This window comes from Microtus pennsylvanicus, chromosome 12, assembly GCF_037038515.1.
Source record: "Microtus pennsylvanicus isolate mMicPen1 chromosome 12, mMicPen1.hap1, whole genome shotgun sequence".
Lineage (NCBI taxonomy): Eukaryota > Metazoa > Chordata > Mammalia > Rodentia > Cricetidae > Microtus > Microtus pennsylvanicus.
The window spans coordinates 65,330,890-65,399,682 of record NC_134590.1 but is presented as its reverse complement, the minus strand read 5'-3'; the positions used below and the strand labels follow the sequence as shown (position 1 = coordinate 65,399,682).

At 50.1% G+C, this 68,793-nt stretch overlaps 4 protein-coding genes across 9 annotated transcripts in view; 2 read left to right on the top strand and 2 right to left on the bottom strand.

Moving 5' to 3' along the window:
• Positions 1-12,599, top strand: part of Sec14l2 (SEC14 like lipid binding 2) — an 18,537-nt gene extending 5,938 nt beyond the window's left edge. The window contains exons 3-12 of one of the 2 annotated variants that reach the window (XM_075944108.1): positions 823-866; positions 1,235-1,294; positions 1,520-1,708; positions 3,500-3,595; positions 3,693-3,753; positions 4,095-4,178; positions 7,302-7,408; positions 7,487-7,626; positions 7,744-7,913; positions 12,447-12,599. In XM_075944108.1, coding sequence (XP_075800223.1) covers positions 823-866; positions 1,235-1,294; positions 1,520-1,708; positions 3,500-3,595; positions 3,693-3,753; positions 4,095-4,178; positions 7,302-7,408; positions 7,487-7,626; positions 7,744-7,913; positions 12,447-12,577 — 1,082 coding nt within the window. In that variant the 3' untranslated portion in view covers positions 12,578-12,599. The remainder of the gene's footprint in view (positions 1-822; positions 867-1,234; positions 1,295-1,519; positions 1,709-3,499; positions 3,596-3,692; positions 3,754-4,094; positions 4,179-7,301; positions 7,409-7,486; positions 7,627-7,743; positions 7,914-12,446) is intronic. The other variant, XM_075944109.1, reaches the window with a different exon arrangement.
• A 1,737-nt stretch (positions 12,600-14,336) lies between these two features.
• Positions 14,337-18,807, top strand: Mtfp1 (mitochondrial fission process 1). 2 transcript variants are annotated; one of them, XM_075944105.1, is made up of 4 exons: positions 14,337-15,925; positions 16,540-16,667; positions 17,012-17,244; positions 17,809-18,802. In XM_075944105.1, the coding sequence occupies exons 1-4, from the start codon at positions 15,859-15,861 to the stop codon at positions 17,879-17,881; spliced, it is 501 nt and encodes a 166-aa protein (XP_075800220.1). In that variant the 5' UTR covers positions 14,337-15,858; the 3' UTR covers positions 17,882-18,802. The 2 variants fall into 2 exon arrangements, with proteins under 2 accessions (XP_075800220.1, XP_075800222.1); XM_075944107.1 differs by lacking the exon at positions 14,337-15,925 and adding an exon at positions 16,018-16,409 and having other exon boundaries at positions 17,809-18,807.
• Positions 18,808-26,024: 7,217 nt separating this feature from the next.
• On the bottom strand, positions 26,025-36,559 carry LOC142832634 (SEC14-like protein 3). Of its 3 annotated transcripts, none has more exons than XM_075943239.1 (12): positions 36,506-36,559; positions 35,604-35,679; positions 35,315-35,358; positions 34,969-35,028; positions 33,845-34,033; positions 32,908-33,003; positions 32,250-32,310; positions 30,425-30,515; positions 27,850-27,952; positions 27,125-27,264; positions 26,865-27,034; positions 26,025-26,146 (listed from the first exon to the last, which is right to left on the bottom strand). In XM_075943239.1, the coding sequence occupies exons 1-12, from the start codon at positions 36,557-36,559 to the stop codon at positions 26,025-26,027; spliced, it is 1,206 nt and encodes a 401-aa protein (XP_075799354.1). The 3 variants fall into 3 exon arrangements, with proteins under 3 accessions (XP_075799354.1, XP_075799355.1, XP_075799356.1); XM_075943240.1 differs by having other exon boundaries at positions 30,428-30,515; XM_075943241.1 differs by having other exon boundaries at positions 27,850-27,956; positions 30,432-30,515.
• A 9,622-nt stretch (positions 36,560-46,181) lies between these two features.
• Positions 46,182-62,556, bottom strand: LOC142833051 (SEC14-like protein 4). Of its 2 annotated transcripts, none has more exons than XM_075944103.1 (12): positions 62,484-62,556; positions 58,540-58,615; positions 54,786-54,829; positions 54,437-54,496; positions 54,135-54,323; positions 52,443-52,538; positions 52,085-52,145; positions 51,139-51,222; positions 50,741-50,847; positions 50,523-50,662; positions 50,275-50,444; positions 46,182-49,464 (listed from the first exon to the last, which is right to left on the bottom strand). In XM_075944103.1, the coding sequence occupies exons 1-12, from the start codon at positions 62,535-62,537 to the stop codon at positions 49,307-49,309; spliced, it is 1,239 nt and encodes a 412-aa protein (XP_075800218.1). In that variant the 5' UTR covers positions 62,538-62,556; the 3' UTR covers positions 46,182-49,306. The 2 variants fall into 2 exon arrangements, with proteins under 2 accessions (XP_075800218.1, XP_075800219.1); XM_075944104.1 differs by having other exon boundaries at positions 50,523-50,614.
• Positions 62,557-68,793: the final 6,237 nt, after the last annotated feature.

Sequence of the window (68,793 nt, the reverse complement as noted above, 5' to 3'; positions counted from 1 at the left end):
CTTGTGAGGTTCGCCTGGGGGGTGGGGAACGCGGCCAGGGGGACAATATCCAAAGGGAAGTGATTAGGAGATTGTGGAGCTGCGTGTGAGAAATGGCTCTGAGGACGGGCAGCACAGCGGGAAGGAAGGCCCAGGAGGGCAGCCGGAGTTCATGGTTTGGGAGGACTGTTGCACGATGGGGGAAGGAACTCTGTTCTTGGGATGCCCCTGGAGTAGACTGCAGCTCACAGCGAATTAGTGAGGCTGGCAGCTCTGCTCTTCTGCAGGTGGCCTCAGGGGACAGGGAAATCTTGGGTTCAGATCTCAGCAGGACAACTTGTTGGGGTGGGTCCACGTAAGCTAAGACCCCACTGTGCTCCTTTAAGGAATGTGTGAGTCTTTCAGGGAAATGTCAGGATTGGCTAGAGGCACACTGACTTCTACCTCTCCACGATGTTTGGCAGCTCAGCCGCAGCTCCCCGGACAGCTATGTTCATCTTTGAACTGTGGGTCAATTTCTCAGGGCTGGATGTTATACTGTGGAAGAGATAACTTTTGTCCTTGTGGGGGATGGCCGATTGATAAAAGATTCCAGGGTTCATTTTCTCTGAGATAAGACCCTTCACCTGATTATCTGCCAGGATACTCTGACCCCAGCATGGCAACGCTGCCCATTCCCAACTGCCTTGAACTTGGCCTGTCTACCCCACCAGCTCAGGGCTGTGGGGTTTTACAAAGCTGACAGGTGGCTGGGGGAACCCACAAGGGGATTGGGCCCCAGCCTGGGAACAGGTCCGTAGACGTGCGGTCGGATTCCCAACCCTGGTCATGCTTTTGTTACAGCCCGAAGCTTTGACCTGCAGAAGTCAGAGGCCATGCTCCGCAAGGTGAGTCTCTGCCGCCGCCACAGTTCCTCCCGCCAGTCGCATTGTGCCTGGACTTCTCCTCCCTACCCATCACCCACCCCTAGTATAGGTTTTGGTTTGTATGACATAGTTATTAGCCAACAATTGTTGCTTTATTCCTGAGGGACAAAGTGCACTTCCTTCCCTGGAAACATTGGACTTCCCTACTTCATAACTAGCCCAAAATGATGTTCTTGCTGATATATCTGAAGAAACTGGGGCCTCCCTTTCCACCCTTGTCCAGTTCCTTCTAGGGGTCATCTATGCTGGTCACCTATTCAAGACCCCACCACCACCACACACCTATTCTTTTTCTGCCTTGTGTTTCCTAAATCTTTGTATATTTGCAGCATGTGGAATTCCGGAAGCAAAAGGACATCGACAACATCATCAGCTGGCAGCCACCCGAGGTGAGGACCAATTATCCCACTCCACCCCTGTGTGAGGATGCTTATTAGACTCCCAGTCTGTACCCTGGTCTACTGGACCTGGAACCTCAAAGGGAGACACTATAGTTCCAAAACAGGTATTTCTTGACACCCGGGGGAGGGTATGAAGGGAGATACTTGTGAACCAGCAGAAGGGATGGATGTCCCGGGCCTGTCTATGAGATGCTTTTGTATGTCTTTGGCCAGGTGATCCAGCAGTATCTGTCAGGCGGCAGGTGTGGCTATGACCTGGATGGCTGCCCAGTCTGGTATGACATCATTGGTCCCCTGGATGCCAAGGGTCTGCTATTCTCCGCCTCCAAGCAGGACCTGCTCAGGACCAAGATGAGGGACTGTGAGCTGCTTCTGCAGGAGTGTGCCCACCAGACCACAAAGGTATGGTCTGCCTGCCATTGAGTGATTTGATCATGGCGAAGACAGTCAAGGGGAAGCAGGAATGTCACATAGGGATGGAAGCACCTGTCTCAGAGTTTGGGTTTCACAGACCTGAAATCTCAGGGTTTTAGATGAACATGCTACCAATCCATCTGTTCTCTTCTCTTCCCTTTCTTCCCTCCCTCCATCCCTTTGACTGAAGATTGAACCCAAGGTCTTGTGCACGTTAGGCAAGTTCTCCACCACTAAACTATGCCCCCATCTTGTCACACTTTCATTTTGCTAAGTAAAAACTTAAAATAACCTTCTATTGTTGCCATGGTGACTCCCCCAAACTGTAGGAATGGTGTATGTAGGGGAGATCCGAGACTAAACTGCCGTCCTTTACTGAAGACGGTTTAATAAACGTCACTAGTGTGAGAGTTAGAGCCCAGCTGGTACAGTGCTCACCCCCCACATCCAGGGCTCCACCCCAATACAGCAGGGAGGTGAGTGGTATACACCTGTAATCCCATGATTCACAAGCCTGAAGTAGATAGCTGAGTGGTGGTGGCACATGCCTTTAATCCCAGCACTCGGGAGGCAGAGACAGGTGGATCTCTGTGTGTTCGAGGCCAGCCTGGTCTACAGAGCAAGTCCCAGGACAGGCTACAAAGTTATGAAGAAACCCTGTCTTGAAAAAACAAACAAGTCTGAGGCAGGGGGGTCTTGAATTTGAAGCTAGCCTGGGCTATGCAGTGGGACCTAAAAACAAACAACAGAAAACAAAAAACTATAAATTACCACAGTTGGAGTTGTTGCTAAGGGACAGGCAGCTCACCTAGCACAGGCAAGGGCCAAGGTTTAATTCTTAGCACAATACCCCCCCAAAAACAAGACAAAACAACAACAAAAAACCTCAGAAAACCACCTCACTACATTGTTACACTTTTCTTGTTTCCGTGGGAACCACTGAGATCCTGTCTTGGACTAAACTACCCTTGGGCAGCTATGGGGTGTGTGTGTGCCTGGGTGGTCCTCATGTAGACAAATCCAGGATCCCTGCTCCTCCAAGTTTATTTTCAAAGCATCAGGGTGACAATTCCCTGCTAAGAAAAAGACTGAGGCACTGGAGAGATGACTCAGCAGGCAAATGACTTGCTAGCAAACCTGAGAACCTACATGGCAGAAGAGGAGAAGCAATTCCCACAAGTTATCCTCAGAGCTACACACCCCCACTGTGGCATGTACACACACACACACACACACACACACAGTGGGGGGAAGGGAGGGAGGGATGGAGAGACAGACAGACAGACAAATATAAACATATTTTTTTTTAAAAAAAGAAAGGAAGGACTGAGGAGCAAGCTGGAGCTGTGGCTAACCCCTCCTCCCCCAGCAGCTGCAGATGGGTTAAAGCAGGGAGACCTCTCAGTGCTGTTCTTTGCTGAGGTTCACAAAAAGTCCACCCAGTACAGAACCTGAGAGGCTGGGGACACAAACGTGGTTCAACCTGCTGCTTCCTTAGAGCTTAGGTAGAATGGAGTGTCTAAGCCTGAGGGAGAGGTGCTGCCCAGGGAGCACACAGTAACTGACGGGAGGACAGAGGCCATCAGGAGAACCTGCTGGACAGTAGGGACCTTGGATATGACCTTGATCCACCCTAGTCCTTTGCTAGCGGAGAATAGTTTGTCTAGGTCATAGTTCCACCCTGGATGACATCTGCATCTCTGCTGCTGCTGTTTGTACCCAGTGAGTATTGGCCCTGAATTCAGCGACTTCCTTCTGCTGTCTGTCTGTTCCCAGTAGCTAGGGAAGAAGATAGAGACCATCACCATGATTTATGACTGTGAGGGGCTCGGCCTCAAGCACCTCTGGAAGCCTGCAGTGGAGGCCTATGGAGAGGTAAGAGGCAGGGAGCGGGGCCAGGACTCACAGGTTGAAGGGCACAGTGGCCTGGAGGCCTGAGCTGCTGAAACGAGGGCCACTTCTGCTTCCACAGTTTCTCTCCATGTTTGAAGAAAATTATCCCGAAACACTGAAGCATCTGTTTGTCGTTAAAGGTAAGTTGGGAATTTCTGGTGATGGGGCCAAATATGAACAAGAGGCTGGAACCATTGCTTGGGGGCAGACGGAGTGAACGGCAGCCCTTGACCTTAGCCTGTACAGATGCTTTACGGCTCCCAGAGCATGTGAGCCACCTAGCCCCTTAGGATTCAGGCTGGTGATGCCGTAGGAGGAGACTGGTTGGCTACAATCCTTGTACAGCTTGGAAGCCAGCTTCAGACATGCCTGGCTGATCCTCACACTTAGCTGCCCCATGAGTGGAGATGGGTGGCCGATGACGCTGGCAGCATCTGAGTTACCGTTGTCTCTGCTTCACGTGGTCTTGCCTCTCTTCCAGCCCCCAAGCTGTTTCCTGTGGCTTATAACCTCATCAAGCCTTTCCTAAGTGAGGACACTCGTAAGAAGATTATGGTCCTGGGGGGTAAGTGGCCCAAATGCTACACGTTGGTGTGTGTGGTCCAAACAACGTCTGGTCACAGCCTCCAGGGCAAAGACCTATCTTCTACTTTGGGAGTAGTTGGGACATAGGGGCAAGTGGAAACAGATCTGTGGCTTCTTGTGTTTCCTCACACACTCTAGAAGCAAGCACTGGGCTCACCATGCAAGTTCAAAGATGAACGGAATTCCAGGGCTTATCCTGAAGGGGCTTACAGTATTATAGGGAGAGACAACTGCAGAGGGAAGGCTATGGTATGAACCAGAAGACACTAGAAAGAGCATCAGGAGGGTGCGAGGAGATCATCTGGGGGCAGGCAGGAGTGAGTGGCTCCACTCCCACAAACACCTTTTCAGGACTAGGTGCCAGGCTGCCAGGATTAAGACAGTCCCTTGGAGCCGGGCGGTGGTGGCGCACGCCTTTAATCCCAGCACTCGGGAGGCAGAGGCAGGAGGATCTCTGTGAGTTCGAGACCAGCCTAGTCTACAAGAGCTAGTTCCAGGACAGGCTCCAAAACCACAGAGAAACCCTGTCTCGAAAAACAAAAAAACAAAAAAAAAAAAAAAGAAGAAGAAAGACAGTCCCTTGGCTAGCTCTCAGGGAAGGGGGACACAAACATGCTTGTCGGTGTGATACATAGGACAAGGGGAAACCACAGGGTAGTCACAGCTAGCAGCAACTCTCATCCCACCAGAGTGGAGGTGAGAGCCATGTCGACCTAAGCTACACACAGCAACATGAGCAAGGTGGCCACATGGAACAGAGCAGAAAGAGGAGCACCGAGTAAAGACCTCCCTTAGGATGGTGCAGGCAGCAGTCATGGAATGAGGCAGAGTGCCACAGAGTTACCATGGTCATATTTTCAATGGACTCATACCTACCAGCAAAAGTCCACGAAAGCCAGAGGCCAGTTTGCATGCCATGCTGTTGCTCATGCAAGAGATGGTGTAAACCTAGGAAGCAATATCAGGGACAAGGAGGAAAGGCGGGACTTACAACTTGCCTAGGAAGCAAAACAGCAGAGATGGACTGGCCGCAGAGAGGAGGTTAAATCACGAATAGAGGTGACTGTGCAAAATCTACTGATGCTGAGGATCCAGGAGTCTGCAGTGAGCCTGGGGGACATCCAAGTCCTAGTGCAGGCAGAGTAAGAGGAGCCCACTGGGGACCGTGAAAAGGCCAGAAGAAGGCATCAGATCTCATTACAGATGGTTGTGAGCCCCCATGTGGTTGCTGGGAACTGAACTCAGGACCTCTGGAAGAACAGCCAGTGCTCTTAACCTTTGAGCCATCTCTCCAGCCTCTTGGTTTGCTTCTTTACCTTTGGGCTAAGACAAAGCGAGAGTGGCAACTTTGGGCTGGAAAGGCGGTCAATGTCTAGTTTCCCAGCACCTTGGAGGTTGAGGATCTCCAGGTCCAGGTCTGTCTGGGCTACATTCTAAGTTCAAGGCCAACCCAGGTTACTAGTGAGACCCTGTCTCAAAAACGACAACGTGGGCTGGTTCCATGGGTACAACACATGCTTGTTATACAAGGCTGATGACCTGAGTTTGACGCCTGATCTCACAGTGGAAGGAGAGAAACAACCCCCAAAAGCTGTTCTTTAGCGTCCACATTTATGGTTCCAACACACACATACATCAGACACAAAAGAACAAGAAAACATTTAAGATACCTCAGGACTAAGGAGGTAGAAGGTTGAAACTACACAGTGAATTCCAGGTCAGCCTGGGTTACACAGTGAGACCCTATTCCAAACCAAAGGACGTCAGGACTGGGGCGGTGAAGTCCCAGCTTTGGCTGTGGCCGACGCTGTTCTGTGTAGGACGGGAAGACCTCTCTTGATTTTCTCCCAGCTCTCCAGCTCAGCTGGGAGAAGAACAAAATCAGCGCAATAGGTTTTTCTGGGTTTTGGTTTTTCTGTTGCTACCACCCACCAAAGTGCATGAGTGAGGCAGTTTGGTTCCCTGGCAGCAGAGCTGTGTAGGAGGTTCAGGCTGTTCTCCTACCCACACTTCAAATTCTTTCCACCAAATGTGCTTTGGGCAGACTGGGAAGAAACAGGATCTCCAACAGAGGAGGGGTCAAAGTTACTCCAGGTTGGTCACGGAGTTTAGCAGTGCCAATGAAGTCACCCCAAGGCCACAGGCACCATGTTCTCAAGAGTCACATGCTTTGGGGTCCTAAACACCTGAGGGCTGGCAGACACAGGATTGTCAGTGTCCCAGTCATCTATGCAGAGGATACAAGGCTAGTCCCTGGCCTGGAGCTGCTTGGTATAGATGGTCTATACAGTCGGCGTGGCTTCTGGGATTAAACATTGTGCCAGGCTGGTATTTCTTGGGGAAATGATTCTTGGCAGCAGACACCTGAGAGCTAATTGCTCCAATCGGGAGGGGATTTAGTTAGAAAAGCAACAACAAAAGCAGTCAACCAGGGCTGGAGAGATGGCTCAGTGGTTAAAAGCATTGCGTGCTCTTCCAAACGTCCTGAGTTCAATTCCCAGCAACCACATGGTGGCTCACAACCATCTGTAAAGAGGTCTGGCGCCCTCTTCTGGCCTTCAGGCATACACACAGACAAAAAAAATTGTATACATAATAAATAAATATTTAAAAAAAAAGCAGTCAACCAGCCCAAAACAACAAGAAGAGACATGAAGTTGACTGGGTAAAGCCACGTAAGCCCATTTGAGGGGTCCCTCTCCAGTGGGGTGCTTTCAGTCAGTGTAGGAGAAAATAACTGCATAACTGTGTAAGTACCCGTAGTCTTGCTGCATGACACCCCACCCCGCTTTTGGTCCCCACCCACTATGACAGCAGCCCAGAGTTTCTGAACCCCGGCTCTTTCTGACGCCGTGTAGTACTGTGGACGCATCATGTGCTCACAAAGCACTCCATTTTCCCCCAGACACAGTCTCACTATGGAGCCAAGGCTGGCCTCACACTAATGGTGCTCCTGCCTGCAGTCCCTTGGGTGACGCTGCACCATGCGAGCCTGTAATGCTTCCTTATAAGGCAGGGCCAGCCTTCTCTGCCTCTTCAGGACTGACCGCCAGGTACGAAGTCCTGCCTAGTGACACATTTCTGTCCTTCCCTCTCCTGCCAGCAAACTGGAAGGAGGTTTTACTCAAACATATCAGCCCTGAACAGTTGCCTGTGGAGTATGGAGGTACTATGACCGACCCTGATGGAAACCCCAAGTGTAAATCCAAGGTATGGGCCACCAGCTGGAGGTCAAGGGGGAGTCTTTGCTCAGAGGGCACCCCGACTCATCCTGTGCTCTGCTTCTAGATCAACTATGGCGGTGACATCCCCAAGCAGTACTACGTGCGAGACCAGGTTAAGCAGCAGTATGAACACAGCGTGCAGATCTCCCGAGGCTCCTCCCACCAAGTGGAGTATGAGATCCTCTTCCCTGGCTGTGTCCTCAGGTAGGACTGCCTGCTTCCCGGGATCCCAGCCTTTGTCAGTGCCAGTGGGTGGGCTGCAGTGCAAGAAGCCCAGTTGCCATGGACACACACACACACACAGGTGGATGTCCTCTGCAGGTGGCAGTTTATGTCGGAGGGATCAGACGTGGGTTTTGGGATTTTCCTGAAGACCAAGATGGGGGAACGGCAGCGGGCAGGGGAGATGACAGAGGTGCTGCCCAACCAGAGATACAATTCCCACATGGTCCCTGAGGATGGGACCCTCACCTGCAGTGAGCCAGGCATCTGTAAGTATCTGGGTCTTGGCAACACATGAAGCCCATACCTTTCTGCTTATGACACGCCTCTTCCTCTCTTCCTCAGTGCGCTGGTCATCTCAGTGTCAGAATAGGAAGGGGTACTCTGTCTCATGACACAGAGCAGGAAAACTAGATTTGGAAAGATGCAGTGACTTCCTTAAGGGGGTCAGATAGTTAACAGCAGGGCGGGACTCTCACTGATATTCCCAAGTAGAGGTGATTGCCATCAAATCCAGGGAGTACGGGACTTCAGAAGTCCAGCTTTTGGGAGCTGGGCATGGTGGAGCACACCTGTAATCCCAGCATGTAGGAGGCTGAGGCAGGACTGCAAGTTGGGGCCAGCTCAGGCTGTACAGGCTTTCTCCAAGGCTAACTAGGCCTGAGACATCAGCCAGACATTTTTTAGGGATGCCTGTCCCCTTAGAAGTCAGAGGCAGAACTGACTGTGTGGGTGTAAGGATTTCACAGGGCATGGCATGCCAAAAAAAAATTGCCAGCCTTAAGCATCCTGAACACCACTCACCTCCAGGTAGACACAGGACGTGAGAAGGCAGCATACACAGGACAAAAGGGCTTCCAGGGGCTCATGTGGTGATGGCTAAAACCCTTTAGACCCAGAATCCTACTTCTGAAATGTGGCCTACAGAAACCTTTACAAGAAGTTCCTAGCAGCCCGTAAAGCCAGTGAGTGACACAGCACATGGCCACAAGAAGGTCCATCCACACAACAAAACATGCAGTCATTAAAGAGAACACATCGACAGTTAAGATGTTAATTCATGTTAAGCAGGTAAACATGAAATACAGTGTGTGTGGTATATGAGTGTGTAAATAGAAAGGAGTTCTGGGAAATCCACACTAACTTGAGGGCAATTGGGCTGACAGAGGGAGTTCATTTTCCTCTATTTCTGCAAATATATTTTACAGTGTATTCTAGAGTAGTGGAAAAAGCACCAATGTATGCACACAAGCCAGACAATTTCTAGTTTCCTGACAGAGCCAGGAGACGAAGGATAGAAAAGCGAGGAGCAAGGGCATTATGCTCCGATCTGAGCTGGACTTGACCATTGGCTGTGTGTGGACTTGGGCAAATGACTTGGCCTTCCTGAGGGTGGCTCCTGATTGCTGCAACTGGGAACTTGCAGAGATGCCAGGTTCCATGCGATAAGATCCGTGAGGCCATGGGCATAATGCCAGAAATAGAGCATGCGACTCAGCACGGACAGCCATCTTTATTACTATTATTAGGGTAACTAGGAGAGCAGGACTATCTCCAGAGATGGCAGCATCCCTGCTGAGGCTGCACCTCTGAGAGGCAGCACTAGCCCCGCAGAGATCTGCTCCTTCCTTCCCGTCCAGCAGCCTGCGGTGCTGGTGCTCCCTCCCTAGGGATACACCACACCGAGGAGCAGGATCATTCTTGTTAGTGAGCAGCCGAGTCACAGGGGCAAGCATACTCTGTGCTGCACCGAGAACAAGGATTGGCACAGCCCAGGCATTGCCATCCACAAGGGAGAGAGCACTTTATCTCACAGGGTAGACTTCTCTTCAGAAGGAGGCTGAGGCATAGACAAGATGTTCTCTTTCCCATCACGTAGCTAGTGTAGATGCTGAGAGAGGACACTAGAGGCTCCTAGTCACAGACTGAGGGAAAATTAAGACATTTATCCTTGCTGTGACGAGAGTCCCAGATCAAGGAAGTACGGGGTAGCAGGAGGCCAACACTGTTCATCTGAAGGATAAACAGCCTTTAATACAGCAGGATGGGAACTGCAAACCCTCGTTTACTTCAGTCTTCCTGGATCTGTTCCCCTTACCTGCCTGGGATCTGCTTATTTGCTGGAGGAGCAGAGGCAGGCCATAGGATAAAATTCCCCTTTCCAGATGGAAAGGCAGGGAGGTAGGGTCAGATGTCACTAGGAGGCAGGGTTGTTGAGATCTAGAGATCCAAGGGCAATGCCTCTGAGGACCAGGTGACCCTGCAAAGTGGAGCATGATCACCCCAGAGAGAATTAAATCTTTGGGTATGTCAGCTTCTAATGGTGCAAACACAACCTTCCCTGGGCTTCTCTGCCCCTTGCTCAGGTGGACTGAGGACAGGCCAACATTTGGGTGGGTTTCACCTTCTCCCAATTACTTTTTGAGAGCCTACTGTGTGAAATGCTCAACTAGGGATGGAAAGAATGAAGAAAACAGTGAAATGGACTTTGAGCAGTGGATAGGAAGGTCTGAAACACTGTAGGAAGGGGTCAGGCAGTGCTGGGAGAAGAGGCTCGCAAGGCATGGATGCTGAGAATGTCTAACTTTGCCACCACCTCTCCCAGAGGGCTCCCAGCAAGTGTCTCTCCTTCACCATAAAATGCGGGAAGAAGGCTAGAGCAGATTTCCTTCTGGAGTCCACGGACGCCCCAGAGAAGTGGTTCCAAATCTAAGAACCAACACTGCCCTCTCATAAATAATGTCTATTGTTCCCATTACTCACAGACAATGTAATCCACCTACGCATATCATTTTAAAATCAATATACTCCACCCGTAATATAAAATAGAAACGAGGAAGTCAGTTTGAATATAATAATTATTATGAAGTACCAAGGATTCAACCCAGGGTTTCCTGCATGCTAGGCAGGTGCTCTAACCCCAAGCACCAGAGCTAGAATTTATACATTTTACTACATATATGAGAGGCAAGATGGCACCTACTTCCCTAAAGAATAGCGTCTTTCTCTTTGGGACACTGGCCCTGAAACCTCAAGGTGCTCCAAGGGGCCAGTCACCTATCACATGCTGAGACGCCCTTGACTGGAGGGCCTCCAGGGACTCCATGAGCCTTTGAATACATGACCAGTGTCACCCTGTGCCACACAGACCTACGAGCTGTAAGACTGCCCTTCCCTATGCCTGTGCCTCCTACAAAGCCCTTCCTTGTGTTCGAGGGCAGATTTTTTGCCGAGCAAAGCATCTCAATCCTGGTCCAAGGAGATCAAAGTACGGTGGACTCTGGTTGCCCAGAGGAGGGGAGTGTGGGATCTGCAGGACCTCTGGTAGAGATGGGAATCAGATGACTGACACCATGAAGTGTCAGGGAAAAGGAGTGGGCGCTGTGCGGACTGCTGGCCCAGTGCAGTTTATCTCGGGGTGAGAAGTCAGATGCCGGGAAAGTGAGAAAGGAGCAGCGCAGAAGGGTGGTGCTGCTTCTGTTTTCGGGCTTAGCTGTCCTGAAGGGGCATCTGAAGGAGATAGGACAAGCTTGCAAAGAGGCAGAGTTAGAGCGAAAGCAAGCCTGTTCAGTGGCCAGGACTTAGACGCCGTCCCTGCCAACTGTGTCCATGCTCCTTCCTAGAGGACACACAGCCCACAGCCTCCTCACCCGCCAGCCTGCCAAACACTGCCCATCCCTTTAGAGGCCTGACTCTATAGCAAGCCTGCCAAGCGCTGTACAGTCACATATGCAAGGAGCATGCCCATATTCAGTGTATGTTTGGAGAAAGCTGGACAGTGTGTGAGAAAACCTTGCCTCCAGAACAGTGCCATTCCTGGGTGCTACCACCAGAGAACCTCCAACTGTAGACATACCCCCCCCCCAATTATTTTTACACATAAATTAACAAAAGTGTTACAAACTGTTCTGAAGTTTATTTTGGCTTCTGTATGTATCTTAGACACCACCACCATTCTCCCCGCCCCCACTTTGTCTATGTAGCTCACTCTGGACTCAACAGTATATAGCCGAGGCTGGTCTTGAACGTCCTTACCTTCCTAAGTGTTGCGATTACAGGTGTGTATCACCATGGCCAGCTAGGCTCTTTCTTTTTAATATCAGAACAGTGTTCCAGAAGACAGATTACAACACAAATTGCTCAAGCAACTCCCCTTTGATGAGCAGCCCATACTTTTATTATTATGGGCAGGCATGCAGTGAGCACCCTTTGCCCCATTAATCTTCCCAGAGGGAAAGCACCTGGTTCATAAATTTTGCAGAGAAATGGAATGGGCTGGGCTTCCCAGGATCCAAATCAGGCAGGAATATGGACAGGAAGGCAAAGCAGAGGGAAAGCCCAACCCACCATTGCCCCACTATGCGACATAAAACCCTTTCCGCTGATGCCAAGTAGGACCACTGCTGAGTTCAGAGCTGCAGTGAGGAAAAATGTGACCACAGAGATAGACCACAAACCCTGTGCTTTCCCACACAGACGTCATCGTCACAACTCTGGCTGCTAATATTAGTCAGCCTGGTCTAAGGAAGCCATGGCTGCTGGTCTTAAAGGCCTTTTCCTTCCAAGCTCTTACAGATCTGAGTCTCTCTGTTACCCATCTCTCTAGGCCTGTGCTGTGTCATACAGTTTTCTTCCACTTTATGAACACAGTGTCAACCCCGTAAGACTGAGTTTCAGAAGGTCCAGTACTTTCCCCTCCATCCCCTAGCACACCCTTGCTCAGTCAGTAAAATCCAGCCCTGCTCACCTCCCTTCGCCTCCTGGCGGGAACTGCCTGAACGTTTCCTTTTCTGCTCCCTCAGATGTCCTGCGCTTTGACAACACCTACAGCTTCATCCATGCCAAGAAAGTCAGCTTCACTGTGGAGGTCCTGCTTCCCGACAAGGCAGCAGAGGAGAAGATGAACCAGCAGGGGGCAGCCACGCCCAAATAACAGCTCTCGCCTGCCCCCCTCAGAGCCTTCCTGTTGGTTGTTTCTTTGTAGTAGCGACTTTCCTACAACCTAGTAGCCCTAAGAAACTGGGCTGGAAGGAAGACTTCAGACTGCACAGGAGACCCAGGCCAGAATCCAAAGAGGACAAATAGTTAGGGTGGGTCCTTGTCATCAGACTGCTAAGGGGGTCTCCAGAAACTGGCTCTAACTATGTCTACCCTGGAGACCTGCCAACTTCACCTGCCCAGTGACAGCTAAGTCAGGGAGAGGAGGGGCACACAGGATGGCAGCAGGGAAGAAATTAGAAAGAAGTGAAGAGATTGGGGTGCCACACTCAGGGAAGTCAGCTGCTGGGAAGACATTTGCTCCTAAACGAACATGGAACAAACCTCCATGATCGTAATGATGGTTGCAAGGGAGCAGGCTGCTAGGCACAGGATGGGAATCCCCACCTCTTCCAAACTTTTGTAAAAGGCTTGAGTATCTCCCCGCCCCCTCCCCAAGTCTCAGGAGTAACCCAAGTCGGCACTGGAAGGCAAACAGAGGGGCCTCTCTCCCCTAGAGAACCTCGCCAACTCCTGGGCCCCAATGGCTGCTTGTTTAGTTCTAATGGTTGCCAGTGACCCAGAGTTCTGTGGAACTTTGGTACCTGGCCACTGCTGTCCAGTGAAAGAGAAACCTTCCAAAAGCACAAGGGTAATTGCTTTCAGGAATGACAGATCTGAAAGGGCCCAGGAGGCCGTGGGTGGGTCCTAAGCCTCTAAGTAAGCCTCCTCTTGAGCAACCCTACACAAAAACGGGAAGTGGGAGTGACCAGCACACAGAGAGCCCTTCCCAGTCTGAGTCTCCCACAGTGCCTGGGAACCGGTCTCCCGACTGACCTGGGAGAGGGCTCGGCAGGTCCTTCTCTGTGGAAGCAGTAACGGCAGGGCAGCGGTGGGTTCCTCTTGCCTCTAAACGCTGGTAGCCAGGGAAAAGGGGCGGCCACAGGCGACCTTGCAGTAGCAGCTCTTGAACCTACACACCTTGCGAGCGAACGCCAGGTTACGGTTACGGACTGCCCAGAATTCTGGAACGCGGCCCCAGGCCCTTGCGGGGACCCCCTTTCCCCTCGGAATAAGACCCCGGCCCAGCCTGAGTACTCGTTCACCAAGCAGAGGGAGCTCTGTACAGGTGCAGGGCTAGCGACCAGAGAGGGCCGAGGCTACCCAGGATCTAGTCACACACCTCAGGAACATTTCCTGGCCTTGGTTTACAATGCTGTTAGGTACATTAACCAATGAATAAAGCAATTTTCAAATCAAAGAATCAAAGGAAGTAGAATTCACTGCCTACCGCCGGCTTCCTAGCGGTCTCTACACTAGATCCAAACACACGAGAGAGAGAGAGAGAGAGAGAGAGAGAGAGAGAGAGAGAGAGAGAGAGAAGAGAGAGAGAGAGAGAGACAGACAGACAGACAGACAGACAGACAGACAGACAGACAGACAGACAGACAGACAGACAGACAGACAGACAGCAGCCACGGAGTGTCGTCCGCCATCTTTGTTTATGGCATGAACATGCTCCCGACAGCCTTCACTGTGAGGGCGGAAACCCCGCCCCATTCGGTGGTTCCGGACGTACGGGGTAGTTCGTTCGCGCCGAGCGGCGCGGGCGAGCGTGTGCGGCGTGAGCCACGGGTACTAAAAGGGAGGGAGGCTGCGGATTAGCGTCACGTGGTTTTAGGGACCGTCTTCTAATTCCACTCCAGCACTACCGGTGTTTCAGGGCCTGCAGACAGATCTACCTTTCCCACCCGTGCCGGCACCGGGCCCTGTCCCCACTGACACTCAAGATCCTATGAGGACACAGGCTGAAAACGGTGTCTTCCACGGGGAGTCGGTATCAACCTTTCAGATCGTTAGTTACGGGTTAAAAAAAAAAAGGCTACAAGAGCAGTACAGAAACCCTGCTCTTTAACTACCTGGAATTGTTGCAAGGATTTTTTTTTTTTTTAAATACGTGTCCCAGGCCAGGCCTGGAACTCCCTATGTAGACAGTCTGGCTTCAAACTCATGTAATGCCGCCTGTTTTGCCTCCTAAATTTTGGGATTAAAAGCATTCGCCACCATGCCTGACTTTTGAAAATATTTAAGATAATTTGTATTTATGTGTATGTGTGTGTGTCTGTATGAGCGTTTAGCACGCGTGTGTGGATGCCTCTGGAGGCCAGAAGTGTCAGATCCCCTGAAGGTGGAGTTACAGGTGGCTGGGAGCCACCTATGTAGGTTCTGGGAATCATGAGTTAGTCTCTGGAAGGGCTGGAGGCGCTATTAACTACTGAGCAATCCCCGCCCACACTTGGGATTTGGACAGGAGGTGGCTAACATCTACAAGGTGACACAGCAGGATTTGTCTCCAGGGGCCACACTGTTGCCTCTGATGTCGCAGAGTGCTTTTCCCCTGCAGGGAAAGGGCTCATAATAACTAATCCCCCAACTCCCTCCTCCTTTTTATTCTGCTCATTTCCCTGGAGTTTAGTATGCTGAAGCCTTGGCTCCTGGCCTCATTAGTTTGCTCATTCATGTGATATCTGGCCCCCAGGAAGATCCAGTTAGATGCTGCAGAGGAGGGACTGGGGTTCTCGGCTCCCACCTCTCCAGAGCACTGACCATCAACTCTCCCCGCCTCGTTTACCGAATCCACTTTTAGAGCACGGGATCTGAAAACACCTAGTCTAGATTCAAATCCATTTCTTCACCTTTCAGTTGTGTGAGTCAGGAGAGAGACCTTTCTCTCTGTGCCTCTAATAACCCTCTGTAAAACAGGACCCAAGGCTAGTGCAAGAGCTTAAGGAGGCAAACCAAGCGACTGAACAATACCCGAGGACTGTTTTAATTAGTCCTCGTGACTGGCTAGGCAGTGTGAATGCTGGCATGCCTCCCATTTGCACAGGAACTGAGGCTCAGAGAAATACACCTTTGCTACAAGTCACACAGCTAAGAAGACACCATGCTCCGAATGGAACCCTGATCTGTTTAGCTACAAAAACTAATCATGCCTGAGAGAGTTTTGCAGTAGCTGTTCGGAGAAAACACGACTATCTGCAAAATCCAAGCCTAGGAGAGGGGCTTGGGTGTACAAGGCAATTTTCAGACACTCCCTGCAGTGGCGATAGCCCGACCTGTCCTTCAGCCTCGGACTTCTGGCGGGTTCTTTCCTGGTGTTAGCCCAGTGCTACTGGGAAAGGAGGTAGTGGTGAGGCTCTAACTTGCAGTGATTCGCACCGTGCTGGGAAAATCATGTCGGAGCAGCAACGGCAAGGAGCCGAGCGCGACCTCTACCGGGACACGTGGGTGCGCTACCTGGGTGAGCGTGGGAGTGAGAGACTCAGCGACCCCATCACTCTGGGAAACAGTAGTCATGGGATGCGGATCTGGAGTCTGAAGGAAAAGGTTGGGCAGGAGATTGGGCTCAGGACAGGACCAGGGACTTGTCCAAGGTCACACAGCACTCTCTCCGCGGGTCTCTGCTGGAGGCACAAGCCAATGCGTGGTTTGCCGTCTGCGGTGTGAAGCACTAGCCATGGGGTCAGAGGATCTGGATCCTACAGCCTGCCATCCCTTGGTGCTTCCTGAGCCTCAGTTTCCTCTTTTGCAAAAAGGGCTGAACACGAGGCATTGTTGGGTGCTGATTTTAAGAGTTGACTAGCCTGAGAGGCCTTGACACTTGTTAATTGTCAGTGGAACCCACCCGTCTGTCATTGGTGCAAGAACCACAGCTGGGGCTCTCTGATCAACAATGAGCTATGAACTTCATTGTTGGCGTCAGTCCACAACCCAGAAACCAAAAGGTAAAGTCACTTGACTTAGGTCACCTGCCCCATTGTAGTTTAGCAGACTAGGATTAGAAGCAGCTCTCTGTATAGCGCCCCCTCGTGGAACAGCCTCCGGGCCGGAGAATTAAATGCCTTTTCCCTCCAGGCTATGCTAATGAGGTGGGGGAGGCTTTCCGCTCCATGGTGCCCAAAGCTGTGGTGTGGCTGAGCTATGGCGTGTCCAGCTCCTACGTGCTTGCTGATGCCATTGACAAAGGCAAGAAGGCAGGAGAGGTGAGTGCTAGTTCACCCTTCCAACCCCATCCTGGTGTGGGTCAGTGTGCAGCCTTGCATGTGGGACAGTCCTAGCCGCGTTAGCATCCTGCGGTCCATAAGCTAACCCTATTTGTAGGCTAGTTCATCCCCACCTGACCAACCCACATGGGTTGGAAGTGGCAGTCAGTACTTCTGGATGTAGGCAAGTCATCCTCGACCCTGAGTGTAGCCCAGAGTCCCCCTCCCAGCTTCCTTCTGCCCTGCCCCCTCCCTCGTTCCTCCTCCCCGCTCTGCCCTCATGCTTCTGCCTATAGGTTTCCTGCTTCTGCTCCAGCTGGGTTAAATGTCTTTGTATCTACCAGGTGCCAAGCCCTGAAGCCGGCCGCGGCACCAGAGTGACCCTGGCTGTGGTCGACACCTTTGTGTGGCAGTCTCTGGCCTCTGTGGCCATCCCAGGCTTCACTATCAACCGTCTATGTGCTGCCTCTCTCTATGTCCTGGGCTCTATGACCCGCTGGCCCCTGACTGTCCGCAAATGGACCACCACCACACTCGGGCTGCTGGCCATCCCCGTCATCGTCCACCCCATTGACAGGTATGTGTCTTCCGCCTGCAGGTAGAGTTAGGCTTTGAGAGCTGTGGGCGCAGAACCACAGCATCAGAGGCAGGGCAGAGGAAGTAGAGAGGGCATCTGTACCCTTGTCATAGGATGTAGCAGATACTTTGACCATGTGGGTGCTGGGAATTGAACTCAGGACCTCTGAAAGAGCAGCCAGTGCTCTTAACCTCTGAACAATCTCTCCAGCCTCCAGAAATACATTTTAAAAAAAGAACTAGATGTATGTATCAATCCAAATAGACCAAGATATAGTATGAGCAGAGGTCTGGGGGGGGGGGTGGAGCATAACTGACCCTGAGTCTCACAGTGAGTGCTTTATCCACCTTGCCTCAGTTTCCCCAACTGTAGAAAGAACAGGAAGATGGTTATTATTCTCAGGGGGTTAGGTTTGACTCTCCTAAGTAGCCCAAGGGGAGGAGAATGGTAAAATGGAGCCCAACCTGGTTGCTGTTGGTACCCTGTATCTAGGACTCTTTCCCTAAAGTCCAGTGTGTTTCCTCACTCTTAGCTACCTGCTTACCATGTCTTCTCTTCTTGCAGGTCAGTAGACTTCCTCCTGGATTCCAGCCTGCGTAAACTGTACCCATCGGTGGGGAAGCCCAGCTCCTCCTGATCCTGCCTGTGCCCTGCCCATGACTGGCCCGCTCACATCAGAGAATGTGGACACTTGGCTGTTTGGTGTCCACGACACTGGCATCCAAGTGGGTTCAAAGTAACGGATGCTTAGAGACAAAAGCCTTGAGGAGTGTTAGCTGCAGTGAGTCCCAGAGGTGGGACCTGACCCTGTGGTTGTACTGAGTGGGAGTGGACGCTGGCTGGGCATGTGTTCTGAAATATTTTTTAAGTATTTATTTTATGAGTATAAGTGTTTTAGCTGCATGTATGTGTGTTTGTGCACCACCCTTGGAGGTTTAAAGAGGTCACTGGACCACCTGAAACTGGAATTAGGGACGATTGTGAGCCACTATGTGGGTGCTGAAAACTGAACCTGGTTTCTTTGCAAGAGCAGCCAGTGTTCCTAACCACAGAAGTACCTCTCAGCTTCTAGACCTATCTTCTGATGGAAAAGTTAGACCCTCCCATGGAAGAGAAGGCCACTAAAGCCCAGAGAAGACATGGGATACTCCTAAGGTTATGGACAGCTGAGGACCAGGCTGTCCAGATGCTCTAGGTCACTTTGTGGTAATGTGGCTGAGTGACTTAGGGAAGAGCACAGAGGTGCAGCCTTTGGGACACTCAGGATAGAGTCTCTGGCCAGCCCATCCCCGCTGCAGGAGCTGTCGGGGTCTGGTTGGGAGGCAAGACAATCATACACCAAGTGCTAGCCCAATAAACCCTTAAACAATGGTATTTTCTTTTCTTCATTGGGAAAAGTAGGGATGCAACCACACCAACAGCACCGAAGGAGAAGTGGGCTGGTTTCCTGGCTCTACCGGAAGGGGTGTGGGGAGAACAAGGGAGGGATGTTCCCAAGCCTGTTCAAGAGGAATATCAGATCCAACGAACCAAAAAGGAAGGGAGGGAGAAAGGAAGGGTCTGAAATGAAGGTTTAGGTGGGGAGAAATGAGAGGGTGTTTCATGTGGAAAGGTGGTATGGTGTCGTTGATGGGGTTGGGGTGGGGTCTCCAGAGCCATGGCAGGGAGTCTGGACTGAATTCTAGACCTTAGAAGAAGTGTTGGAAAGTCTTGGAGACAATGTGGAGGAAGAGGAAACCTTATTTGCTGCTGGTGAGATGCAAACTGGTGTAGCCATTATGGAAGTCAGTACGGAGGCTCCTCAGAAAATGAGAAATAAAATGACTTCATGACCACTCCTGGGCGGGTGCCCAAAGAACTCTATCCTCAGACACGACTTGCACATCCATGCTCATTGCTACCCGGTTCACACTAGCTAGGAAATGGAACAGCCTACGGGCAGATGAATGAATAATAAAATGTATTACATAATAGACTTTTATTTAGCTATAAAAATGACAATAAGATGTAAGGAAAATGGATGGAAGAGCATGCCTGCATCTTAACTGTTTATGCTGTAAGGTCCCTGTCACAGGCCTTCTCTGGTCCTTAGAATTTAGACCTGGAAAGGAGAGTCATGCCATCTACCCTCCTCCTGGGCTAGTGGGAGGGCCAGAGCAGTGTGTCGCTGGTCAGTGTTTAACCACTGGCTTCTTTAGGATAGAGAGACTCTATTGCTCAAGTCCATGCAAAGATGCTCCCATTGTGTCCTCTTTAAGGCCACCCAAGTGAAGCCCTTGAACACAACCAGGAACAACGTCACATTACCTAGGTGACTGCCAGAGCAGTTCCTTTGAAGGACGCCCCAAACCACAGATGCCATCAGCCCGGCTCTGCTGTGTCTCATCCGGCACATGCACATCCGTGATCATAAATTAGGAACAGGAAGGATGTGTGTGTGGGGGGGGCACCAGGCAGCATCTACTCACCTCATAAAACCCCAGTAAGAACCAAAGTTTGTTTCCACCGAGGTTCACCCCGCAGAGCCTTAGGCTGACTTACAAAGCATGTGTGAGGAGCCACAAACAGGAGCACAGCTGCCCCTAAAGCTGCCACACAAGGCCCGCACCCACGACGATGATGGCTTCCGCATGGCTGTATGAGGTCCCCTCCCTAGTCCTGCCTGACCTGCTTACTTCTAGCCCTTCCCTAGAACAGACCTGTGCGCTCCTGGCTGAGAGGAGTGGCTGGACACTGCCCTATGAAAAAAGTTAAATGTCAACACCGAGTCCAGTTGTGATCTTTTGTAAGCAGCCACCACCGAACTCATGGGGGCAGTTTGGCTCTTAGGAGAGTCCTGAACAACAGACCACAAGGACAATAATAAGCTTTAACAATTATAACCACACACTAGAGTAAGAGCTTTTCCAGACTTGCAAACTGATTGTTTCTGGAGTTTTCCACTTAGTATTTGGACAGCAACTGACTACAGGTAATTGCTGCATAGAAAGGAAAACCATGGACAAGACGGTAGATAGAAATTATCTCAGCAGGGGCTGAAGGGGATGGCTCAGAGAGGAAAAGCTTTTGAAATCATGGGTGCACTGCAGGTTGTCCTGAGATCCACCAGTGTTCAAATCTGAGATAATTGCTTCTGAAAGCTTGGCCTTAACATTGTGTAATCATGTGCAATAAAGTCAAGGGTAAAGGCTTCACACGCTGAAGCAATAGGGGAATGAAAGGACAGATTGAGAAAGGCTCATAAGAAAGACACCTATAGCCAGGCCCACACCTTTATCTGAGCACTGAGGAGGGCTGAGATAGGTGGATCTCTGAGTTCAAAGCCAACCTGGGCTACACAGAGTCCTGGCTAGCCAGGGCCACATAACGAGGTCCTGTCTCAAACAAAACAAAAACAGCAAAGAAACCGACCTCTAGAACCCTGCTAACTTCAGGTTCTCCAGATTGGTACAACTGGTGGCAATCTCAGAGTCACCTGGAATGGCATCCAGGTTTGATAGAGAAGGATGTGGCGTGGCTGGGCTTGAGGATTGTCCAACGCTGCAGAGATGGCTTCCAAACTCTTGGGTTTAAAAGCTTGAACCAGGCATGGTGGCTCAAGCCTTTAATCCTGGCACTCAGGAGCCAGAGACAGATGGATCTGAGGCTAGCCTGGTCTACAAAGCAAAAAAGAAGAAGGAGAAGGAGAAAAATAAAACTTATAGTTAGCCTGCCTTGGCTTCCAGAGCCCCTCTTCGGCCTTATTGGTGGTCATGGGACAGACGTGGATGCAGGTTTGCTGCTCCATGATCAGGTTTCCTCCCTGGCAGGACTAGGCTGTGAGGGCCCAGGCCAGGGCTTGGTGGCACCTGATTTGTGGCTTCAGGCAGAGCCAATGAAGGGAGCTAAGGTCTGCCTCAGCTCCTCCCTTCTTCATTGAAGTGTTTGCTTCCAAAGATGGGTTGGGGAGTTACCTAGCAAACAAGCTGCTCTTTTATCCCAGGAGACAGGATTTCTCTGTGTAGCCTTGGCTGTCCTGGAACTTGCTCTGTAGACCAAGGCAGCCTCAAATTTACAGAGATCCGCCTGCCTCTGCCTCCACCAACCAGGGCTCTCTGCAAGACTCTTAAGTTCTTCTCACGGCAGGACTCTTGTTTGATTCAGGGTAGTCCATTGGGCTCCCGAGGCTCCCATGGGATATGACCAACAAGGTACCCTTCCAAAGGAACTGATATGACAGGAAGAGGGTAAGGTCCACCCCAAAGCAGGCTAGCAGGGCCTAGGGTGGAGTCCAGGCATCTTCAGGGGAGACTGTTGGCAGGAGGCTACAGTAAGTAGGTATGGCTAGGCAGCCCCCAGGCCTTATGGCTTTGTCCTAGAACACCCTGGCAGTTGGGTCTCCAAGCAAGCCCTGGCTAGTTTTAGGGAACACTAAAAATCTCCACCAGGGGGCAGCATGCCTCAATATGCCCTTGTTGACTTGTCAAACTGGTCATTGAGTTCTCATTTCTCAAATTTCTCAGTGGCTCCATTTTTCCTAGTGGCCCCAGAGACCCAGCCCTTCATATGGTAAGGGTCTCGATAGGATTGCCATGTAGACCAGGATGGCCTGGGGCTTATTTTGCAGCCCAGACTGGCTTCAGACTTCCTGATTTTTATGTCTCAGGTGCACTGTATTCTTTGGGTGAACTTATTCCTTTTTTCTTTCATCCTCTCTCCTCAATTCTTTTAATCCTTCTCACTTCTTTTAAAAATACGTTGGTGAGCACATAGGTGCACTGCCGGTAGTGGCCAGAAGAGGGCGCTGGATCCCCTAGAGCTGAAGTAACAGGTGTTCGTGAGCTGGGAGCCAAGCTCTGCTTTTCTGGGAAATCAATAAGCGCCCTTGAGCTCTGAGCCATCTCTTCAGCCTCCCCTCACACTTCTCTCCCTTGTTCTTCATTACAGGCTTGCCGAATAAAATATAGGATGATGTAGGAAGAGGGATGTTTGAAAAAGAATATGAAAAGGAAAAAAAAAGGAAAAGCTATATGAAAACCACTGTTTTTACAAATTTCCTAAAAAAAAATGCATGTATTTAAAAGTTTCATTAACATTACCTTACACAGGGCTGTGCGGTGGTGGCGCATACCTTTAACCCAGCACTAGGGAGGCAGAGGCAGGTGGATCTCTGAGAGTTCAAGGCCAGCCTGGTCTACAGAGTGAGTTTCAGGACAGGCTCTAAAGCTATACAGAGAAACCCTGTCTCAAAAAACCAAAACAACAACAAATATTGCTTTACACAGAATCTATGGCCTCCCAGAAGCCGTAGATAATTGAACAAAAAGCCAGTGACAGGTGTGGGACCCCTTTTTCACAGTGTTGGTGAGGGGTCCACACCCCCCCCCAAACAATAAGACTGTTGTCATCACTCTTGGTTACCCAGGCCTTACTAGAATAGGTAAAACTCCACCTGCTGAGGACACCACACACTTTGCTCACGGGACGTGGGAAATCAAGCTGGTGCTGACCTGAGAACATCCTCCCCATGACTAGATCTCACAGTGCCAGGAGTGCTGTGCAGGCTGCTGGGGGAGAAAAGTCATCAGGAACCCGGCCCAGATGTGCACCCTGTAAACTACAATAATGACCAGCCTGGAGAGATGCGCCCCCTGGCGCAATAATGGCCTGGACCTTATTGGGGTAACCAATAGCGTTCTCATTGGAATTAAGGTGTATTCTGTAGGAGACAACTCATGTCTAGTACTGTAACCTGGTCACCAATCCATGGCTGGAGAGGTCATAGGACCTACTGTTATCATTTTGCTAAAGGAATATAGTGTCACAATACCTTTTAAACACTTAACCTTTTACCCATATGCAACTCTCACCCTCTTCCAAGAAACTTCTTTACACGGTGCATGGTGGTTATACAGAGTCATGACTGATCGACGTGCGGAGAGGAAGTGACAGGGAGTTCTTAGTCCCTACACTGCAGGACACAGGACGTTTGTGAGAGCCAGAGGCTGGGGAAGATTGCTGTGACATGACATTTTCTGGCTATGACAGGGCCAACGCGCTCATCAGCTCACGGCAGCTGTGGTCGCCAGCGCACAACCAAATCAGACAGTACTCCAGGATGAAAAGGGCAGGGGCTCATGAGGCCCTCCCTGAGCTGAAGAGCTATGGGTAGCTGACAACCTCTGGAAGAAAGAGTTTATCTTCTTCAACAGTGACCCATGGCAGTTGCCCATGCTACAGTGGCTGGAGCCCAATAGCCATGAACGTTGTTGGGTGGCACTAACTGGACTCAGTGCGTTAGAAACACAGATGGAGATGAAGTTGGGAACATTGTACCGGGGGGATTCTGGGAGGAGTTGGAGTGGGAGAACGAGGAGCGAATGCGATGTAAGCACTTGGTGGTTGCGTGTGAAATGACCACGGAACAGTCACTATGTTTGAAAAGATATGGGATGCTCAGTTAGACTTTAATGTTAGATAAGGAATACATTTTAAGTACCATCCAATATCACCCTTTTATTCTTTCAGAGTCTGCCTGCTTTCTCTTCTTCACCTTTCCCTCCATCTTTTGTGATTCTGGGTACTTTCCCCTCCCATGCCTACTCAAGAAGGAGGGGCAGTCTTAGCCCATTTGGAAATTCACCCAGGAACCTGGAGGTCATAAAGCAAAGTGGACACCTTGGCTCTGGTCCAATTCCACCATCCTCAGGCTGAAGAAAACAGGGCCAGTGCTGTTGGAAGCCCAGCTCCTGTCCTGGCTAGTGTTATGTCAACATGACACAAGCTAGAGTCATCTGAGAGGAGGGAGCCTCAGTTGAGGAAAAACCACCATAAGATGGGGCTGTAAGGCATTTTCTCAATTAGTGATCAATGGGAGAAGACCCAGCTCATGGTGGGTGGTGCCCTCCCTGGCCAGGTGGTCCCAGATTCTGTAAGAAGGTGGACTGAACAAGCCATAGGGAGCAAGTCAGTAAGCAGCACCCCTCCATGGCCTCTGCATCAGCTTCTGCCTCCAGGTTCCTGCCTTCTGTGAGTTCCTGCCCTCACTGTTTTTGATGATGAACTGGTAAGTGGAACTGGGAGTGAAATAAATGCTTTCCTTCCCAGGTTGCTTTTGGTCATAGTGTTTCATTCCAGCAATAGAAACCCTAAGACAATTCTTTTTTAAAAAATAATTATTATGTACACAATATTCTGTCTGTGTGTATGCCTGCAGGCCAGAGGAGGGCACCAGACCCCATTACAGATGGTTGTGAGCCACCATGTGGTTGCTGGGAATTGAACTCAGGACCTTTGGAAGAGCAGGCAATGCTCTTAACCTCTGAGCCATCTCTCCAGCCCACTAAGACAGTTCCCATCTATAAGATGGGCATAAGAGAGCCTGTGCCCTTAAGTGTGTGCATGGCTCTACTCCCCTCCACAGAATATCATTAGCTTGGCAAGTCAGGTTTCACATTCATCTGCCACTCACAGTGCATCTTATGGCATCAGCAGGGCCCTTGGGTTCTGGCCCATGCTCATTCTATGAACTAGTCATCTCTTGGCAAGCATTGCACCAGGAGATGGGCATGCAAGCCGGTGTCTATGTACCATGCACAGGACAAGAAGCTGAGAAAGAAACTGGAAGCCTTGTCCCAGCTCCCCGGGGCTGTGGTGAACATCATGTGGTCATTTCTACAGACACAGAGCTAGCAGAGGACAGAACACCAGGCCCAGGAGTGCAAGACCCTTCCAGCCCTCTGTGAGACCCTTTGAACAATCTGCTTAAGCAATGTGGCTCTTGATTACTCGGGCTGTCCAATCAGGGTGGTTACCTCTTCCATCTACAAAAAGGTACTGGAGGGGTGGGGTTACCCAGTACACTCTACTGAAGGGTGCGGGGCAATCAAACCATTTCTTTTCTCCTTGTCAGAGCAGAGTCTTTTGATGGGGCATCATGGGGGCAGTTTAGAGCAATACCTTCTGACTAAATAAACAAATACTCAGGTTCTAGATCTGCCGCTTAAGGCTATATGACATGAAGTGGCTAGGTCAGCCTCTCTGAGCCCAGTTTCCTCATTCATAAAGTGACTTTAATAAGGGTATTGGGGTGGTGTGAAGATGGCATGTGCTAAACTTGTAAAGCACTTGGGACGGTGACACTCCTCATCAAACAACAGCTGTCATTATTGCTTTGCCCAGCAGCAGAGAGAATTGGTCGTGACTTCTTTTGCTTTGGGGAAAATTATTTTAATTGCTGAAAATATGTGCTGTGAGGTCAAAAGGAAGGAGGTGTTTATGGGAATAATGGGTGGGGCCCGTGCCCGTGGGTCAGGCAAAGTCAGGAGTATGCGCCTCCTGCCAGAGGTGAGGAGCTTTTGTGTCTGAAACTCCCAAAAGGAAACCTCTGTCAGGTTGCACGGCCTGGGTCGTTGCCAAGTGTGGATCTGTCCGGGGTGCTGAAATCTGCTGTTGTGTCTCCTACTTATGATTCCCGTGAGCCACTGGTCTCTGCCTGCTGGTCCTCTGTTTAACCTACGGGAATACACTAAGAGCCTACTATATAGCGAGTGGAAGTGGAAAGGGTTCAGATAATCTTCAGCTCGAGTTGCTTACAGCTCACAGGGAGGGAGTCAAGCACAACTATCTTAGGCTAGATGAAGCCAAGCAGAGACATTTCCCTATTCCTGGGCCTCTGTGACACTCTCTTTCTCTGCTCACTGGTATCACACAGTCAGCCGGACTAATGATCAATTGTAGAAATGAAAGGAAGAGTAGAGAGAAAACTGAGGTTCGGGGTCTCTGAGAAGCAGGACATCCGTCTAGATAGGGGTGAGCTCCTCATCGTATTTCTGCATGCCCTCATCTGGGAGAAGCACTTCCACCGTGAAGCTGACTTTCTTGGCATGCACAAAGCTATAGGTATTGTCAAAGCGCAGGACATCTAGGAGACAAATGGAAGATTAGTTCCCACTGGCTGTGCCTGCAAAGCTGGTACGACTTCCCACCTCCCACCGCTCCTTTTATTTCCCCATGGGACCCAGCATCCTGGGCAGAGCCTGTAAGCTGACGGTCACTCCTCCTGGCATTCATCCACAATGGGCTTTAGTTGCCTCAACAGTGAGAACAATGGGTGTTAATTACATCCCATTGTCTTCACAACTGCACACAAACATGAAGAGACATGAGAGCAACAGAAGCTTTCCAGCCCTCCTGGACAAAGTGGGGGCCGGGCATAGCCCGAGGTGATGGTCTTAATCCTCAGGCCCTGGGTGACCCAGCAAATGATCCTTCCCAGATTGGGCAGAATTTGGCACTTGTGCACCCACACTGAGGCTGAGGAAACATGGCATCCTGTTTTGAGGCTGTGCATAAGTTGGCTTACTTCTCATGGCCTCAAATGGGCAAAGGAAACCATGCCCTATTATCCTTTGCTTGTTTCCTGTGGCCCAAGCACTCCCCATCCCTCAGGGATGTGTCTCTGACCCTTGGTGCACATGAGGTGTCCGTGAATATGGCTTGGGAATGAATGAAGGCTCTGACCTGGAATGTATGCCCTGATATGTTTGTGGGGAAGGGGACCACTGCCCATGTTCATCCTTTAAGCCATGTGGAAGGTAGCTCCTATTTTCAGAGCCCGTGCACGACTGGGGTGGACTTACAGACGCCAGCCTCTGAGCAGGTGAGGCTCCCATCCTCAGGTACCATGTGAGCATTGTAGCGCTGGCTGGTTAGCACCTCAGTCATCTCCCCAGCCTTCTGCCTCTCCCCCATCTTGGTCTTGAGGAAAACTCCGAAGCCGATGTCTGCACCATCAGATGAGAACTGCCACCTGTGAGAGGTCAGGTCGCTGCTCAGTGTGATGGGTCACTGAGGGGTCAGAACCCAGCCAGGGGATGAGCGACGGACGATCTGTCCCTACCTGAGGACACAGCCTGGAAACAGGATCTCATATTCCACCTGGTGTGAGGAGCCACGGCTAATCTGCACCGAGTGCTCGTACTGAGTCTTCACCTGGTCCCGCACATACATGGACTTGGGGATCTCCCCACCATAGTTGATCTAGAATAGATTCTGGAGTCATTTCTTTCTTTCTTTTTTTAAAATTTTATTTATTATGTACACAGTGTTCTGTCTCCATGTATGTCTGCAGGCCAGAAGAGGGTACCAGATCTCATTGTAGATGGTTGTGAGCCACTACGTGGTTTCTGGGAATTGAACTTGGGACCTCTGGAAGAGCAAGCAGTCAGCGTTCTTAACCTCTGAGCCATCTTTTCAGCCCCTCTGGGGTCATTTCTTGTACCAGAGATACTTCTTATCATCACTGGGAAGATTTCTGCTCCCCTTCCCCAAAGCCTTTCCTGGCTCTCTAGGCTGGGCCAGCACTTCCGCTGGAAGCTTCTTCTTCCAGCTTATTCCCAAATCAAAACTCCATTTCACCTTTTTCTGCGTATCTTCTCAGTAGCTCTCATGAGTCCTAATAAGTTGGATCGCCCCCCCCCCCCGCATACCCACACACCCACTAGCTGAATACCTGGTCTCTATACCCTAGGGTCGGTCTGTATTCGTTTGTGGAATGAATAGGTGGACGGGGAAGTAACCCATCTCTGTTCCTCCAACCCCTTCCTGTCCTCAGGCTCTGTGTACCTTGGTCAAACATTTGGGGTTCCCATCTGGGTCAGTCAGAGTTCCCCCAAAATGAGCAGGCAGCTCCTCAGGACTGATGAGTTTCAGCAGGCCTTCTTTCCAGCTGTCTAGGTGGAGGGAGATGAATCGTAGTTATCACATGTGGAAGAACCAAACAGTCCCCCACATCCGCCAACATACCCTGAGCTTGCTGCCAGGGATAACTGCCAGGTCTCCTTGACCCATTGTGGCTGTGGAATATTCCTTCTCTCCAGTGGGAAATAGGAAACCCCTGGAATGCTGGGCTAAGTGTACTGAGCCTTGTAGGGCACCCAGGGGAATAGAGGGCATAGACTTGGGTTCACGTCGCACCAGGATTTGGTGCCTCCCCACAACCAGGCTATCTTGTCATCCGTCAAGCTCTCCTTCATAGTGAAACCAGGTGGAGGTAGGAGTTGGGGTATTGGGAAAAAAGGAATATTGAAGAACATAAGACTCCCACCCCCACGTCTAGATCCTCAGCTCACATAATCAGATGATCTGAACATTCTGCTTGGGAGATGGTTTTCCTCCAAGCTCAGGCTCACTGATTTGTGTTATAGAGTTAGGGTTTGTTGGTGGTGGTGGTTCCCCCCCCCCCCATTTACCCTATCCTATCTCTCTGTCTGTCTTTCTGTCTGTCTACTTATTTCATCATGCAATGGATGTTTCCAGGGCCTCACATATGCTGGGCAAGTACTCTGTGGCCGAGCTACACTCACAACCCACCTCTGCCACTTTTAAAAGCAACTCTTGTCAGAACAATGGCATACAATGGTGGTCTCAGTATCCATGAGACTGAGGCAGGAGAATGGTGAATTTGAGGCCACTTTGTCTCAAAAAACAAAACAAAAATAAATAAAAAGTAATTATTTTTCTTATTTATAGTAATATGAGAAAACATAAAACTGAGAAAACAGGAAAATACAAACAATACCTTATTTTGTTTTTTTGTGACATGGTTTCTCTGTAACTTTGGAGCCTGTCCTGGAACTAGCTCTTGTAGACCAGGCTGGCCTCAGACTCACAAAGATCTGCCTACCTCTGCCTCCCAAGTGCTAGGATTAAAGGCAGGTGCCACCATCACCCGGCATACAAACAATACCTTTACAAGCATGATCTATTCTGTTGGTATTTCCTTCTAAAAATTTCTCTTTGTTTTGCATATACTTGTTTTATTATTTTTTAAATTATATTTATTTATTTTGTGTGTGGAGGAGTCACATATCACAGCATACACAAGGATGTAAGAGAATTCTCCTTCTGCTGTGTGGATTCTGGGATGGCTGGCCCTCAGGTCATCAACTTGGGGGCAGCTGAACCATCATTCCAGTCCAGTACAACTTAGAAAAACAAATTATATTGTCCATATGGCTTGTGTGTAGGTGCACATGTGTGTGAACATGGACAGGCACGTATGTGCACCTTCGTGGAGGTCAGAGGGAAACCTATGGCAACATTCTTCAGGGCCTGTCTATTTTGATTTTTTTTTTTATTTTTTGAGACAAGTCTCTCATTGGCCTAGGATCACCAATCAGGCTAGGCTTCCAGCCAGTGAGCCCTAGGGATCTTTCTGACTCCACATCCTCAGTGCTGGGATTACCAAGTGTGTGCTAACACACCAGGTTTTTCTTTGTACCATGAATTCTGAGGCTAGAACTTATTCCATCATGCTTCAAGGTACAGTCACTGAGTAGGTCTTCTCTATTCACCGTATGTGTGGCTTTCTGATCTACTTCCATTTTTTCCCACTTGACAATATTTCTTTTTTAAAAAATATTTATTTATTATGTATACAATATTCTGTCTCCGTGCATGCCTGAAGAGGGCACCAGACCTTATCACAGATGGTTGTGAGCCACCATGTGGTTGCTGGGAATTGAACTCAGGACCTCTGGAAGAGCAGGCAATGCTCTTAACCGCTGAGCCATCTCTCCAGCCCCTTGACAATATTTCTTTAGTCACTATTCAGTTGTGAATTTCTGGGTAGGATGGTGCACTCTTGTATCTACTGGAAGAAGAGGGATCAGGAGTTCAAGGTTCTCTTTGGTTACTTACTGAGTCTGAAGTCAGCATGAGCTACACAAAACCCTGCCTCAAAGAACAAAACAAAACAACAAAAAGCAGTATCATCCTGCAGCACAGCTCCTGCGGCTACCCAGAATCCACCGAATGATGCATCTGTCTGCACCTGTCCAGACCTCTGTGTCAGACTTCCTTCTCTGAGTCCTGGCTATGCCTCCTGCTTTTCCTCCTCAGTCTGAGCTGTCATTAGAAGCACTGGCTGGATGTGCAGGTGCAGAAGGGAAGCCAGGGCACGTAGAGCCAAGGTTGAGAAGCAACAGAGCAGAAACTTATAGGTGCAGGAGGCACTCACCCGAGGGTGAAGGCAGGGTATAGGGCCTAGGAAATGACTTAGCTCTATGTTATGAGCCCCATCTCACCACAGGGAAGAAGGAGCTTGTGACTGCAGGCACATGTTGAGTGCTGGCAGGGATGATGGACCACCGTCACTCTAAAGCTTATGTGTGAGGCACAGGGATAGGGGCCCTGGAACAACTTACTTCCCAACACCACAATTTTCCTCCGTGTGTCCTCACTCAGGAATGGCTTCATGAGGTTGTAGCCCACAGGGAACAGTTTGGTAGCTGGAAAGATACAAGAAGAAGAACAGGAGAAATCAAGCCATGGGGCAACTTTTCCTCAATGAACACGGCCAGTGATATAGAATCGTAAAGGACCCCTTCCAGCCCAGACTCTGACCCAATCACCCAAGAAATAGCCAACTAACCATCCATCCATCCATTGCCTACCTGCCCCACAAATAAACCAGTCACCAGCCTCCTCATCACCCAACCAATAAGCTAACCAGCCTGCTAACAAATAAATAATCTACCAACTCACATAAGTCAAACTCATCAAGTCAACCAAACAGAAAATCAATTGGCTGGTCCGCTGACCAACCAGCTGGACAGCTGATTAACGGCTCACTCCAGCTACCAACCATTCACACAAAGAGCCAGTGATCCCAATAACCAGCTGACAATGCAAATTCAGCTGAAGAACAACCTAGCCAGCCATCAACCAACATGCCAGGCATCCACCCAAGCAACCAGTCACCAAAATGATAGCCATACAATCAATCAGCTAAGCTCAAAGTCAGTCAACCAATCAGCCAGCCCAGTCAACTCTCCAATCCATCACTAGTTATTTGGTTAGTCAGCCAACCAACTAGTAAATCAACTGGACAACTAACCAAACAATGAGTTACCTGATGTGGGATTCCCTCTCTGTATGCTATTAAAATGTTTTATTACCATTGGTTAGTAAAGAAGCTACTTTCAGCCAATGGATTAACAGAGTAAAGTCAGGCAGAAAATTCAGAGATGTATAGAGAGAGTAGGCAGTGTCAGAGAGATGCCATGTAGCCACCAGAGGAGAAAGATATGAGCTGCCAGCCAGAACCTTACTGGTAAACCACAATCCTCGTGATAAAATATAAAATAATAGAAATGGGTTAATTTAAGATATAAGAGCTAGCTAAAAATACGCTTAAGCTATTGGCCAAGCAATGTTTTAATTATACAGTTTCTGTGTGATTATTTCAGGTCTGGGTGGCTGGGAACAAACAAGCAGCCTCCACCAACAGTTACAAACAAACCATCCTTCTACCTACCTGTACCTACCCGAGGAACAGCCACTTAAATGGCTAGTGAGCACCCAGAATGGTACCAGGCCTGGGACATACACCACAGGCATAGGCTTAGAGCCCTTCATAGGGTAGATAACTTGCTCAGAAAAACAGTGAGCTGGGCGGTGATGGCACTTGTCTTTAGTCAGCACACAGGAGGCAGAGGCAGGTGGATCTCTGTAAGTTCGAGGTCAACCTGGTCTACAGAGTGAGTTTCAGGACAGCCAGAGCTACAAGTTAGATCCTGTCTCAACAAACAAACAAACAAAATTACCCCTCCTCCTCAAAAAAAAAAAAAAAGAAAGAAAGAAAAAGAAAAAAGAAAACCAGAATGAATAGGAGAATAGACCTGGTGGGGCAGACTTGTAATCTCATACATTATGAAGGCTGAGGCAGGAAGACTGCAAGTGTAAGGTCTGTGTGAGCTATGGAGTGAGTTCAAGGCCAGCCTGGGCCTATAGGGCCAGAGACAGTCTGAGGAGGGAGAGAGGATCATGGGTGGGAGAGGGGAAGAGGAGCTAGTGAAGCTAGCTGCTACCATTGCCTGAGCCTTCCTCTGTGCAGAGTCAAGCGGTCAGCATGCAGACAGCAAGCAAACCTTCCCACAACAGCCCCAGGGGAAGGCACTGAGCCCCAAGAGTGAATGGCAAAACTGTGGAGGCCCAAGGAGGGGCAGTCACTTCTCACTCACCCTTCACAATGAGCATGAACTTCAGGGTCTCTGGGTAGTTCTCTTCAAGGAGGCCAAAGAACTGTGGAACCAAGAAAACCCTCTCAGAGCCCACACCTTCTCCCCTTTCCCCCTTTGCCATCTCCTGCCTGGAGGGTTTCCTTTTCGGTATCGCCTCCATTGGCCTCTCAAGGGAACCTTTTCACTCAGACTAAGAGCCAAATGCTCACGGGAACCACGCCATCGTTTAAACAGCAGAAGAGAACCGTGTGAGGACACACGTCAGATGTTCAGTGTCGCCTGGCATCGTGCACATGCTTTACAGACTCTCCGAGTCTCCTGGACTCACTGCCCCCGTTCTGGATGTGAGGAGCCTGAAGCATAGTGGGGGCCTAGGGTAGAGCTGGGTGTGTGTGACCTGCCAAGGGACTGACAGGTCTGGGACTGTCTGTGGAAGCAGGCCCTGTGCTCTCCTAAGATCTACTCTGCAGACTTTCTAGGAGTCCTACTAAGGTTTCCTTGGTGGGTGGGGCCTAGGAAAGAAATCACCTTTTATTAATTTGTGTTCTAGGTAAACTGCAAGGTCAAAGCAGGCCAAGCGTGTCACCCAAGTGTGTGTGTGTGTGTGTGTGTGTGTGTGCCCGCGCGCGAGTGCACATCCACCACTGGGCTTCCTCACCTCCTGGTATACTTCCACCAGAGGTTTCCAGAAGTGCTTCAGTCCCAGACCCTCACAGTCGAATATCATCACAATGGTCTCAATCTTCCTTCCCAGCTGTGAGGATGAGCAAGGGACAGAGCCAGGGTCAAAGTGTAGGCTTGGGAACTGGAGACCCAAGTATATGACCCTCAGGGTGCTTCCAAACCTCCACTCTGTCCTCAAAGTAGCAAGTGGAAAAGAATGAACACATTTCCCCACTCATCCACCCACCTATCCACCCACCCACCCACCCATCCATCCATCCCCCACCCACCCATCCATCCACCCACCCACCCATCTATCCACCCATTCATCCATTCGCCCACCCATCCATCTATCACCTACCCACCCATCCACCCACCTACCTATCCATCCACCCATCCGTGCTTCCACCCATCCTTTCACTGACAATAGCTTGACTTAATACTTTTTAAAAACTTTATGATGGTGTGAAGAACACATTCAGTCAACTCCTTAGTCTGATTGGTGAGTTTTGATTTTTTTCTGATCTAGCAATATTCAGGATGGTGTTGTCTTCTGGGGTCCATCTGTATTCTAATGAAAACACTCTGCACACACCTGAGGCAGGCTAGTTAGTCTACGCTATGATGCTGAGTGGGTCAGAAGTTTTAGCTTTATCTCCAACTAGTGTTATTTTAAACTTAGAGTTTTTATTAGGTTTATTAAGACGGACCCCATCATAAGCTGGAGAACATCCTCTCTGTTATCATCCCTTACTCTTTGCAGACTGTCCTGCCAAGGGTGAGGCACACAGCTGATAAGCAGTGGAGCTTTCTGACCTGAGATGAGAGTCCTCTGACCAGGATAGTAGAGAACACTGGCGTGTTCTCGGGACCACCAACCCTGGTCGTCTCTCCTGCTTCCAGTCACCCATCCTATCCAGTCAGAACCTCACCCGCTCTGTCTGCAGGTCACACTCGTGCAGGATGCGCTCACAGTCCCTCATCTTGGTCTTCAAAAGGTCCTGCTTGGTGACTGAGAAAAGCAACCCTTTGGGGTCCAGTGGCCCAATGATGTCGTACCAAACGGGGCAGCCATCACGGTCATAGCCACACAGGCCGCCAGGCATATACTTCTGGATCACCTGGACGTGGAAAGATACATGACACTTGGCATATACACCTCTCTGGGACCCCCAGTACCAGCCCAGCCTGACTTCAGGCTTCTGGGCTCATTGGTCCTGCCTGCAGTGCCATCCGTGTCTTGTTTAGTGATAGAGGATGTCAGTTCTGAAGGTCAGCAGATATGGTTCAAACACAGACACTGATGTTTCTCTGTTCCATGTCCTTGAGCAAGCGATGCCACCTTTCTGAGCTCCATCCCACCTCCTCTTGCATAAGATGGCTCAGATTCTTGCTTTCTGATAAATTCTGGCAGACATGGCATACTGTCTACACCTCTGAGACCATGTTACTGTGACCCCATTGTGGGTACCACTCTTACCAGTCCCTTGATGGATTGTTGCTTTCTCACCTGGACAGGATGCTTTGAAACTCTGGAGTGGGTAGAAACACAGAGGGACTGACTGGCCACAGTGTCTCAGGTACAAGTTTGAGAGGCCAAGCAGGGCTAAGTTCAAACCCCAGCCTCACCATGGGACTGTGGGACTTTGGGCAAGTTGCTGGATTTTTGCTGGATGCAAGGGATGATAACACCTGTCTCATAGTGTTCAGGTGATTAAATGAACTCATACTGGGACTTATTATTATCATTATTATCATCATCATTTTGGTTTTTCATAACAGAGTGAGTTTCTCTGTGTGACTCAGGCTGTCCTGGAACTCACTCTGTAGACTAGGTTGACCTCAAACCGAGAAATCCACCTGCCTCTGCCTCGCAAGTGCTGGGAATCTCTCATCATGCCCAGCCAATGATGGAACTCTTGATGCAGGGATTTTCATTACTCTTATAGAAAAGGCCCTGTGGGGTTAATGGCTTCCAAGGGCATCTCTGCTTGCTGACCTCCCAAATGGTCTCCAGTGGCCAGAAGCTGCTTGAGTGTTTGGGGGTGGGGCTCACCTCTGGGGGCTGCCAATCAAGGATGTGATCGATGTCCATGGTCTTCCGGAACTCCATGTACTGAAAACAAAAGGGATGGTTAGGGCCCATGAGGCTCCCAGCTCCCTGAAAAGGGCATGGATGTAGGGGTATGAGGCATTGATTTCCCCCACGCTGCCCCCATATAAATACCATCTCCAAATTCTGGGGCTGATGCTTTCCCTGCCCCCATATAAATACCATCTCCAAATTCTGGGGCTGATGCTTTCCCTGCCCCCATATAAATACCATCTCCAAATTCTGGGGCTGATGCTTTCCCTGCCCCCCATATAAATACCATCTTCAAATTCTGGGGCTGATGCTTTACCTTGCGAAGCATGGCCTCTGATTTCTGCAAGTCAAAGCTCCGAGCTGAGGAAAGATGGGGGAAGGTGAAGATGGGACAGGGCTGCGCTGCTTTGCCCCTAACAAGTCAAAGCAATGGGGGACCCTAGGAATTTGATAGGAACCTGCCTCTCCCTCTGCTCTCCTAGACCTGAGCATGCGAAACAGGATGGTGTGGTCAGATCCTGAGAGCCACGGATTGTGATGAAGCTGTGGGGACCCAGGCCCTCTTGCTGCCCCCTCATCTTCAGTATCCCCACCTCTCCCCTCACCTCGGAGCCAACGAAGAAGAAAGTAATCATCAGGGTTGGGCAGGGCAGGCAGCACATCCTGGACGTTTTCTCGGAACTGGAAAGAAAGATGCCTGTTGGTGAGTTTCTCACACCGAGCCTTGGCCTCTCCACTCCAGATTCGGTAATCACCTCTCCTTGGCTCTCTCCCTCAGCCTGACAGTGGCGTAGGTGGGTGAGTGCGCGGACAAAGGCAGAATGGAGGGACGAGCGAATGGGTGGGTGGAAAGAAAAAGTGAAGGATCAATAGATCAATGGATCTATATATAGGTAGGCAAGTGGAGAAAAGGAGAGATGGGTGGTGAACAGGACAGAGAAATGGGGGGAGAGGGAAGAGGAATAGATAGAGGGCGGGCAGGGGCGGAAGCCTTTCCTGTCCTTCAAATCCATGTCCTTTGTAAAAGGACGGGAAGAGGAGAGAATTACAAAGACATGGATTTGAAGGAAGGAAAGGTTCGTGATCAAGCGTCCTCTTCCCTTCAGCCGTGGGCACACCAACGCTCTGTCTGTCTCTCGGATCTGGAGCCTACGGACTGGCTTTCCTTTTAGTCCCAGGAAAGGAGAATCCACCAGAGGACAACAGCTGCATGCTCAGCTCCCACCCGGGGCCGGGGGGGGGGGGGACTGCCAGGCAGAGCTCCGGGGTCGGGCTCTTGGGCAAGCTCAAGTTTACTTCTGTAATGTCACCCACATGTTATACCTGCTCTGTCAGGACTGATGTCACAGAACTGTGTAAGATGTGACCCCTTAAGAGGTGACGGCAAAGAGACAATGTCAAGGACACGCGTCAACAGATGGAGGCAGGGTCCAGGGATGCTTTCTGCCTCACTCTCGGCCACTTCCCTCTGAGGTCCTATGGGGGGTCGGGGGGCGTCTCTTCTTACCTTGGCCAGGGTCTCTGCCTGTTTGGGGCTTAGGTCTCCAACTCGGCCACTCATGGTGCTGGCTGAGACTGAGGAGCAGTGACCACTGCAGGCAGAGGCCCAGCCTCCTCTGTCTGTCCAGACCCAGCTGGAGCCTTTTGCCCCCACTTCTGGGTGTGGCTCAGGCGCCTCCTCCAGGCCAATTCTTTAGATTGGACATTACATAACTGGGATTAAGTGAGGTCCCGTGCTTGGCTCTGGGACAGGTGTGGAGCAAACAGCAGGCCCAGAGGTCCTCTGCCAGATGAGGTAACTGTGAAGTAAGGATCTGGCCTTCTCTGTGAGCCCCCTCCGCGCTCTCTGGCCTCCAGTGACCACTGTCCTGGAGAAGGGGCAGTCCCGTGGAGGATGAGCCCCACTTCTCAGAGGTACAGCCTTTCCCTAAGCCTTAGTCTCCTCATGCTCCTAAGGAAGGAGCTCCCAAAAGCCTCCACTGGCTCCTGCAGGGGGGAGTCTGAGGCCCTGCAGCCTACTGAGCGCCCTGCATGGTGTTCAGAGTTTGAAGGAGATGCTCACACCCCTCAGCTGCAGCGAACACTCACAGTCAAGAGACAGACAGTCTGTGGGATGGGATGCAGTACTGGATAGAGCTTGCCTAGTGTGCCTACAGCCTTGGGTTCGATTCCCGGTACTGCAAAAAGAAGAGAAGAAGACAGGCTGCTGAAGACAGCAGACAGGACTCAAAGGTCTATGCTCAAGGCTGGTCTTTTTCATAGGGCCGATGCTACTTTTCTGATGTCTTTCAAATTCTGTTGCGAGGAACTGGTCTTATAGACTTGACCACAGGGAAAGGCCAGGCACCCTCCCCCTGTGTCTACCCAGAACCCCATGTGTGGGGCCTCTGGTTATGCACAGCTCCCATTAGTACTGAGGGTTCCGATGGGTCAGGAGCATGGCCTTGGGGGCAAGGATGTTTTGGGGGAGATTTTCATATCTTCCAGGAAGAAGTATCTACCTGGAGTGAAGAAGCTGGTGGGCCATCCACAGTCAGTGCGCAGGGAAGCCCAGAAGTTTCCTGTGTCCTTTGCTTTCTGTCCCTTTCTGCATTCTACCACCACACGGGCCTGAGGCCAGCCCTGCTCTAGATTTCATTGTAACACCTTTCAGCCCAGTGTTTCCTGGGCCCCTCGTCTCTGACAGAGGACCAGCTCTGCCCAGTGTTTCCTGGGCCCCTCGTCTCTGACAGAGGACCAGCTCTGCCCAGTGTTTCCTGGGCCCCTCATCTCTGACAGAGGACCAGCTCTGCCCAGTGTTTCCTGGGGCCCCTCGTCTCTGACAGAGGACCAGCTCTGCCCCCTAACACAGATGAAAGCACTGACTGCCTGGGTTTCTATGCATTGCTAGGGGATTGCCCCCTTCCCCTTCTCTGGAGCCCTGATAAGGAAAAGGCCATCCTGTCAGTTACTGTCTCTAGGTAAACCTTTAACCCAGCATATACCTATCGTCTCAGCACTCAGGAGGCTGAGAGGGGGTGTGGGGGTTGTAAATTCAAGGACAGCCTGGGCTACACAGCAAACCAAACACCAAGCAAGCAAAGCTGTCTCAAGAGACTGTGCATAGCTAGAGATGATCCTGGGCTAGCCTTAGCTAACACAGCTAGGTTAGACCAAGCCACTGTCCCAGGCCCACTATCCCTAAACTAGAGCATCCTAGATGTACAATTTTGGGGCCTCTTTTCTGAGCTATCTCGGGGTTCTTTAAGGAGGTGGATGTGGGACACTCTAGATGCTGTCTTCTGGCACCTTGCCTGACTTGTGGCCCCGATACAGTTGGGTCCACAGGAGAAGGAGTCACCTTTGGCCATTTCCCTCTGTCTGGAACACCTGGTGTGTCACTCTGGAGCAGTTAGGTAACTCCCCACCCCCACCCCACCCCCACTTCACATTCCAACCACCCACTTCCCTCAGGCGGCGGCCTGTGGAGATTGGGTTCCACAGCTGCTCTGTCATTAGCTCCTAATCCCGTCAGGTTCCCACCAGTCTCCCTTCTCTCCCTAATCCCTCTGATGGGAGGTGACCCGGGACCCCCATTCTCTCCCTAATCCCTCTAATGGGAGGCAACCCGGGACCCCGAGGCTGGGCAAGAGGGGCAGGAAGAGAGGAGCTTGGGTCTTCATAGGAACTCTGGGTCCTTCTGACTGGGCCGTACATTGCCGAGCAGTTTACTGTCCACGAGCCGTCAGCAGAACTTCCTACGATGGCGGGCACTGTCTGTCCTAATTAGCACGTTTAGCAATCACTCCTGTGGGAAACAGCAGAATAACGAAGTCTGGGCTTTCTGCGATCGCTGTTGTGAGACTGTGGTTCCCAGTGGAACCCAGGCTGGCTTCAGACTCCAGAACCTTCTGGTTGACCTCCCAAGTACCGGGACCACAGGGGTGCACTGCTGCCGCCAGTTTATAAACCTGAAGGCAGGGCCCATGCTGGCTGGGTGCTGACTGATTGCCAGTGTCTGCACCACCGGCTGCTAGAGCTGTGATTTTAACTGATTTTTCCCCCAATCCCCTTTATTTCTCTCTGGTGTTGGAGAGTGAGCTCAGGCCTTAAACTAGGCTATGCAGGTGTCTTACCACTGAACTACACTGTGCCCGGGGCCTCTTTTAACTTTTTATTTTGAGACAGGGTCTCACTAAATTGTTCAGGATGGCTTTGTATTCACTCTGTAGCTCAGCCAAACTTTGAACTTGTGATCTTCCTGCTCAGTGTCCCAAGCAGCTGAGATCACAGGTCTGTACCATTGGGCCTGGCATTTATTTGAACTTTAATTCCCCCGTGTGGCTTATAGCTAGCATGATCACATTTAGTAAGGTCGTGCCACACACCACGATGAATTCTGAGCACAGTATCTCTACTAGACATAAACAACCCCCTAGAAGGGGTGGGCACCATTGTTTAGTATATTCTATAGATGGGCAAATCAAGGCATGGCATGGAGCTCACCCAGGGACTTGGCTGTCCCACAGCCTCAGCTCCGGGAGTTTCACACTGGTAGAGGACTGGGTCGAGGACACAGGAGAACACGGCCCACAGGAGCCATGCTCATAGGCCCTCACAGAGACCGAGGTGACAAGCTCCACCCCTACCCCTCATCTTTTACCCCACTGCAAGCCTTAACACTGGGCTTGGGGACATCCGAGAGCTCGGTAAACAGCTGGATGCATGTTGAGTCCCCACCTCCGCACACACCCTGGGCTGCCGAGAATGTGGACCCACCTGAAGTTTAACGTTCCCTTCCTTTGAAACAAAGGACCTGGGGAAGGAGCCCACCTGCACATGCCCAGAACTACCCTCCCCAGGTAAACACCCCAGGCTGCATTGAACAATGCATTTGCCAAGGATCTAGGGGACCAAGGCAACCACAACAACACGCATGAGTAAACACAGGTGGGGGAGTTGACAGAACTGCCTTGCCTCACCCAAGAACCTTCTAGGTTTCTAGGCGATGGGAAAGGACTGCTCTCAGCCAGTGTCCATCCATTCCTGCCCACCTTCCCTAAAGTAGATCATGCTGGAACCAGCTAAGAGAGTCTGCAGGGAGTGCAGAGGCCTCCGTGTGAACAGACATGTTAGGAAGAAGCAGGCAGGAGAGAGCTCAGACCACAGGAAGGGAGGCACAGGGGTGTGTGGGGGGAGTAGGGTGCACATGCATCCACGCTGTCTGTCACACCCTCTGGCAGTTCACTTGCCAGGCTTTATAACCCTGGGGCAGATTTATTTATTTGTTTATAATTTTTTCCAGTGTTGGGGATCCAATCCAGGGCCTAGGGCATGCTGGTGGGGAGCTCCACTACTGAGCTTTTGTTAAGGAAGATGCGAGAAGGGTTTAATGAAATAAGATCTACACACAATAGAAATCTTTCATTCTTTATATACAGCTTGATGATTTTTTTTTTTGCATACTCACTGGGTTGTGTGCAAACGTCTAGTCTAACTGTAACAAAGGTTCGGCGGTGGCTTTGGCTACACAGCATGGAGTTTCACTCGGGCCTTTGACGAATAACTAGAAGGATAAGCGTGGGTCTCTGCCTTCATGTCACCACTGTCTTCTTCATTGCCTTAAATGTTGGGTCGGATTGCGGCTCATCTCTCTCCACAGCTATGCTTATTTAAAGTGTCTGCCTAGGGACAGGAGAGAAGGTGACGTCAGGGGACCTAAGTTTGGTTCCCAGCATCCATTCTGGGCAGTTTGTAAGAGCCGGTAACTCCAGCTCCAGGAGAATCTGACCTCTCTGGTCTCCAAGAACACCTGCACTCATGTGCACAGATCCTCACATAGATGCACACACGTGCACACATAACAAAATAAGTCTTGGAGAGTCTGTCTTAAAGCTGATGATAGAAAGTTGAATTGCCTTAAGTAAAGAGGTTCCACCCCTCATCCAGAGTGCCAGGCTGAGTTAGAAACTGAAGTTGCCCCATCAAGGAAGAACAATCATATCCAGGGAAACCAACTGCTCCTTCCAGCAATGAATTTTTCTAAATCCAGAAGAAGCTTGCAGGACTTAAACCAAAACAATTACCAAGCAGACCACAGTTTAACCAAGAATGCCTAATAATGCATACTTAATTTTTTTTTTTTTTTGGTTTTTCGAGACAGAGTTTCGCTGTGGCTTTGGAGCCTGTCCTGGAACTAGCTCTGTAGACCAGGCTGGTCTCGAACTCACAGAGATCCGCCTGCCTCTGCCTCCCAAGTGCTGGGATTAAAGGCGTGCGCCACCACCGCCCGGCTCTTAATTTTTTTTCCAGACAGGATCTCATGTAGTCCACGTTCTCCATGTAGCCAAAGGTGACTTTGAACTTCTGATCCTCCTTTCCAGACCTTCCAAGTGCCGGGATTACGGGTTTGTGCCCTGCCCAGGTAACATGCATTTTTCTTCCCCACCTCTGAGTTTGTTATTGCCTTGTACAGCCTCAAGCTCTTGTTAGCTCCTGGAAGATGGGCTGGTAGTCATCCAGTTTCCAGCATGCTAACACTGGATAATAAAATCCGTCCCTGTCTCACCAATACTATTTTGTGTGTGTGTACACATGTGTGCAAGTGCTCGGCACCCACCTGGTGCATGTGTGTGTGGAAGCCAGCGGTCAGAATCAGGTATCTCTACCTTTTTTTTTTTTAAAAGATAAGATCTCTCTGTGTAGCCCTAGCTGTCCTGGAATTGTTTGTAGACCAGGCTGGCCTTGAATTTACAGAGATCCACCTGATTCTGCCTCCAAAGTGCTGGGATTAAAGGCATGTGCAGCTATGCCTGGCTTGCGCTGTTACTTCTTAAGGATGAACACTGTCTTCCATGGGACAGGCTCTGGAGCTTCTTCTGTCTGTCTGTTGGTGGACAGAGCACTTGGGCGCCTTCTACTTCCTGATTGTGAACAATACTGCTAGGGACATGTTTTTGTGCAAATTTTATGGGGGCATATGCTTGTCAATCGGTTGAGCTGAATGCACAAGAAAGGACTCCTTGGGCTGAATGCAGGCTGCCCTGCAAGGCAAACACAGAACTTTCTGTTTCCAGATGGATGAGGTTCTACCTTCTCATCCTTTCCAATGTTTGTTATTTTCTGTTTCTAGATACATTCCTATTCTGGCCATCCAAGGGACTCTTCAAGATTGTAGCCTCGACTTGTGTTTCTCTAACCACGTTAGAGCCTTTTCGTGTTCTGTGTGAAGGAATGGTGACTTTATTTTTCAAAGACAGGCTGGAGAGACACATGCCTCGAGCACTCTGGGCCCTGAGTTCTAGCCTCAGTACTGAGAAAAATCAAAACAAAATTTTAAAAATACACTCTCTGTACCCTTCTTCTGGATGTGGACTGAAGGCCAGTTATGCTTTTCTTGGTACTTGGGGCTTCATTGCTTTCTCTGAAGCTCCCAACCCTTGTCTCGTGGCTACTCTTCCCATGTAGGTGACCTCCACTCCGGCCTTTTCTTCTTTTCTCTGTCTTCCTCCTCTAGTCAGCTGCAAGATTTGTAGCTTAGCTGTCCTGATTTTGTTGTTGTTTATTTGTTTTCAGTTCTATTTCTTTTCTTTTTTAAAAAGACTTTTTCTTAATTTAATTTAAAAATAAAGGAATTTTTTTTTTTGGCCAGAAGAGGGAGTCAGATCTCCAAGAGCTGGAGTTACAGTAGTCAGTTGTGACCAGCTCTGCATGGCTGCTGAGAATTGGACCAGAATCTTCTGTAAGAGCGGTGTGAGCTTTAGGCTGCTGAACTAATCCCTTCTTTCAAACTCAAATACAATTGTCCTCAACTTTCCTTTTTTGGGGAAAAAAAACTTTACAAATTTTAATTAATTAAATAACTGATTAACTAATTCATTAATTTTTGAGAAAAAGTCTCCTGTAGACCAGACTGGCCTCAAACTTGCCACGTGGCTGATGATGACCTTGAATTTATGACCCTCCTTTCCACCTCCCAGATGATGGCGCCATGCCCAACTTTATACATAAACTTTGGGTCTATTTCTTTTAACTGCTATAAAAATGTACCTTGCATAATTTTTACCAGTTCAATATTTTCTGTTTGTTTTTTCGAGACAGGGTTTCTCTGTGTAGCATTGGCTGTCCTGGAACTTGCTTTGTAGACAACTGGCCTGGAACTCAGAAAACCACCTGTTTCTGCCTCCTGAGTGCGACGTGTGCCACCATGTCTGGCTCCAATTCAATAACTTTTAGTGTCTAATTCAGAGCCATCACTGAAGGGCTCTAGTAGGCCCAAGCCTGGCAAATACTACTCTGAGAAGTCTTGCTCTCCCCATTCCCTTTTCCTTGCTAAACAGATTACATTTCTAAAGCTAAGCACCAAGGTCTAATGCCTTATTTGGCCATTTCCTCCTCCTAAAGCTGACCACCAAGGTCTAGTATCAAAGTATTGTGTCCAGCAATCAAAAGCCCCTTTTGGTTACTCTAGTTAACATGCCCAACCAAAGCAAACCAGCTCATTCTAACACGGGTTTCCCCTTTCTCTTTATAACCTGCCCTTTGCCTTTGGGCCACGTCTGTCTCCTCTCTATCCAGAGGCAGTTCTTTGTCCCTCTGGGGCAAATATTCTTTCTCCCTGCCCCCACCTTGCCCCCTTTCACCCCCTCTCTTATGTCCTATCTCCTGTCTTTGTCCCTCTGGGGCAAACAAATCTTCATTCTGAGAAGCGGTCTCGGTTTGTCTGTCCTGTGTCGGTGTGTCTGTCCTGTGTCGGCTCTGTCCCTCAGTTGCCTACATTCCAATTGTCATGCGGTTTTTTTTATCAACAACGGAAACTCTCTGTCCACTAAACAAGTGACATGTGTCAGGACTGCATGTGTGCTGTTTTCAGTGGCCACCCACCTTGTTTTATGGACGCAGAGTCTCTCGCCAGCCTGTAGCTCACCGATTAGGCTAGGCTAGCTGGCTGGCCAGCCCCAAGGACCTGCCTGTCTTCTCCATGTTGGGGTTACAGGTCTGTGAAGCTTTTGAACATGTGTCCTACTGATCCAACACAATCCTCAGGCTTCCCAGGTAAACAGTGTGTTAACGGACCAGCCACCAGGCACCTCAAATAGAGCTAAGCCCAAGACAGGTCTGGATATACTAATGAACTTGCATTTTCCTCAGCAGGAGTCCAAAGCAGCAACGGGGCACCTGATTTTAGAATGGCACCTCCAGAACTGTGGACCAAGGGAAAAGGTTTCTCTTTATAAGTCAATTGTTTCAGACATTTTATCACGGCAAGGGAAAGCTATGGAGTCAGATGTCCCTACTTTCAGTCTGAGTATTGTCACTGTCTCTGAGACCCTAGTGGGAGATGGCCACTAGGTGGGGCAGGACTCAGTAAATGTGTGACTCTCGTCTATGGCCAGACAGGGCATGCAGCCTGGGCTAGCTGTAGGATGAGTAGAAGCGAGGGTTGAGGCCGACGATGGTGCTGTCATGCTGCTTTACCGTATGGAAAAGAGACCTGAACTCTGTTGGGTGAAGGTGGAGGATTCCTGAGGCCTGGGGGCTCCCCAGAACTGTGCTGGGAGAGAGAGTCCTGGGCTGAGGGCAGAGCTCAAGCAAGCAGGATAACCAGGACTTGGGAGATGCAGGTTATCAGGTGAAGCCGAGGCAGGAAGAAGGGTTGTGTCAGGCCATAGAGGGTTTCAGAAGACGTGTGAGCACACAGGGACCCGGGAGGAGTCAGGGAAGGTCTTACACGGAGAAGTGTGAGCCAGCTGTCATTTCAGGGACATTTATGGCTTTGGAGTCTGGGTGGGAAGGTAGCAATGACCTTAAGTCATCTAAGCTGGAGGTATAGATGACGGGGCAGGGCCTATGGGAGGAAGACATGGTCCAGTCAGAAAAAGTTACCAAGGTGGGATCTGGATCAGACGGCCTCTTTCTGCCACTTGGAGCAACCTCAAGAAGGTGGGGCTGGTGGGCCTGGCCTCCTGGACCTCCTGTGAGATAAAGTGGTCCTTCAGGAGGCAAATGGATTCTGTTGAGTCCCTGGTGAGCCAAGGTATGTCTGGCCCAACACTGCTCCCTGCTGGAGGAAGATAGAGGTCTCAAGGCCACCAAGCCTACTTGCTCCCACTTACACAGGCCAGCTGTACTCAAGCCCATGGGGTTTTGTGGTTGTTTCAGTGGTCTAGGGGATTGAACCTAGGCCCTTGCACGTGCTACGCTTATGCTCTACCACCAAGCTGTATCCCTGTCCAGCTCCCCAAGTTCACATCTTGCTCTCTCTCCTTTATCTTTTTAACACATAATTTCTCTGTGTATTCCTGTCTGTCCTGGGACTCGCTCTGTAGACCAGGTTGGCCTCAAACTCAAAAGATCTACCTGCTCCTGCCTCCCAAGTGCTGGAATTGAAGGTGTGCACTACCACCCAGCTATGCTTTCTCCTCTTATGCTGTATCTCAGGACAAGTTACTTCCTGCCCCAACTCTGGATCTCCTCCCCTGTAACTGTACAGAAAACTTCCTAACGCAGACTGGTCTGGACACACGGTAAGTTGGTCGTGAGTTGGGCTTTTTCTAGCTCCTGGAACTCCATGCTTTCCTCTGGCCCACACTGAAGCCCTATCCCACACAGCCCTCCTTCATAAAGGACAGGTCAAGTCTGCCCTCTCCTCTCAAGAAGGCACTGAGCACACAGTGGGAGACTGACCTGGGTACCTGATCCAGTTTGCCATTAGAGCCAGGCTTTATTCAAGTCTTAGCAAGGGGACTTCATCTCTATCTGCTTCAGGGTGGCAGACAAGGAGCTGTGTGAACTGTGGAGGGCTGGGCCCTAGAACATAGCTGAAAACCTGCTCTGAACACCAGGGATTGTTGTGTCCCTCTTGACTTTGCGAACTCGGCTGGGGTGGGAGAGCAGGGGAGTCTTTCCAACTGCCATAAAAACACCCCTATAAACGCCCTATGCACCTTCTTCCAAAGGCTACGAGGACTTTCTCTGGGAGGTGTTCTGGGAAGAGTTGGCCTTGCCTCCATCCCTGAGACAGAGGAGGCCTCAGGCTTTCCAGCATCTTATTTGAAGAGCTTGGATCTACAACTCCCTGCCAAAAATGCCACCCCACCCCCAGCAAACCACACACTCTTACAGCCATTTACGTCAAACATGATTTATTGACATGTTTTATTGACATCTATTTTTTTTTTTTTTCAAGACAGGGTTTCTCTGCAGCTTTGGAGCCTGTCCTGGAACTAGCTCTTGTAGACCAGGCTGGTCTCGAACTCACAGAGATCTGCCTGCCTCTGCCTCCCGAGTGCTGGGATTAAAGGTGTGCGACACTACCGCCCGGCCTTATTGACATCTATTAAACTCGCCTGACTCTCCTCTGGCCCCAAACACCTTATGGCCACCATATCCCATTCTTCACCCTGGAGGCCTGTCCTTATCGAACATCCCACCCCAAGTTCTTCCAAAACTCACTCTTTTCTGGGCGTGCCCCACAAATTTGGTTCCTGCCACCATAAGACACCATGCACACTTGATTTCTGATCATCGAGGTCACTCTGCCTCTCTCAGTGTGGGCGAGCTTCCTGTTGGTGGAGTTAGATCAGCTGAGCAGCCTCACTGTCCCCAGGGCCTGGGAGGCCTGGTGCTGGGCAGATGCTCAACAACTGCTAAAGATACGATGAGTGGAGACGTAAAGGAACACACACACTATTCTCGTAATCATCAGTCTTTTGGTTGGAGATGCAGCTCGCAAGCAGGACGCTTGTCTAGCATGTGCAAGAATGTGACTTCTAGCTCCAGAACTACAAAAAGAAAAAATAAAAACTCACACTCTGTAAGGGGTGTCCCACCTGACTCTACAGGCTGCATGAAGCCCAGGGTCTCTATGAACCTGGCCAATCACAGAACCCATAAAATTGCATCAAGTATTATGTGGGTGTTTTCTGTGGGTTTTTAGATTGTTTTGTAACTCGGTTGGCATGGTTCATGGTTCTCAGTTATGAACTTTGTCGATGACAGCATTGTGTTGCAATGTCAGAGAGTTGGACGTGCCTGCAAGAGTGAGGGTTTGCTGAGGACACATGACTTCCTGAGCTCTCAATGCCCTGTCCACTTGCCAGGCAGGTTCTGCATCATCTCCTCAGGTGACCTCTGTGATCATTGCTTAACCATGAGGCATGTTGTGCCAGCTTTGGGATCGAGAGCTGCTGGTATCCACAGCTTGCTCCTTGGTGCCTGGTGCCTACCCCTCTGTCCCCAGCAACAATGTATGCCTGTTCTCTGTGATGGAAGCATCAGCTGTTCTTGGGCCTGGGGCATATCTGTCTCTGTTACCGGCAAGGAAATACTAGTGAGGCTTTACTAAAGGGGAAAATTGGCTTTGGGTGGTTAGAAGGGCAAGGGTCAGGGTTAAAGTCCAGGAGCCTTTTATTTTAAGGCCACATTGAATCGTTTTGAGTACTCATGACATGAAGTAAGATGAACGAACTCAAGACAGTCCTAACCACAGCGACAACTCTTTTGGTCTGCCAGCAAGAAGATGGAGGGAGACAAGAGGGGCTCAGAGTGCAGGAGCAGCCCTGGACTTGGAAATGCCTTCTGACTCTTGCCTGACAGTCCCAGGCTCTTGGGATCCAGCAAAACCGTACAATTTTTTCCCTCTTGCCAATCTGCTTAGGCTGATTTTAGGTAGGAATTGCCAAGAGGCAGTGCCATGAGCAATTCCTGCCCAAGACTCTAAGCCTTAGCTGTAAGTGGTCCAGATACAGTGGCTAGGGGCTGCCCTGAAGAGCCTCCTCCCTCATCTTCAAGACTTATCACTTTTTTCCATTAAAATGTCTTCGATAATGAAGACATCTAGCACGCAGAGAAAATCAAATGATGGCATCTGGAACCTGGAAAGGGGCCGGGGCACGGCTTCTTGCTTGCAAGGTGCCTAGACAGTGGCGTCTGCCAAGGCTTTGAGGATGACAGCACTTTGAAACAAGGGCCCCCTTTCCAGGAACATCTTACTATTCCACTTCTAGGGACATTTTGCCCAGCAGCACAGGAGGACAAAGAAGGCAACATCAGTGATCCTGAGCCAGTGTCTGGGTTACCCTGCGTGGGACACAGGTCTTCTGTCCCAGCCATAAGTCCAGGAGAGAGCAGTGCAGCAAAGCCCAGGCTCCTAGGCTCCAGGTAACGGCTTCTCTGAGCCAATCCACAAAGGTGCATTGGTTCGAGCTTGGTAGCATCTGCTCGGTTAGTTTCAGTCCATCCAACAGAGAAATGGTAGGCTGGCTGGGTAACTGCGGATGCCAGGAGGGCCAGCCTTTGAGATATTAATGCAGACACTGTCACTGGCCAGCTCCTGGGTCACGCAGGGAAGGGATATTGGCAGCTGCCTTCCAACTCTCTCCTTAGAGACATGCAGATGTATGGAAAGCTGGAAGGCTCTCCAAGAAGCATGCTAGAAGCCAGGATGAACCTCCAGAATAATTCACCCTGCGCCCAGTACCAGTATCTCCCCGCAGCTTAGCTTTGGTTCTGAGCTCCACTCAGGCCAGAAAGAACTAAAGTTGGCCAATTCTAGTGGTGCACATCTGCAAACCCAGGACTCGGGTCACTGAAGAAGGCAGACTGCAATGCCAGCCTGGGCTACATGGGGAATTTGAAGAAGGCTTGGCAGGGGCAACTGCCTGAAGAAAAAGGAAACAGTCAAAGTTGAGTATTAGCAGGATCCTAGCATGTGTGTGTGGGCTGGGGGCAGGGGAGGTGCACGAGGACATGTGTGCATGCGTGTGTCTCGTCATTAGATTCAACAACCCGCTCAGCCTCGTAAAGCCGAGTGTGGCTTTTCCCCTGATGATTCCCCTGCCACACCCTGCCTCTCCACTTTTGCCGTTCCTTTCAAAGGCAGCCCGATTTAGAAAGGGCTTGCTGCTCTGCTGGAGCTGGGACTTCGCTCCTCCTTCCCCGGCTCCCCAGCTGCTTCCAGCTGGCCCTTCCGGCCTTGCTGACCTCCAGCTGGAGAGAAACCATCCCTCAGCTGTGCTCCCTGTGGCGAACAGAATATGGCTCTCCTGTACTGGATCCCAGTTGGGATACCCGGCATGGCTGAATCCTGGGTGGGTGGGTGTCTTCAAGAGGACAAGAGCAAGGGCAGGGTCCTTTCCTAATGGATGTACGCTGTCACCCTCGGCCCTGTTCTCGAGGTCCAGGGAATGAAAGTGCTGGACTGTGTCTAAGGGGTCCCATGGGGAGGCTCAGATGGAGATGGGGGTTGGAGATCTCTGTAGCCACGTTCAGCACCGCCCTGTCTGGGGGGGAGGGGCAGGGGTGCATGAAGGAGTTGGGTGGAGCAGGGTCAGAGGCGGCCAGTGTCTTCCTGGTCCCGAGGAGGGCTTGTTGCCCTGAGGCCCTGCAGCTTCTCCTCGCAGGCCTTGTCTGGGAGCAGCACCTCTGCAGTGTAGCCGACTTTCTTGGCGTGCAGAAGACTGTAGGTGTTGTCAAAGCGCAGGACATCTGCAAGGACAGAGAGGGGACAGATAGCATAAGGCCAGCGCATGCGCACTCCTGGTGATGTTGGGAACGTGTTGACCAGGCCATGGGTAAGACATGAGCATCAGCGACAGGCCTGCCCCAAGCTCACCACTCATGACCTCCTCCTGGGAGTGTGGTGACCTCAGTAGGAGTATGACCCCTTCTACCACCCTAGAATTACACCAGCACTTCACAGGCAGCCCCTGAAGAGGGGATGTCATCCCCATCACTTTGACTTCCTGGCTTGTGACATAGGTGTTTTTGCTCTGAGTGTCCTTGCCATGATGCGTACCCTTGCTGGAGACTCAAAGCAATAAGCTCACTGAATCTTGGGCTAGAACCTCCAGAACTGTGTGGTAGAGTAAATAATCCCCTAGGCTTATTACTTTGGGTATTTTGTTATAGTATGTGAAGCTAGCTAAGACACTAGACCATTTTGTTTTTGTGAAACTGATACCAGTTCTAGCCACCTCTTTGGGATATTTGGAGTTTAGACAACTGGGCAGGCCCCTTGCAGAGACCCTTGGCAAAGTCCGTGGCTACTTAGTTGTCTCCTAGGCTGCTATTCTCCTGGGCCCTGAGTCTCAGGAGTTTGTGCAATGCACCTCCAGCCTTACATCCACCAGTCAGATCTAAGACCCTGAAGATGGCGCCGCTGGAGTCCTCCTGTACAGTTCTTGCCCTTTCCCTGAGAGCTGGATGTAGAGGAACTCCAGAGAGGCCGGACCAGCCCCAGGTGGCTGTCTCTCTTCCTACCACAAAGGCAACTGCAGGAAAACTTGGCGTTCTTACAGACTCCAGCCTTGACGCAGGTGAGGCTCCCGTCCTCAGGCACCAGGTGGGCGTTGTAGCGCTGGTTGGGCAGCACCTCTGCCATCTCCCCGGCCTTCTGCCTCTCCCCCATCCTGGTCTTCAGGAAGATCCCAAAGCCAATGTCGCCGCCCTCGGAGGAGAACTGCCACCTGCAGCAGAAAGAGCCTCTGAGGACCTCCTGTGTGGACTGCGAGGCCCTTCCAGGGATGCCCAGTCACAGTCCCTACCTGAGCACACAGCCTGGGAACAGGATCTCATTCTCCACCTGGTGGGAGGAGCCTCGGCCCACCACCACTGTGTGCTCATAGTGCGGCTTCTCCTGCCGGCACAGGTAGTAGTGCTTGGGCACGTCGCCGCCATAGTTGATCTGTGAGTTAGCGGTGGGTAAGCTGACAGGCGTCCACAGGCTGGTCTCCTCCCTCCCCATCCTCTGGGCACTCTGTACCTTAGTCAGGCACTTGGGGTTACCATCAGGATCAGTCATGGTTCCCCCAAATTCCACAGGCAGCTGGTCAGGGCTCATGAACTTGAGGAGCTCCTGTTTCCAGTTATCTGTATGAGGAAAGGGGGCACTGAGGAGCTCTGGAGACCAACAGAGAGACCAGTGAGAGGGCCACTTGCTTCCCTGAGAATCTATTCCTCAGAGCACTCATGAGCTTGCTTTCTGGCTCAGAGGCCATGACCCAGAACTGGAGGCTGGTTCTGTGTGCTGATGAGGCAGACCAAGGCCAATGCTGTGGAAGGAGGATATCCCAGGAGAAGGGGGCCTCTGGCAATACCTTCTGCTTTCCAGACAGGCACAGAGCCAGCGCCAACTGGGGGGCCAAGAGCTAAGTCACTTACCTCCCAGAATCACTATCTTCTTTTGTGTCTCCTCACCCATGAACGACTTGACCAGGTTGAAGGCCACTGGGAAAAGCTTGGGAGCTGAAACACACAGAACATCACTGGGAAGCTGGACCAGAGACAACTGCAGTACATAAAGGCGCAGCCAATCCTACGCTGAGCGGGAGTTGAGCGGATCTGGGTTATGCTATGCCCTGCTGTGTGAGCGCTAGCTCAGACTTGCACTTCTGAGTCTTAGAGTTATTAGCCGTAAAGTGACCATATGGTGTCTGGTTCTCAATAATCAGTGATGTCCCTTAACCAGCTGTAGGGTGTTGGGGACAAACTGGACCCCTGGTCAGCAATGATGATTCCTTAAGGCCACTCATGGTTTTGCTAGGTGACCTCAGAGTCCTTTGGGGTGAGAGTATCCTGTCCCACCCCAGGGGTACCTGCTTACTCATTGAGCACTTCCTGTGGGCCAGGTTTTGTGTGCAATCTTCTCACTTAGCAGACTCTCATTTAATATCCTAACTATGGGGGAGGCGTCATGGTGGTCTCACTCCACAACACAGAAAAGCTGAGTCTCAATGAGAGGAAACCGACTGGCTCCAAATGAGAGAGCTAACTAGATGTGAGCCCAGGACATCTGAGTCCAGGGAATGTAGGACGGCCATCGAAGACGGGGACCATTCTTGCTAACAGAATGGCTCATGGTCCAGTCTACACTGACGTGAATAAGAAAATAGCAACAAATATTTAGACACCTAACATGGCTGAAACACACCGGGGAAGGATTTTGCATAGTACAAAAATATTGGTCTGCAAAGGAATGGAGTTAAGAACACAAAAACCTTATTCACAAAAGATGGTTTTTGAGAAGCTGTAACCCAAAGGCCTATTCATTGTCACCTCACCCCAGTCTCCCTTCCCCAGGTAGGGGTCATCTTGGTCATGGACTCACCTCGAATAATAACTAAATTTTTCACTGTCTCAGGATAATTTGCTTCCAAGATGGCGAAAAACTGTAAAGTCAAATGACATCGGTCATGGCTATAGCCAGCCCTTGAATGCCCAATCTTCTGTAGCTCTGATACTGCTGAAGCAAGAGGCCCAGCCCCGCCTTCTCCATGACACGTGCATCCTCCTCTGGGACGTCCTTGCTCCTCATCCTCCCTCTAGGGTGCCCCTATGGCCAGCATCTCCAGACTGGTCCACAGGTCCTCTGGAGGGTGTGTCTACTTTTCTATGGATGGGAAGCTGGTGTGGGCTGTGGGTCCCCCTTGGCCTGGTGCTGTTACTGCTCTTGTCTCCTGCTTTACCTGCTGGTAGACTTCCACCGCTGGCTTCCACAGGTGCCTCAGGCTCAACCCTTCCACATCGAACACCATCACCATCCTCTCGATCTTCCTGCCCAACTGCAGGAACAGAGCAGGCACTCTGGTTAGATTGATAATTCATGCAGGGGATCCTGGCCACCTCTCTCCATCTTCTTGATACCCACAACCTGGCAGGGAGGCCTGGCAAGCGTGTGTCAGGTCCCAAACAGATGGCATCCATCTAGGGTGTGAGGAGAGGTTAAAGCTGAGTTCTAGGCTCTTCGGGTATCATAGTTTGTTCGACACTATTGCCTAGCGCATAATTAAAGCATGACTCAGGGCTGGCAAGATGGCTCAACAGGTAAAGGCACTTGTCACCAAGACCATTGACCTGAGTTCAATTCCTGGGACCCACTTGGTGGAAAGAGAGCTAATTCCCAGAAGCTGTCCTCAATCTCTGCATGTCACCATGGCATGCACTGGGCTCATACTTCAGATGCACAAAACCAACAAGGCTGCCTTCTACACTGGGTTCACTCTGAAAGCTGCAGAGGTCAGAGGGCAGCTCAGGGCAGGAGATGAACCTGTCCAGGTGAGTATGAAGGTCTTCTTGGAGTAGAAGCCTCACTCTTGAGTGCTCCATATACAATTTGTTTGGTTTTCAAGACAGGTTCTCTATATAGCCCTGGCTGTCCTGGAACTCTCTCTGTAGGCCAGGCTGGCCTCAAACTCACAAAGACCCACCTGCCTCTGCCTCCCAAGTGCTGGGATTAAAGGGATGCATTACTACATCCGACTTGCCAATGTACTTTTTATGTATGTATGTATGTATGTATGTATCTATCTATCTACCTACCTACCTACCTACCTACCTACCTATCTATCATGTGTGCCGGGTGTGTGTGTTCAGGTACATACCATGGTGCCTGTCTGGAAGTCAGAAGGAAACCCAGGGGAGTCATTCTCTCCTCCCACCGTGTTAGTTCCAGGAACAGGACTCAGGTTGTTAGGCATGGTTACAAGTGCCTTTACCTCTGAGCCATCTCACTGGCCCTAGGATTTCATATTTTTTATTTTAATAACTCTGTAGTATCTCCTTGAATCCCATGGGGGGATGCACAGAGTCATGGCTTGACTATTAGTTTTTATAGACAGAAAATCTACAGTGGTGACTATCTTTTCTGTAAGTAAAGCTGGCTGGCTGTTCCAAGAAATCCTAGGAACAGTGCTAAGGGTTCTCACTACCCCCATGGTCAATGTCAGGGCCTGGCTTTTTATGTGGGTGATTGGAATCTGAACATGGTCTTTGTGCTTGCTCGGCAAGCACTTTTATGAACTCAGCCAGAAGAGAAGGCATTGGTGACCTTACTTCAGGCCGGCAGAGAGTCTCACACACACACACATACATACACTTACACATACTCACATACATACTCACACACATACTCACTTGCACATACACTCACACATACACACACAACACACATACATACTTGCACACACATATACACTCACATACACACACACACACACACACACATTCACTATGATACTCACGGAGGAATCAAAGTGGGAGAAAATCATACGGAGAGCTGGCGAGAGTTAGAGAGACAAGGTGCTGTCCTTCCCTGGGCCTAGTGTCTCCACTTGGAACACTAAGGCCACCAAACATGCTGCCTGAATCCCACTGCTCACCTTTTGACTCTGCAGCTCACACTCATGCTGAAGCAGCTCGCAGACTCTGATACGCTTGCGGATCATGTCCTGCTTAGAGGCAGACATCAGGAGCCCCTTGGGGTCCATTGTCCCAATGATGTCAAACCACACAGGGCAGCCTTCGTAGTCATAGCCACACAGACCACCCGAGTCATAGAGCTGGATCACCTGGACAAATGGACAAAGTCCTCACTCAAACCAGCCCACGCTGTGCCATCGGGTGGCTAGATGGGGGAGAGGGAGGGCATCGGCAGGCCTAAGGGGTACTGCGAAGGGCTCACCTCTGGTGGCTGCCACGTAAGGATGTGGTTCAGGTCCTGCTGATTCCGGAACTCCACATGCTGCAGAGATATGCAGAAGCTACAGAAGCTATGTGTCTCCAAAGCCTCTGCAGGTACTGGGGACATGAAGCCCAGCAGCCCTCCCACAGCTACAAGATTGTGCCAGAAGACATTTAGCCTCCACAGAACTGGGGATGGAGGTGGGAGGAGGATGCAGGGAGGAGGGACTCAGGCCTTGTTCAGGAAAGGACCCAGGAGATGGAAAGCGGAACACGAGAAGAGACTCTCTCTACCGGCCAGAAGCCTGGGTGAGCACAAGGGGAGCCAGGGCACGGAAGCAGGGTCCTACCTTCCGGAGCATGTCCTCCGACTTCTTAAGGTCAAAGTTCCGAGCTGCGAAAACATGGGAAGGACAGGCCAGATCTAGAATGAGCTGGTCTTGGGGGTTTAGCAAGACAGCTCAGCTGGTAAAGGCGAGGTGCTTGCCACTGTTAGGTCCTAAATCAGGGACAAATGGCTAACTGCAGAGGTTAGAAGGAAAATGGTCCCCAAAGGGAGTGGCACTATTAGGAGGTGTAGCCTTGTTGGAATAGGTGTGGTCCTATAGGAGGAAGTGTGTCACTGGGAAGGGGGAGCTTTGATGTATAAATACTCAAGCCACACCCAACAAGACAGACCACTTCCTGTTGCCTACTTAAGATGTAGAAATCTCAGCTCCTTCTCCAGCACCATGTCTGCCTGCATGTCGCCATGTCCCACCATGATGATAATGGACTGAACCTCTGAAACTGTTAAGTCACCCAATTAAATGTTTTCCTTTATAAGAGTCACCATGGTCATTCATACAAGGAGCAAGATCCACCGTGGTCAATGGTCTCTTCACAGCAATAGGCACCTAAGACACTGAGATGCTTATTTAACATATCAAAGTAGACCTGGCTGCCAGGTTCTCCCAGCATCCCTCAGTCCCTACCAGTTACAGGGGATGACTGGCATACCTCACCCTACCCTAAATCTCTCGAGCCCAGGTGCTGTGCTGCCCTCCTTCCTTTCCCTTTCCTTCCTTTTCCTTCCCTTCCCTTCCTTTCCCTTCCCTTCCCTTTCCTCCCCTCCCTTTCCCCTCTACTCCCCTCCCCTTCTCTTTCCTTCCCTTTCCTTTCCTTCCCCTTCCCACCCCTTCCCCTTCCCTCCCCTTCCCTTCCCTCTCCTTCCCTTCCCTTCCCTTCCCTTCCCTTCCCTTCCCTTCCCTTCCCTTCCCTTCCCTTCCCTCTATAATCCAGACATTTTGGTTACCTGGCCCCTTGGTCTGACTCTCACCTCTCCCCCCCACCTCACAAGGCTCAGGGTCATGTCCACTCTGGAATCTTCCAGATGTCCCTCCTCTGACTATGCTCTCTCTTTTACCTACAATAATCTTTCTCCTCCACCAAGCCTGACGATCTGAGTTTAATCTCTGGAACTCACATAACAGAGAGAAATCAATCAGCAAACTTCCGCCGCCTCCGTGTGCATCGGTTGGTTGCCTGAGTACTCCCACCTCCCAATAAACAAACAGACACAGAAACCATTTAAGAGTGGTAGGAGAAAATGGTTCCTAGAGGTTCCTGAGGACAAGATTAGGGTGTCCTCACTTTTCCTTACACCCTCAAAATATTCTTGGGGTTTGGGAATCTGTGTGTGTATCTGGTTGTGCCTGCGCATGCGTGTGCACGCGGGTGTGGGGGCCAGGGCTCACTGTTGGTACCCTTCTCAACCACTTTCTCACTGAATCTGGAGCTCATCAATTGGTTAGAATAATGGCTGACCAGAAAGCCTCATCTCCCCCCGTCCTGCAGTTACACATAGACCATGCTGGATCTTGCTCCTTGTATGAATGCTGGGAGAAAGAGCGTGGTCCTCATATTTGCTCAGCAAGTACCTTAATGATCTCAGCTGGAACTAGAGGCATGCTGGCAGCCCACAAGCACAGTTTATTTTAGAAATGCCTTGGCAGCTTCTTTGTATGGCGACTAGCTCGCTATCAGATTTTCCACCAAGGGAGCTGAAGTGGAACACAACAGCAGAGATTTTCAAGTGGAAGGCGACATTCCAGCCAGACAGCCTTTGCCCTGTTCGTTAATCACCTCAAGAAGGAACCACAAGGGCCACTAGCTGGCCTCCCCATCCTCTGTGACAAGTCACTCGGTCACAGCATACACAGGCAGCCCACGCTACTCCTCAGCAGCTTCCACGGAGCCCAAACCCGTCTCATAAGGGCTGCAGCCCCCCAGTCACAGGCAAACAATACAGAGCTGCTTGTCAGGATGGGTGTCACTGCAAGTGTCTGAGAACAAGCCTCTGCGATGACACTCTCCCGGTCCTCCTTGGTGTGTATTAGCGTCACCTGCATCGGTGTTGGCCCGCTGAGTGGTCTATGATGATGGGATCAGCCATCTCTGAACTGCGCAGTGTGGCGGTCCCTAGCTGTATGAGGCCACTGAACAGCAGAAATGTAGCCAGTGAGACGAGGACCCGCAGTCTTCATTTAAGGTAATTTGGATAGTTAAATATGTCCACAGGCTACCACACTGAATATGGCAGTTCTAAATACATCAACATTTAAACGTTTGTCTATTTACTGTGTCTGGATCTTTTCTGTACCAAGCTTAAATTCCAAGAGTTTTATAGTTTGAGCAGTACCTGAGTGCTCATCATGTTTTATAATTGGATATTGCTTCAGATAAGAATGATACTAGTTTTTTCTTCATCCTGTTGGCTGTTTTTTTTTTCCCCTGAAAACCTAAAACTGTTTAAAAATAAAATTTAAAAACTGTTTCTAAAAATAATTATTTAAAAACAGAAAGAACAAAAAGAGGGGGAAAGTGGCCTTCGGGTTGGGTTTCCTTCATGTAGGCCTGGAGACTTTATATTTGACTCAGCACTTTGAAGACAGGGCTCAATACCAAGCCTACGACAGCAGGGAAGAAAGCAAGGCTGACAGACTGGCTTCTCGCTGGTCCTCTGCTAGCAGTGTGGAGCTGGGGTTCGGTTACAAGTCCATCTGGTTGACAACCACTTAACCCACGTGCCTTGTGTTCACTTCTGGGATGAGTCTTGACTTCCTCCTACCTCAAGTGCCCACTCTATTCCAGGCAAAGGACTGAGTTAAAAGATTTCTCACCCCAGCCTTCCCCCCAGCTCCACCTGCCACAGATCTTCCCCCCAGCCTTCCCCAGCCTCCCCCCAGCCTCTCCCCACAGCCTTCCCCCAGCCCCACCCTGACAGATCTTCCCCTCAGCCTTCCCTGCAGCCTTCCCACAGCTTCCCCCCATCTTCCCCCAGCCTCCCCCCCCCACTCTAGCCTCTTGCCCCCCAGCCTAGGTGCCATTTCTGGTATTCCTCTTCCAGACTGCTGTGAGTTCTAGAAGCCCCTTCTCTGCCATTACATCACTACTCGGTGTCCCAGAGGACTGAAGGCAGACCCAAGTCCTAAAGGTTCACAGAAACCCAATTCAGCACCAAGCTAGGAAGGCCCTGGGGCCTCCATGCATTTACTCTGTTGGAGCCAAAGGCACTGGAGTAAAAGTATTAGGGGAATCAGGACAGATGTAGAACGGAGCGGGAGGGGATCCCCTGGGACCGGCTGTCTAATTAGGCTAGCTAACCAGCATGCTTTAGGTCTTCAAGAGACCCTGCTCAATAAAGAAGAGTAGTTAAGGGGGCTCTGGCTGCAGTCTCTGGCCTCCACAGGCCGCCCCACCGTCACCCCTTTCCTCTCAGGTCGTGGTTCCCTCTGGACGCCTCTAGATGCTCTGGCTGTGCTCCCACAGAAATCTACAATAAACTTCCTCCTCAACCCATACCCGGGAGCAATCATTTCCTCTTTTCTTTGTCATTCAGGAGACCCAAGCTCCCTCCGAGACAGAGAGACTCGGGCTCAGACGAGTCTGTGCGGTGCGCACAGATTCTAGCAGTGGAGTTTAGGCTCTAGCCTAGAGCAGGCCAACAGGAAGCCTGTGTGTCAGCAGGATGAGTGCCCTCAAGTGCCCACCTCACTGTCCTGCCATCTTGCTTCTTTCTCTCCTTTCCCTTGCTCCCTGCCTCCCTGATCCCCATGACCTCACCTCGGAGCCAGCGCAGAAGGAAGTAGTCATCAGCCTTGGGCAGAGCTGGCAGCACATCCTGGAGGGCCTCCCGGAACTAAGAGGAAAAGGAAGGGCATGAGAGAATGTTACAGGAGTCCTCTGTCAGAGCCCGGGCCCTGACAGCTCAAACGATCAATCAAGAGACAAGCAGCAGTGACAAGCTGAGAAGAGTTATTTGGTGTGGCCACTTTGGAGAGAGAAACCAGGAAAGAGGCCCACAAGTGGTCCTGGAATGAAGCTTAAGTTTAAAAAAGGGCAAGAGGTACGCATGGCTAAGCCGTCCTGACCAGTGGTTCTGTCTGCCACTGCCCGGCAAGTTTGGACTCCAGTCTGTCCTGCACGGTGGTGTGAGGAGCTGTCAGAACTGTCTGGCTCTTTTCTGGGGAGACAAGTTCCTCTTCTGGCCAGTGCCAGAGCCTTCCCCGAATAAGTACCAGAACTCCAGCCTTTTCTCCCCCAATTCCGGGCGATGCTGATGAAGGCTAGCCTGACAGTTCTAGAAGCATTGCCCCAGAATTGCACCCCAATAGTCTGGATTAGAGAGGGGCTCCTTCCTCTGAGCTTCAGTTTCCTCATTTATGACATGAAGGTAATGTCAAATGTGTCCAATCAAAGGCTTCAATGTGTTTAAAATAAACATGGAAACCAAGTTTGATGACACATATCTGTAACCCCAGCACTCAGGAAGCTGAGGCAGGAGGATCAGGAGTTTGAGACTAGCCTGGGCTACATATGGAGAACTTGTCTTAAAAAAAGAAAACCTAGAGCCGGGCGGTGGTGGCACACGCCTTTAATCCCAGCACTCGGGAGGCAGAGGCAGGCGGATCTCTGTGAGTTCGAGGCCAGCCTGGTCTACAAGAGCTAGTTCCAGGACAGGCTCCAAAACCACAGAGAAACCCTGTCTCGAAAAACCAAAAAAAAAAAAAAAAAACCTATAGGGATGGAAAGATGGCTCAGCAGTTATTATTAACCGGGATACGTGCAGGTAAAACACCCACACTCATACAACAACATACACATGCTTGTGTGTGCGCGCACACACACACATCTCTGTAAGCCTGGGCCTAGTGCCCAAAAGGCAGAGGTAGGTAGATCTTATGAGTTTGAAGCAAGTCAGGGCTAGATACCCCAACCTCTGAGAAGTATCGATAATTGTTTTATTTTTGAGACAGGGTCTTACTATGTAGACCAGACCTGCCTCTGCCTCCCAAATGTTGGGATTAAAGGTGTGTGTCTCCATGCCTGGCCAATAGTAATCCCAAAAAACTAATGAGATGAGAATACATTTTGCTGTGCTTACATAATTAAAAAGAAACTCGTGAAGACAAATGACCAAGTGTAAAGGTAGAGAGTCCCACACGTTAACAACCAGACCATGAGTCCTCAGGTCTGATAACCCACAACCTGTACACAAACATCCACAGCCCCAACTCCTAATGGCTTGTCTGGAAATAGTGGTGCTCTAAGCTTTCCTAAAGTCAGCCTCAGGGGCAGCTAATGACCCTGCTGGGACAGGCCAGCTCCCAGCAGCTCCTGGATCACGCCGTGTCTTCTCTGGGAGAGCATGGCTGTCACTGCTTGGCTGTGCATTGAACAGATTCTCCTCTTTGGCCTTTTTCTCTTTGGTAATCCATAGTCTCCGAGTACCTAGCCTGTCGCTGTCATCAGTGTGCAGTCTCTGGTGCTAACAAGGATTAAAGCATGAATCCCAGCAGGCACTGGAAGGATTCACACCTGATCTGAGGGATCAGAGGCAGTTGATGGGGGTTGGAGGGTGGGAAGGGGTACAGTGTCCCTTAAGGAACAATAATGCTTCTCTCTCATCCCCTCTAGGTGACTGTCTGCCCAGCCTGGAGAAAAGTCACACTATAGTGTCCTATAAAGACTGGGTGTCTGGAAGTGTGGCCACATTGTCCTATGAAGACTGCATGTCTGGAAGTGTGGACACATTGTCCTATGAAGACTGCGTGTCTGGAAGTGTGGTCACACTGTCCTATGAAGACTGCGTGAACGGAAGTGTGGACACATTGTCCTATGAAGACTGCGTGTCTGGAAGTGTGGACACATTGTCCTATGAAGACTGCATGTCTGGAAGTGTGGACACATTGTCCTATGAAGACTGTGTGTCTGGAAGTGTGGACACATTGTCCTATGAAGACTGCGTGTCTGGAAGTGTGGACACACTGTCCTATGAAGACTGTGTGTCTGGAAGTGTGGTCACACTGTCCTATGAAGACTGTGTGTCTGGAAGTGTGGTCACACTGTCCTATGAAGATTGTGTATCTGGAAGTGTGGTCACACTGTCCTATGAAGACTGCGTGTCTGGAAGTGTGGACACACTGTCCTATGAAGACTGCGTGTCCGGAAGTGTGGTCACACTGTCCTATGAAGACTGTGTGTCCGGAAGTGTGGACACACTGTCCTATGAAGACTGCGTGTCTGGAAGTGTGGTCACACTGTCCTATGAAGACTGTGTGTCTGGAAGTGTGGTCACACTGTCCTATGAAGATTGTGTGTCTGGAAGTGTGGTCACACTGTCCTATGAAGACTGCGTGTCTGGAAGTGTGGTCACACTGTCCTATGAAGACTGTGTGTCTGGAAGTGTGGTCACACTGTCCTATGAAGATTGTGTATCTGGAAGTGTGGTCACACTGTCCTATGAAGACTGTGTGTCCGGAAGTGTGGTCACACTGTCCTATGAAGACTGTGTGTCCGGAAGTGTGGACACACTGAACTATGAAGACTGCGTGTCTGGAAGTGTGGTCACACTGTCCTATGAAGATTGTGCGTCTGGAAGTATGGACACTGTCCTATGAAGATTGCGTGTCTGGAAGTGTGGACACACTGGTGCACGTTAAGCTCAGGAATCCTCTAGAAGGAGCTGATTCCATGCACAACTGTACAAAGATCTACAGCATCTACAGCCTTTCCCCTCTTCCTCCTTTTTTTCTCTTACAATTATTAAAATAGTAAGTGTATGTTATTTTTAAATAATGGAGAAAGTAGGAATGCCTCACAGGGTTCTCTATCACAGTCCCTCCCAGACGCCAGGTGTCTAGTCCCAAAAGAACCCTGTGCCTGTTGCTTCCTGAGACCATCAGCACTGGGCGGCTCGTCAGTGAGCCCTCCTATTCCGCTAAGGTCCCCTCTTTCACTTGGAGAGCCTTGGCTGAGTTCCCAGGTCTATCCTTCACCCAGGTCTCTCATTTCTTCCTGTAAGATCCTTCCCCGTGGGAGACACTTCAAAACAAGCCATTCATCATTGTCCTTTGAGACGGAGTCACCAGGTAATCTGGTCTTTAACTTGGCAATCTTCCGGTCTTTGCCTCGTCAGGCGGGATTGCGCCTCCAGTGTCTGCCTGTCTGTCACAAAACTTTAGCTTTCCTTTCAAAGAAGGCCGAGTGTGAGCCTGGGCTGGATTCCTAAGGACTGGGCCTCTCCTTTCTGATAGTCCTTGCTTTCTCCAGGTATAGTCTGCAGGATGCTCTCAAAATAAGACCCCCTAGCCTTCTATTTCTCTGTGCTAATAAAAAGTAAACAAATACGTCTGATAAGAAGACTGAGAACCCTGGCAACTGAAACCAAAGCAAACCAAACACTGTCGCAATCTCGGCAGAGATCTACGGATCTGCCTGGCAGTAGTCATAAGCTGGGAACAGGGGCCAAAACTGGGTGGTGTGGCCCACTGCGCTAGTAGGCTGAATTTACACACACACACACACACACACACACACACACACACACACCCAGAAGTCATCCAGAGGGAGGAAGAGGAGGGGTGCAGCATACAGCGGCTGCCTCAGAACGGTGCTCTCCGGAGGCACTGGGCTTTGCCATCCAGTCTCCACACAAGGCTACAGCCAATGTGCGCCCGGTGAGTTCAGCTTGGCTCCCACGCCTTCCCGCCCTCCACACTCCTCACCCTGGCCAGGGCCTCCTGTTGCTGTGGGCTCAGGTCCCCGACTTGTCCGCTCATGATGCTCTTCCGCTTGGCCTCGGCTGCCACCACCCTCACCCCGGTTTTGCCTAGCAGGTCTGATACGGGTCCCGCCCCAAGGGAGAGTCCTTGTTTCTGCCCCGCCCTACCCAGTGCTCCCTCGTTTTTGTTTTGTTTGGTCTGCCCAGGTCATCAGGCCTACCCTTATGGGGCAGAGAGGTGACTTGCCCTCAAGAGGTGTCTTGAGAGCCTGAGGTAGCTGGGTGGCTCCCACCTTCGGGCCCTCTCACGATCAGGGCTCTACCGCTCAGGTAGCGGTGGGACACAGGTGTGTGTGTGGGAGTATTAGGGGTGTCTTCACTAAGGACACATGCATGGGGGCAGGTTCTTCAGAGCCAAGTGGGAGCTGAGGATGTCACCCCCCACCCCCAGTCCTTTAGCCTAAGGAGAACCCAGCCCCCTACCCCTGACTTTGAACACAGGCTGGGTTTCCTGAATGTTCACTGACCAGAGAGAGCCCTTATGTGCCAAACGGCTCAGCCCTCTAGACGTTGAGACCGATTAGGTAAGATGTGCCTCCTGTGTTAGCAGAATGCCTGGCATGTCACACTCACGGTTTCAAAACTGTTATGAAGGCTCTTAGTAGAGCCAGAGCTACAGCTTGGCCCAGGTGGTGAATCCCTGGGAGTTAGGACAGCGAGAGAGCCAAGGAGAGGGTGGGGTGGCTGACTCCGAGGAAGTTGATCTCTCTGGACAGGGCGGGAAAACACCGGCTGCCTTGGCATGAATTTTCTGGACAGCAGGTGGCAAGGGAGCGGGGGAGGAGGCGGTGAAAACAGGCCACTGAGACCTTTCCCCTCTGTCCTCCCATGGGTCAAATCAAGTTCCAGATATACAATGACCAAGCATGGGCTCATATGAGACTGATGCCCACTGGAGATGTGATTGGTCGTCAGCAAGTATGGGCCGTGCTAAGGAGAAGCAGCAAACCAGATCTCAATGACTCAGGACCAGAAACAGTTAATATTTTATTCATTATTTTTGCTATTGATTGTATATTATATGATTATTTCAGATATACTAAAAAATATAAAATACATTAAAAAACAAACAAACAAACAGGTTCTTGTGTAGCCCGAGATGGTTTCAAACATTCTGTGTCATCAAGGAGAGTCTTGAACTCTTGGTTTTCTTGTTTTCACCTCCCCAGTGCTGGGGGACAGGCAAGTGCCACGATGCTTGGTGTGCTAGCTTATTTTATATCAACTTGACACACACTGGAGTCATCCAAAAGGAGGGAGCATCAACTGAGACAATGCCTCTATCAGACTGGACTGTAGGCAAACCTGTAGGGCATTTCTTAATTAGTGATTGTTGAGGATGGGCCCTGCCCTGTGGGTGGTGCCATCCCTGGGCTGGTGGTCCTGGTCTATAAGAAAGCAGGCTGAGTAAGCAAGCCAGAGGAGCAAGTCAGTCAGCAGCACCCCTCCATGGCCTCTGCACCAGCTCCTGCTCCAGGTTCCTGCCCTGTGTGAGTTCCTGTCCTGACTTCCTTCAGTGATGAACAGTGATGTGGAAGTGTAAGGTACCTTCTCCTCCCTAGGCTGCTCTGGTCATGGTGTGTCATCACAGCGATAGTCTCGCTAACGAGGACACCTGGTCTGTGTGGATCTGGAGATGGACACCTGACAAGCACTCTACGAACTAAGCTGTAGCTTGGGTGAAAAGACACAGGGTGGACCAGCACACAATGCATCGATTTTACTTTTTTCATAGTTTTTATTTTTTTGAGACAGTGTGTCACTAACCCGGAACTCACTATGTAGATCAGGCTGACTTCCATCAAACTCACAGAGATTCTCCTGCTTCTGGCTCATGAGTGCTGGACTTTTTACATTTTGTAATTGATAGAGTCTTTAGGGCAGTTTTAGGATTTCCTCTGACAAACCAGAAGGCAGAGTTTTCGTATGTCCCCTGTCACTCCCACCACTTCTGGGACCCAGGTGGGACCCTCTGCAGTTCCTCGGTCTGTGATTTTCACTGGTGAACAGTCAGCACAGGTTAAGACCCGTATAAAGGCATGTCCCCACCCTACACACCCTCCATGCTCTGCTTGCTCTCTTAGTTTTTGAAAATGCAGGTGCTTGGGTCTGGAGAAATGGCTCGGTGGTTAAGAGCATTTATTGCTCTCACAGAAAACCCAGATCTGGTTCCCAGCATCCACATCAGACAGTCACATGCCTGTAACTCCAGTTCCAGGGGAGCCAATGCCCCCTCTGCCCTTCTGGGGCATCCACATGGTGTACACACATATGTGCTCAGTCCCACAAGCATATGCAGCAAATAAATAAGTACATGTATATTTTTAATTGCAGCTACTAGCAGTGTGTGGTGGCACTAATGTAACTCCAGCCTAACGGGGGGGGGGGGGGCTAAAGTAGGAGGACTGAGAATTCCTGGGCTACACAGCAAGGGATCCTTTTCAAAAAAAAATAATTGTACCTATCAAAATTATAGATTATATTTGTGGCTCACATTTTGGGTTTGCATAATATTTCATTTGGCTAGAATTTGCCCTAGGAGAATCTTAAACTGAAAGAAAGATCCAAGTTGGGCTTGAAGAAATGTCAAGCATATCTGTGGTGATGTGGGAGTGTCATATATCAATCTGTTGATTCCTTTGGCTAAGCAATAAACGGATATCATGAGGGTATGACTTCAAAATTTGGGTCTAAGGATATGATGCTTTGGAGAGAGTCTTCTTTTGTTTTCACAGAGGATGAGACTCTATGGATTTCTTCTATTCCGATTTGGTATGATGGACCACGTCCTCCTGAAGGGTTGCTGTGAACATCTTCAGAAAATTGCTTTGCTCAACTGCCAACTGAGATGAAACTAGCACACAGGTTATACCAAGAAAGACCTAATTAACGACGCCCCCATTCAGCAGGAAGCAGTTTGGAGAGAAAAACTGCGCCCATGTTCCCAAATATGGTTTATAAACGTTTTTTTACATTTAAAGGGGGATATGATATAGATATGAATAATTTGCATTAGTATAGATTTTGCTTTATTTATAGAGATTTAAGGTCAATTTTGTTATATGTATAAATGTTTCTGATGTAACTTTTACTTGATAACTGTTTTGTTATATGTAATTTTGCTATGTTAAGGTTAAAGCCTTCCTTTTTTTTGTTTAAACAGAAAAAGGGGAAGTGATGTGGGAGTGTCATATATCAATCTGTTGATTTCTTTGGCTAAGCAATAAAGAAACTGCTAGGCCCATTGGATAGGCCCACCCTTAGGTGGGTGGAGTAAACAGAACAGAACGCTGGGAGGAAGAGGAAGTGAGCTCAGACTCCACAGCTCTGCTCTCCGGAGCAGACGCAGGAGAGACGCCATGCTACCTGCTCCAGGGAAGACGCACACCATGCCCCAGCTCCGACCCAGGATGGACTTAGGCTAGAATCTTCCCGGTAAGCGCACCTAGGGGCGCTACATAGATTATTAGAAATGGGCCAGAGCAGTGTTTAAAAGAATACAGTGTCCGTGTAATTATTTGGGGCATAAGCTAACCTAGCCGGGCAGGCTGGGCTGGGGTGTTGGGAACGCAGCCCTGCGTCGCCCCTATTACTACACTGTGGCTTTTGCAAAGGACCTGGGTTTGGTTTCCAGCACACGCATGGAAGCTGCCAACCCTCTGTAACTCTGGGTCCAGAGAATCCAGTGCCCTCTTCTGGCCTCTGTGGGCACTGAACATACATAGTACATACACATACATGCAGGCAAAACATCCATATACAGAAAATAAAAATAAATAAATCAGGGCCTAGAGAGGTGGCCCAGCAGTTAAAAACATAGTTTCTCTTCCAGAGGACCTGGGTTCAATTTCCAGCACCCATCTGGTGGTTCACAACTATCTGTAACTCCAGTCCCATGGGTTCTGACATCATCTTCTGGCTTCTTCAGGCACCAGGCACACACGTGGTGCACAGACATACATGTAGACAAAACACACACACACATACACTAATAAATGTATAAACCTCAGAGCCTTGTGCATGTTAGGCAGTGGCTTTGCCACTGATCTATACCTTCAGTCCAAGAATCTGTTACATAAGAAAACATTGCATAGGACTAGAGAAATGGCTCAGCAGTAAAGAGCACTGGCTGCTCTTCCAGAGGACCCAGGTTCAATCCCCAGCACCCACATGACAGCTGACAACTGTCTTTAACTCCAGTTCTAGGGGACCTAACACCCTCACACAGATAAATATGCACATAAAATAAAAATAAATAAATAAAATATTAGAAAAGAGAAAACATTGCACAGAGTCTCACACCTGTAATACTAGAATCTGAGATGTGTGGAGAGAAATTCAAGGTCATCTTTGGCTCCACAGCTGATTGAAGGCTAGTCTGGGATATATGAGCTTAAAATAAACTGATTTAAGATACTGTTGACATCTGCTGGTGTGAATTTGGGGAAAGCAGATGTACATAAAATGGTATCTTCCCAGAGATCAAATGCCAGTGCACAGATGCAAAGTGGAACCCAGGGGCCGATTCTCAGAGCAGCGGATGTGTAGGTACTCTTGCCAGGGGGCTCCCTGCCCCCTCCCCAGGTCTCCATAGTCACAGATGTTCAGGCAGTGAGGTGATTTAAACCTCTGAGAAATCAGAAAGAGAAAGAAACAACACACACACTGTGTGAAAATTGATGGTATTGCTAGCTAGGAGTTGGTGAAATGGACACCTTCATATAATATATATATATATATATATATATATATATATATATATATATATATATATATATAATTTCAACTTTATGGATATGGGTGTTTTGCCTGCATATATGTCTGTGCGCCCTTTATATGCGTGTTTAGGAGAGGGTGTCAGATCCCCTGGGAATGGAGTTATAGATGGCTGTGAGTCACCATGTGGGTGCTGAGAATCCAACCCAGATCCTCCGGAAGAGCAGCCAATGCTCTTAACCACTGAGCCGTCTCTCCAGCCCTGAGACTTTCATATATTACTGGCAGGAGCAGCAACTGTTTTTCTAAAAATTACTTGACAACACCCAACATTTTACCACTTTGCTCAATGATAATTCTGGTGGAAAATAGTTCAGGTTTATAATTATATTGAACACACACACACGCACACACACACACAGTGCTGGAGAGATGGCTCGGCAGGTAAAAATGCTTTCTATAAAGTCTGATGACTGAGGAGTTCCATCCCTGGGGTCTACATAGTAGAAGAAGAGTGCTAACTCCGGAACGTTCACCTCTGACCTCCACTCACATCACGAGACACACACACACGCACACACACCAATGGGAAAGATTAAAACCCAGAATGTATATGGTTATGCATTGTTAACAAGAATCTGAAACAAGTTTAAGTAAACTATGGTGGTTGATGTAGTTGGTGAAGAATTTATAATACAGGGGAAAAAATAACCATGAATCATCTTGAAAACGATGGGACCAGATGGCGTGTGCCTCACACTTCTGGGAGGTGAGACATACCCACTCAGTGAAGAAGGCTTGAACGCAGAAAGAAACGTGCTCAACCTTCCCATCTCCCGGGAAAGGAGAAGGGCAGTAACATGTCTCCTGTGGAGAAAAGCCTGTGTTTAGCCAGCTCTGCCCGCCGGTTCTGCTCTAGGGGCTTGTCAATATTAGTTCAGTGCTGACTAACAGAAAAATAAGACAAGGCACACAGTAACCCGAAGCCCTCAGGCCGCTGGGGGCGGGGAAAGTCCAACTCCCAGGGTCTGCATCCAATGAGGAGGTGGTGGCTTCACAGATCAGAGCTTCAGTCAGGATGATCAAGTGTTGGCCATGACCACTGCGGGAAGAAATTACTTGATAGACAAAAGGAAGGAAGGAAGGAAGGGAGGGAGGGAGGGAGGCAAGGAGGGAGGGAGGAAGGAAGAAAGGAAGGAAGGAAGGAAGAAAGGAAGGAAGAAGGGAAGGAAGCCAGGAGGCAGAGGCAGACGGATCTCTGTGTGATCAAGGCTAGCCTGGTCTACAGAATGAGTTCCAGGACAGCCAGGGCTACACAGAGAAACCGTACCCAAAAAACCAAGAGAGGGGGGCAGGACCTCTTTTTTTTTTTTTGACAGTCCCTGGGAACTGAGAAACCCCTGATGGTTGAAGCTGAAGCTGTTACCAGTGGAGAATACTTCGCAGCCCTAATTTCCTCTTTCATACTGGTGAGGGTGCTTGATTTAAAAAACTCATTAGGGGCTGGAGAAATGGCTCAGTGTTAAGTGCTTGCCGCT

What these genes read in the sequence shown, in the direction of transcription:
- Mtfp1 (XM_075944105.1), top strand. Translation starts at nt 15,859, where the DNA reads ATGTCGGAGCAGCAACGGCAAGGAGCCGAGCGCGACCTCTACCGGGAC. An exon ending in CACGTGGGTGCGCTACCTGG is followed by an intron (nt 15,926 to 16,539) that starts GTGAGCGTGGGA and finishes TTTTCCCTCCAG; the next exon opens with GCTATGCTAATGAGGTGGGG. An exon ending in ATCGTCCACCCCATTGACAG is followed by an intron (nt 17,245 to 17,808) that starts GTATGTGTCTTC and finishes CTCTTCTTGCAG; the next exon opens with GTCAGTAGACTTCCTCCTGG.
- LOC142832634 (XM_075943239.1), bottom strand. Translation starts at nt 36,559, where the DNA reads ATGAGTGGCCGAGTTGGAGACCTAAGCCCCAAACAGGCAGAGACCCTG. An exon ending in TCTTCTTCGTTGGCTCCGAG is followed by an intron (nt 35,359 to 35,603) that starts GTGAGGGGAGAG and finishes ATCTTTCCTCAG; the next exon opens with CTCGGAGCTTTGACTTGCAG. An exon ending in TGGTGGAAGTATACCAGGAG is followed by an intron (nt 32,311 to 32,907) that starts GTGAGGAAGCCC and finishes TTGGTTCCACAG; the next exon opens with TTCTTTGGCCTCCTTGAAGA.
- LOC142833051 (XM_075944103.1), bottom strand. Translation starts at nt 62,537, where the DNA reads ATGAGCGGACAAGTCGGGGACCTGAGCCCACAGCAACAGGAGGCCCTG. An exon ending in AACAGGAGGCCCTGGCCAGG is followed by an intron (nt 58,616 to 62,483) that starts GTGAGGAGTGTG and finishes TTTTCCTCTTAG; the next exon opens with TTCCGGGAGGCCCTCCAGGA. An exon ending in CGGAGGACATGCTCCGGAAG is followed by an intron (nt 54,497 to 54,785) that starts GTAGGACCCTGC and finishes ATATCTCTGCAG; the next exon opens with CATGTGGAGTTCCGGAATCA.